General features: G+C 39.4%; 1 protein-coding gene across 4 annotated transcripts; it reads left to right on the top strand.

Moving 5' to 3' along the window:
• The first annotated feature begins 13,910 nt into the window (after positions 1-13,910).
• On the top strand, positions 13,911-43,612 carry SINHCAF (SIN3-HDAC complex associated factor). Of its 4 annotated transcripts, none has more exons than XM_081249219.1 (6): positions 13,911-14,264; positions 28,387-28,534; positions 29,836-29,935; positions 31,551-31,677; positions 37,660-37,810; positions 41,487-43,612. In XM_081249219.1, exons 2-6 carry the CDS (start codon positions 28,407-28,409, stop codon positions 41,644-41,646), a joined length of 666 nt encoding a protein of 221 aa, XP_081105345.1. In that variant the 5' UTR covers positions 13,911-14,264; positions 28,387-28,406; the 3' UTR covers positions 41,647-43,612. The 4 variants fall into 4 exon arrangements, with proteins under 4 accessions (XP_081105345.1, XP_081105346.1, XP_081105348.1 ...); XM_081249220.1 differs by lacking the exon at positions 13,911-14,264 and adding an exon at positions 14,288-14,592; XM_081249222.1 differs by lacking the exon at positions 13,911-14,264 and adding an exon at positions 14,902-15,085.
• The last annotated feature ends 28,477 nt before the right edge of the window (positions 43,613-72,089 follow it).

Genomic DNA, 72,089 nt, shown 5'->3' with positions numbered 1-72,089 from the left:
CAAGGCAGATGCCAGAGGGGCTCCTCACAGGCCACCAGGCTCTGTTCTGGAGGCTCCTAGACGTGCTTGAGGGTAAGCCCTTTTGAAGAGATCCTCACCCAGCCCAGCGTGGGGGCCTGCAGCCTGTGGAGCTTAGTTAGGTGGTGGCCATTTCTTGATGAGTTTCACCTTTTCATCTAGGAAGTGGCTCTCCAGGAAGTCACAGAGATGGGGGTCTGCATGGGCAGAACCCAGGGCATGCAGATCCAAAAGGCTGGTTCATGAGATGGTGGCTTTCCTAGCGTCCTGGGTTTCCCCACTCATCTTGGGAGTGCTTCTACTTGTCTTGGAAGAGGACTCAGCCACCGTGTAGGTTTTGCATTCTCAAGAGATACTCACACTTCTGATGAATCTGGGAGTTCATGGTTGATCAGCAGTAAGGAGCTAAGCTCCATACTGTTGGCTGGTCCCAGAGGTTGAGCATGGCTGAGTGGTTGATTCTGAAGGTTGTGACTGGAAAAGAGGGTGGAGGGTGATAGGAGGCTAGAAGAAAGGGCGTCCCTGGGCCTCTTCTGTCCAAATACTGTTGAAGCAAGAGACAGATCCGTGGGACCAGGAGAGCAACGAAGGCAAACTCTTTATTCTTCCAATATAGCATAAACATTTTTATGCAAGTGTGATCTGGATAAAATTAGGATACCTTTCAAAGAACATAGCCATTATAAAAGGGCAGCATGTAGGCTGAGGGAATGACCTAAGAAGCCTGTTCTCCTTACTCCTTACGGCTATTTCCTTGTTAATACTTAAGGTGTGTTTGAGCACCAATTGTTTTACCTCTTAACCTCATTGTCCACTACTTCCCTAGAGCTTATGCCACTTGATCTTCACAGTGTTTGTATCACCCAATCACTTGGGCTTTTCTTCCTATAGAGGTATCTCTGATTCTACATTTGAATTTACAAAAATTATTAATGATTATGAGTAGCTTAACAAATATTCTTAGGCAACTGCTTTTCACAAGGCACTATGGAAATTCACAGACAAATCAGGTGTGGATGATCCTAGCAGTCCTTGACCCTTGGTATGCATCAGAATGACCTATGCAGGTTTTTTTTTTTTTTTTTTTTTTTTAATATGCAGGCATCAAGGGCTTCCCTGGTGGTGCAGTGGTTGAGAGTCCGCCTGCCGATGCAGGCGACACAGGTTCATGCCCCAGTCTGGGAAGATCCCACATGCCGCGGAGCGGCTGGGCCCGTAGCCATGGCCGCTGAGCCTGCGCGTCCGGAGCCTGTGCTCCGCAACGGGAGAGGCCACAACAGTGAGAGGCCCGCGTACCGCAAAAAAAAAAAAAAAAAAAAATGCAGGCATCAACTGCAGAAATTCTGATTCCATTGGTTTGTGGCCTAATACATTTTAAAAGTTAACACTTCTGTTGATACCAAAATCAGACAAAGACACTGAAAGAAAAGAAAACTGCAGACCAACATTCCTTGTGAATGTTGATGCAAAAATTCCCAACAAAATTCTAGCAAAACAAATTCAGTAGCATATTAAAAGTACATACCATGACCAAGTGGGATTTATTCCTGGAATGCAAGAATGGTTCAACATACCAAAAAAAAAAAAACCCCAAAAAACAAAAAAAACCAAACCACTTATATGATTATCTCAATTGATGCAGAAAAAGCATTTGGTAAAATTCAACACTCTTGTATGATTAAAAACACTCAACGAACTAGGCGTAGGAGGAAACTGCCTCAACATAATAAAATCCATGTGTGAAAAAACCCACAGTTAACATCATACTCAATGATGAAAGATTGAAAGCTTTCTCTCTAAGATTAGGAACAACACAAAAATGTGCACTTATGCCACTTCCATTCAACATAGCACTGGAGGTTCTATCCAGATCAAATAGGCAAGAAAACTAAATAAAAGACATCCAAATTGGAAAGGAAGAAGTAAAATTATCTCTGTTTGCAGATGTAAGGAAGGAAAAGATTTTCCTGAACACTCTTATCCCTGGCTGCGTCTGAAAAGTAAATGGACAAAGACAGATTAACAGGAGAAAAGCATACAGATTTGTTTGTTTTACATGACATGAGAGCTTTCGTAAGGAAATAAAGACCTGAAAAAACAGTTAAAACCTAAATATTTTTATGCCAGATTTGATAAAGTGTAGACAGTTGTGAAAAAAAACAATAGGTCAGAATATGAGGGAAGGGTAGTAAACTGAGGGAAACTTATCAAGGCCTGTTTGATTGGACTTTCCTTGGTGACCCTTTATTGTTGGAGATAAGGATGCTCCTTTTCTCTGGGTAAAGGCAGGGCATCTCTCACATGAGATGAAACTTGTTGATGAAACAACAGGACTTGCTTCAGGGGAGAAGGGTTGGGGGGAAGGTCGAAATGATTTTCCTGTTTCTGCCATTTTCTCAAACGTCTTTAGCTTAAAATATCCAACATAGTAAGGTGCCATATTATGGGGTAGCATGTCTTGAATACCACCACAGATGATATGATCTTATATGAAGAAAACCCTAAAGATTTCACAAAAAGAACTGTTAGTACTAATAAATGAGTTCAGCAAAGTAGCAGCATACAAAATTAACCCACAAAAATCAGCTGCATTTCTATACACTAACAATAAACAATCTGAAAAGGAAATTATGAAAATGATTCCATTTACAATAGCATCAAAAAGAATAAAATACTTAGGAATTAACCAGTGAAGGAAAGCTTGTACAATGAAAACTGCAAAACGTTGTTGAAAGAAATTAAAGAAGATATAAATAAATTGAAATGTATCCCATGTTTATGGATTGGAAGACTTAATATTGTTAAGATGTCAATTCTACCCAAAGTGATCTACAAATTCAATGCAATCCTTATAAAAATCCCAATGATGTTTTTTTCTGAAGTAGAAAAACCCATCCCCAAATTTATGTGAAATCATAAAGGGTCCTGAATAGCCAAATAATCTTGAAAAAGGACTCATACTTCCTGATTTCAGAACTTACTACAAAACTACAGTAGTCAAAACAGTGTGGTACTGGCATAAAGAGAGACATATAGACCAATGAAATAGAACTGAGAGCCCAAAAATAAACCCATGCATATATGGTTAAATGACTTTTGACAAGAGTGCCAAGACCATTCAATAGGGAAAGGACAATCTTTGCAACAAATGGTGCTGGGAAAACTGCACCCACAGTTTTCCACAAGCAAAAGAATGAAGTTGGAACTTACTTAACACCACATACAAAAATTAACTCAAAAGGGATCAAAGACTGTAATATCTAAAACATAATACCTAAAACTATAAAACTCTTAGATGAGAGAATTCCCTGGTGGTCCAGTGGTTAGGACTCGGCACTTTCACTGCCATGGCCTGGGTTCAATACCTGGCTGGGGAACTAAGACCCTGCAAGCTGCATGCAGCCCCCTAAACAAAAATGGCCATCAAAAAAACCTCTTAGATGAAACATAGGGCAAAAGCTTCATGACACTGGATTTAGCAGTGAATTCTTGGATAGGACACCAAAAGCACAGGCAACAAAAGAAAAAATAGCTAAATTGCACTTCATAAAAATTAAAGCATTTTCTGCATCAAAAGACAATATCAACAAAGTAAAAAGGCAACCCAAAGAATGGGAGAAAATATTTGCATACCATATATAAGGGATTAATATTCAGTATATAAAGAGAACTACTAAAACTCAACAACAACAAAACAACCTGATTCAAAAATGGGCAAAGAACTTAAATAGTCATTTTTCCAAAGAAGATATACAAATGGGGCTTCCCTGGTGGCACAGTGGTTAAGAATCCGCCTGCCAATGCAGGGGACACAGACTGGAGCCATGGTCCAGGAAGATCCCACATGCTGCGGAGCAAGTAAGCCCGTGCGCCACAACTACTGAGCCTGCACTCTGGAGCCCACGTGCCACAACTACTGAAGACCACACTTCTAGAGCCCTTGCTCTGCAACAAGAGAAGCCCCTGCTCACAACAACTAGAGAAAGCCCGCGTGCAGCAATGAAGACCCAACACAGCCAAAAATAAATAAATAAAATAAATTTATTTTTAAAAAAAAGATATACAAATGGCCAATAAGCATATGAAAAGATGCTCAGCATCACCAATCTTCAGGGAAATGCAAATCAAAACTACAATGAGGGCTTCCCTGGTGGCGCAGTGGTTGAGGGTCCGCCTCCCGATGCAGGGGACACGGGTTTGTGCCCCAGTCCGGGAAGGTCCCACATGCCACGGAGCAGCTAGGCCTGTGAGCCATGGCCGCTGAGCCTGCACATCCGGAGCCTGTGCTCCGCAACAGGAGAGGCCACAACAGTGAGAGGCCCGCGCACTGCAAAACAAAAACAAACAAACAAAAAAAACAAACAAAAAAAACTACAATGAGATACCACCTCATACATGTTAGGATAGCTACTATCAAAAAGGCAGAAAATAACAATTGTTGGTGAGGATGTGGAGAACCCTTGTGCACTGTTGGTGGGGATGCAAAATGGTGTAACTCCTGTGGAAAACAGTGTGGTGTTTTCTAAAAGAAATTAAAAATAGAATTACCATATGATTCAACAATTCTACTTCTGGATATATACCCAAAAGAATTGAAAAGAGGGTCTTGAAGAGATATTTGTATGTACATGTTCATGGCAGCATGATTCACAATTGCTAAAACATGGAAGCAACCCAAGTGTCCACTGATGGATGAATGGATAAGCAACATGTGGTATATACGTATAATGGAATATCATTCAGCCTTAGAAAGAAGAATATTCTGACACATGCTACAACGTGAATGAACCTTAAGCACATTATGCTAAGTGAAATAAGCCAGTCACAAAAAGACAAATACTGAATGATTCCACTTATATGAGATACTTACAGTAGTCAAAATCATAGACAGGAAGTATATAGAATGGTGGTTGCCAGGAGCTGTGGGGAAGGAAGAATGGAGAGTTACTGTTTAAGGGGTATAGTTTTACTATACTTTCAGTTTTACAAGATGAAAAGAATTACGGAGATGGACGGTGGTGATGGTTGCACATTATGAATGTATTTAATACCACTGAACTGTATATTTTAAATGGTTAAGATAATACATTTTGTTATGTGTATTTTAGCACATTAAAAAAAAGTTCATTGGTGATTTTCATGCCCTCCACAGGTTGAAACTATTAGATTTAGTCTCGTTGTCATATAGAGACATCAGAGTAACTGAAATATAAAGCAGAAATTGATGTGTGCCTTAAGATATACTGACAAAGTGCTAGAAGAGTTCAGAGGAGGAAAATAGTACTTGCTGTTTGAGGAATCAGGGCCAAGTCCATGGAGGACTAAAGTGGAATGAACACAGAATTTGGACCTAAGAGACGTGGTTTCCTCTTTCACCTCCACCTCTTACCATGACACATGAGGCACTGAATAAGCCTCATAACTGTGAGAAAGATTCACATCTGTCACAGAATTATTGTGAAGACTTTAAACAATAAAGAGAGATAAAAACACGTGGAAGCACAGAGAGTAATGCTAGATCTAGAGCTGACAATCAATAAATGATAATTATGTCTGAACCTGAGCTGGCATTTGAGTCAGGGCTTGAAGGATGGATAAGATTTAAACATTCAGAGATGAGAGGGAAAGTAATTCTAGGTAGAAGAAAGAAAGAAGAGCTTTTATGGGCTGCATGGTTTTATGGCTATTTACATACATGTACCATACAAAACATTTTTGGAACCTTTGAAGCCAAACCAGATATGGATCTTTGGTTCAAGAAGCTAACAGTTACCTTAGTAATTCATTCATTAAACTAATACAGACACTTTTTCTTTTGTAATGTTGCTTGTATTCTTAATGGGCTACATGCGTTTTAATAGGTGTCTTTCTACCTTAAAATATTTTAGAAGTAACTGATGTTCATAAAAGCTCGAAGAGGAAAAAATTATATAAAATAAAAATTACTCCTCCCACTTTCTTTCTCAATTCTATCTTCCTCAGAGATAACTGTGATTAAGACTGTGGTATAGGGCCTCCCTGGTGGTGCAGTGGTTGAGAGTCCGCCTGCCAATGCAGGGGATACGGGTTCGTGCCCCGGTCTGGGAGGATCCCATATGCCGCGGAGCGGCTGGGCCCGTGAGCCATGGCCGCTGGGCCTGCGCGTCCGGAGCCTGTGCTCCGCAACGGGAGAGGCCACAACAGTGAGAGGCCCGCACACCGCAAGGAGAAAAAAAAAAAAAAAAAAAAAAGACTGTGGTATGTCTACTTAAAATCACTTTTTATATACATACAACCACATTATATATATATTCCTTTTGGCCCCTCAAATGAAATAATAATTGACCTACTGTTCAGGAAACTGCTTTTTATCCACTTTAGAGTGTTAATATCTTCCTATGTCAGTATATATAAAGCAACCCCATTCTTTGAAATAGCAGCATAAGATTCCATTTTATGTATGTTTCATCATTTCTTCAATCAGTTACCTATTGATGAGCATTTGCATTATTTCCATTATGAATAATGCTGGAATGAGTATCTTTGGATGGACCTGTGTGCTCTGTATAAATATATCTTAGGGGAAATTCCCAGAGTGGAACCAAACAAAATTTTCACATTTCAATAGATAATGTTAAATTGGTATCTTAATGGAATGAATAATTTATACTCCCAATAAAAGAATATGAGAGTTTCTGTTTTCCTACATGTTCATCAACCCTGGATATTATCAAATTTATTTATAATCAAATTTAGATAAAAGTGGTTGATTTTCCTTACATTAAAATTATTAATAAAATTATAAAATTTATAAATAAAAATCTTATTATAAGTATGACTAAAGTTCGGCATCTTTCCACATGTTTATTTCCATTTATATATTTTTGGGTGAATTAACTTTTTTATATTCTTACTCTATTAAGAAATTATCTTTATTTTGCAAGAATTCTTCAGTTTGACTTTTTTTCATTGATACTATCATATTTTTACCCATGTACAAATGTTTAACTTTTATGTAGTTAAATTTATTAATCTTTTTTTTTTTAATTTTTATTTATTTTTATTTTTGCTGTGTCGGGTCCCCGTTTCTGTGCGAGGGCTTTCTCTAGTTGTGGCAAGCGGGGGCCACTCTTCATCACGGTGTGCGGGCCTCTCACTATCATGGCCTCTCGTTGTGGAGCACAGGCTCCAGACGCGCAGGCTCAGCAGTTGTGGCTCACGGGCCTAGCTGCTCCGCGGCATGTGGGATCCTCCCAGACCAAGGCTCGAACCCGTGTCCCCTGCATTAGCAGGCGGACTCGCAACCACTGCGCCACCAGGGAAGCCCCAAATTTATTAATCTTTCAAGTCTTTTGAGTTCCCTCACTCCAGGATTAAAAAATTATTTGATATATGTTTTAAATTCCAACATTTAATTGCAACATTAAAAAAATAATATTCATGATATGACAAAAATAGGGAAAAGTTTATAAATTTTATCTTTTGATTATATTGCATCAATTACGGTAAAAGTTAACAGGAATATGTTTTGTTTATATTCAGTTTTCCAAATCAAGAATTTGGACAAAAATACCTAATTATTTAAAATATGGAGGCTTCCCTGGTGGCACAGTGGTTAAGAATTCGCCTGCCAATGCAGGGGACACGGGTTTGAGCCCTGATCCGGGAAGATCCCATATGCCATGGAGCAACTAAGCCCGTGCACCACAACTACCGAGCCTGCACTCTAGAGCCCACAGGCCACAACTACTGAGCCCACGAGCCACAACTACTGAGCCAGCATGCCACAACTACTGAAGCTCACACACCTAGAGCCCGCGCTCCTCAACAAGAGAAGCCACTGCAATGAGAAGCCCTTGCAATGCAACAAAGAGTAGCCCCCGCTCACCGCAACTAGAGAAAGCCTGCACACAGCAACGAAGACCCAACGCAGCCAAACATAAATAAATAAAAATAAATAAATTTATTTTAAAAATACGAAATTTATTCTAGTGCTACTGGCAACTGTTCTGCTTTGAAGAAGTGTCAGAGGTAAAATTTTAAAGAATGCATTTTTTCAGAAATAGTTTCAAAGATCTGGGATTCCCTTCCACAAAGTCTTATTTTGTAAATTATTAATCTAAGTTTAGATTACATTATTGGCATTACAGTAGTGTTTTAGTTGTCAACAACTGAGTACTAACACCCTTCCCTATTTTCAGCAAGCCTGAGGATGTTTTAATTCTATTCCTGTAAAGAAATTTAAATTATATTCATATACTAGACCTTGCCTGTTAGCAAAACAGTATGCAATGTTTTATTCTCCTCTGATACCATCTTCTCTAACCATTGCCACAGATGCAATATGGTACCTCTGTTTCAACTGCTCTGCCTTGTATTTCCATTTCTGGAACACTAAAGCACTGCCAAATTAACAATATATCTAGATAAACTATTAATGCTTATATCATCTGAAACCTTGAAACCAATGTCTCTTATTTGTTGACCTAAGCTATAAGATTGCATTCTAGTTTTTAAAATTCAAGTACAAAAATTCAAATTCTTCAAAATATATATTTAAAAAGTTTAAAAAATTAACTGTGAGCAAAATATTAAATTTTTCTAGATTCCTAGATATTTTATTCCCAAAGTTCTTAGAAATGGCAACCCAGCATGTTTCTTTTACTTTTCTGTATTGTGTCTGCTTCTTCACTTGTTTATCTGTTGGTGATGTACTATGCTTGCCTTCAGTAATGATTTGAATAATTAGAACAAGGGTTCTTCCAGGAAGTGGATTCTATGGCTGGCGGATCAATTTCTTATTGACATTTAGAAAAATAAACTTTTGCAGAAGAAATATATATTGATTAGACCAACTGTAATCTAATCATAGGTGTTTGTCTCTAGAGTCTCTGCACTTTTGCGGTGCAACTACTTCCAACTCAGTGTAGGTACCAAATCCAGAGGGCTTACATTACATTCTGATTTCTCTTAGATTCCAATACCTGACATGATCTTTTCACTCGAACAAGATTCATGTGTGACTTTTATTCAAAGTCATGATGCTTCTAGTCATGTCTTTCCCCACCACCCCAAGTACCTGGCTGTCTCTAAGAACTTTGTTCCTGAAGTTGCCATTGGTTCAACATTCTTTTCACCCTCCAATCCTTCATCTAATCCTGCTGATAATTCAACTTCACCTCTTCAAAGATGCTTTCTCTTACCTCCAGATTACATCAGATCCCCTTGCTATACATGGTTAGGCTCACAGTACTTTTCCCCTTTTATTTCTCACAGTTTGTAATTATATTTGTTTGGTTATTTGGAATGCCTGCCTACTGCATTCCATGAGAAAACTGTTTCTGCATTGCTCCTCATTTTATTGTTAGAGCCTGTCAATTAGTAGATACTCAATAAGTATTTGTTGAATGAATGAATGAATAAATTCATGTCCAAACTCAAATCTCATACTCTCCAAAACAACATTCCTAACCTCTCCAGCCACAGTGATAGACAAATCCCTTTCCTGAACTTAAGGCTCCTATTGTTTTTTGTTTTTAATATTTATTTATTTTGGCTGTGCCGGGTCTTAGTTGTGGCACGTGGGAACTTCGTTGCAGCATGCAGGATCTTTAGTCGCGGCATGCGGACTCTTAGTTGTGGCATGCATGCGGGATCTAGTTCCCCACCCAGGGATTCAACCTGGACTCCCTGCATTGGGAGCTCGGAGTCTTATCTACTGGACCACCAGGGAAGTTTCCTTAAGGCTCCTACTGTTGATACCACTCATTTATCCCATGGAATCATACTGATAGATTCACAGAATCCAATAGGAGTTTACAGATAGCAAGGTTTCTATTGTAAATAATGTAACTCATTGAAATAAAAGTCTTGGTTTTATTTTTGTGAATACCATCATTAATGCTGGGGAGTTGCCTTCTGAAGTATCCTGAACCATCCTTGGACTATTCATATGTTTAGAAATATTTCTGATATTTAGCAAGACATTCTTGTGATTTTCAAGACTAACTTGGTTCCTAAGTGTAAAAAAATAAGCCCATTGGCTTTTCTTTTCCTTTTTCTTTGGCTGCGCTGGGTCTTCGTTGTTGCTCTTGGGCTTTCTCTAATTTCGGTGAGTGGGGGCTACTCTTCGATACGTCTCATTGCGGTGGCTTCTCCTGTTGAGGAGCACTGGCTCTAGGCGCACGGGCTTCAGTAGTTGTGGCACACCGTCTCCATAGTTGTGGCTCTCGGGCTCTAGAGCGCAGACTCAGTAGTTGTGCCGCACAGGTTTACTTGCTCTGCGGCATGTGGGATCTTCCCTAACCAGGGCTCGAACCCGTGTCCCCTGCATTGGCAGGCGGATTCTCAATCACTGTGCCACCAGGGAAGTCTCTGGCTTTTCTAATGATGGTCCTTCAGATAGTCAAAGATTGCTCTCCTGCTCAATCAAAACATAGTCCTTCCTTCAATTATTGCATTTATGCTGTGGTTTCCAGACTCTTTCATCATCCTGATTTCCTCTCCTGTGAACTCATTCTAGTTTGTCAATGTCCTTCTTAAAATAAAATTACTTTTGTTACCGGTAATTTTATTTTTTAAAGTATGCTATTCAAATGTCATAAGACTTAAAATTTCTATAAATTCAGAGGATGCTCTTTCTAAGAGTAAACTTGTGACAATTCTTTAAGTCTTTAATTTCAGAAATTTGAAAAGTTAATTTTGATTAAGTAATAGATACCTCTTTCTGGCAGCTGTCAACAGTTGCTGGAGGATTGCTTAGATCACATAACCAATTCCATGCTTATAGTTTAAAATTATCTGACTTGCTCTGACCACTTGCTTGTTGAATTTCAAAAGGATTTAAACAAATAAGTAACAAAATACTGTGCTTGTTCAGGCGTGAGGAAAACATTTAGTCTTATAGCTATTATCTGCTAAGGAACCAAACCCAATGTTTACTAATAATAATCAGCTCTTTCCTGGGCTCAACAAAAATGTTTTGATGTGGTTTGTACCAGTCTCTGATGAGGGTATCAGCCTTCATTTAAAAAATAATCATTAGTTTGAGTTGTCATTACAAACCTTACTAAATTGCTGATAATATCCTTCATTACCAAGCACGAATTGTCCTTTTCAGTCCTTTATATATAATTTTTCCTCCATTCCAAGATTATAATAAATTATAAAATTGCTGACAGTAGTTAATCCTCAAAAGAAGACAACAAAAGCTACAGAAGAAAAAGTAGCAAGTAAAATAGAATTATATAGAAATAACTTAGATGAGGTAAGAGGGGCTTGAGCCTCCCTACTTCTGAAATGGTTTTACTATCTGGCAGTTATGATCATTAAATGTCTGCTAAATGAACAAAAACATTTGAGCAATAGGCATAATTCTACAGCGGGGACAACAAATTATAAGCAAGGTAGTTGGCTTAACCAGAGTATCTGGTAACTTATTTTCAATTTCAATTTTTACTACATTTTCAATTTCAATATTTTTGATAACTCAGTATGACTTCAAAATAGCTCTATAGTCATTAAAAATACTCAAATATTTTCCTAACATGGTGTAATTCCATCTCCTATAATCCAAATTTACATATTATAAATTCCTTCCTCCCTCCCTCCCTTCCTTCCTTCCTATTTCCCTCCTTTCTTCCTTATGAAAAAGTCACTTACGCTATTCAGGAAATAGTATTTTAAAGTAGCTCATAAATGAAGCTATTGGCCCTGGATAGAGCCAGATATAACAAGATGCTCAAGCAATGAAATGAACAAAAGAACCTGTGGAATGCACCTGGTTGTTCAAAAATAGCAGGTGCTTTTTTTTTTTTTAAGATTCTAAGGAACTCAAATTTCTCTTTAAGGATTTTGTTGCTACCTTTCCTACAAAAATTACCCAGATTGCTTCTTGACCCCTACTTTGAGAGTAGAGGAAGTCTTACTGTATGGTATTAGCTCAGTAGCATAGTATATCCAAAATAGTGTAATTCCTGCATTCTTTGCACATTTGGACCTATTTCATCCCTGGATTACAATATACATTCTTTTTTTTTTGTATTGAGGTATATAGTTGATTTACAATATATTAATGTCAGGTATATAAGATAGTGATTCAATATTTTTATATTATACTCTGTTTAAAATTATTATAAAACAATGGCTTACAATATATATTCTTTACATAAACTTTCAAGAGAAAAGGCATTCAAGGTGCATATTTATATTTTATATAAATATATATTTTATATTTATATTAAATATATAGATATATCCTATAAGCAGTAATTGAAGTTTGAAAAATATTACTATATTTGCAATTTCCATACTTTCAGAAGCATATACTAATGTGAAATTATTTTTGGAGTATCTGTCATAAACCATATAAGTACTTGAGACAACTGGGGCCAAACTTAAAAAATCCTCTTCAAAAAGAAGGTAGAAGTTTATGCTTAGAGTCCATTTTGCCACCAAGGCCCAGAAATGGTTATTAAGCCTATTCTGCTTTACTTATGATAAGGACAGGCATTATATCAATCAAGGTGATCACTGTAACTTCCAAACTCATTTTAAGTTGAACACAAAAATTCTAAACTAAAACTGTTTTTATGTGAGATAAGTCTATAATAAATTTGAAAATGTCCACTGATTTATTACTTACAAGCAATTAGTCAGAGTTTATTATGTACTGTGCACTGTTTTAGGCACTAGAGTACAAAAATGAATACAACATTAAATTCTTGTCCTTAGGGAGCTCACATTTTAGTGAGAGGTGTCAGTTTTTTTCTCCTTTGCAGGTATTTAATATATCGTTTTCATATACAGTTACAGAAATAGTATGCTACAGAGCTTAAAGAAAAAAAGAAGCATTAGTTGAAGAATTCAGAAGTGGATTTGTCTTGTATGTACTAGGAATTGGCTGTCCTATTAAATTAGCATTTCAGAAGTATCTATTTAAATCCATATTGTTGACACTACAGTGAAAGCAGTGAAACTTGTCAGCAGATGATTAAGTTTTATGGTTGATGTCCACACTTTTGTATCCTGGGACCAATATCAAGTTTCTGGGAAAAACATCCTTCCTCTCTCCCCATGTCCCTCTAACATTAAGTCAGGGTCTCAGCCTGTTGGTGTTAGATGTGTTCTGGGAATAAAGGTGTATCACAGTCATTTTTCATATTTCACGTACCAATTTGAGAAGATTTATTTCAGGTTTTCAGTTTTTTTCCCCTCCTGAGGCAAGAAGCATGGCTACTTTTTCAATTCCCAAGACCACCAGTTGGTAGTAGTATTTCTGGGTGAGTGGAACACACATTACCAGCAGCTGGAGATGGTATGCACGTCCCTAGACTACTGGCTTTCCACTAACTAGTCTTTTAGGAAAGCGACACTGTTCCCACGGAAATTAACAACCGTTCAACTCAGGCTTGAAATCTTAAGGCCGAAGTGGAGAAGAAAATTGGATTGTTATGGGTTGGGTTACTGTTTGAGGAGGGCAGACAGGAGTTAATGAATGAAGAGTGTCAAAATGGGACTTTACTAAAAGACTCATTAAAGACAAACCTCTTCTGGCCCCAGAAAATTAAAAAAGAAAAAAGATTCAAAAACCCATTTTCAAACAAAATTTAGCAAATGTGGGAAAGGTATAAACTCAGTGTGGATGCTTGCAAGACCACCTCTCCTGTCACTTCAGGCCAGAAACCGGGCACAGGTGTGAGCATTTTGCAAAAACAGCTTTCAAAACTATTTTTCAACGCGAAACGGTGCGCCTGAAGAGCTTCAGAGTGGAAAGCACTTCACGAAGTCTAGTGTTCTCCCTGGGTTGCTAACCTTTCCGCCTTTCCCATCCCGCCACTCCCCCTTGGCCGCCGCCTCCAGCCAGGGGGCGTTTGTTTACGTGACGTCAGCTGTAGTAAGCAGTCCCCGCCCCCGTTTCTCTCTGGCCGCCGCGTTTCCCGCGCCGCGGCGCTTCTCCCCTTAAAAGGACAATAGAGGCCTCGGGAGCGCGCGCGCCCGCCGGGCCTTCTCCCCTCCCAGCCATCGACGCGCGCGCGCCCGTATGCAAATAAGTTCGATTCAGGAGAATTTTGTACCAGGAGCCGCGCGTGCGCAGAGGGAAAGCGGAATCTACACCTTCCGCGCCAGCGGTAGCAACTGCAGAACTGCAGGAGACAATCTTTCTAGACAAGGCAGTTGAGGAGGGAGCGATTGGGAGGTGGGCTTGGCTTGGCGTGCACTCCGCACCTCGGGAACGTTATTGCGCGTGGAACGTCTGCTTTTGGCAGGTGAGTGACTCGAACCATTACTGTGGTGGAAAACTGTCTCACGAGGCATTGATTTGAGAGTGGCTTTTTTTTTCTCTTTTCACCGAACCTCACCACCTCCCCCTTCCTTACACAGACACACACGCACACATTTATATACACACAGGAAGTTTTGTCTTGGAGATGGCATTGCTGGGAGCGCTGTTTTCGTGATCTTCAAACCTCAGATTCTTTTGTATCTGCATGTTTAGTGTGTTCTTTTCAATTGAGGAGCGTATCTGAGGCAAACCGAAAGTCTTGAGGTGGGGGAAGTGAGTGGAGCCTGGAAAGGAGTGAGGAATCGCCAGAGGTGAGGGATCCACGTTGAAGGTGACAATGACTTTTCTCAGCCGCAGTGTTCGCTGGCGACAAGGAGTTCGGTGGCTGAAAGGCCCGAGCGAAAAGGAGTTGCTGGCGATTGCGAAGGGGCCCCGGGTCGGTGCACCCGCGTGGGCGCGCGCCCGGGAGTGGCCGGCCGCCGTTGTTGGACCTCGTGCTTTAGTTTCTTGCGGCCCCCGCGCGTGTTGTGGTGAGGGCGGACAATGAACGCCCCTCGCTCGAAAACTAAGTTGCCGCCTACTTGCGAGCTGGCGGGCGGAGGGCGTTTAAATCGGCCTTTCGGGTCGGTGCCGGCGTGGCCCGAGTGCACGCGGGTGGCGTTGTCCGCCCAACTCCGGAGGGATGCGGATGCGACAATGAGCAACACGCGGCTGCTCGGAAGCGGCCCCGGCTAGCAGACGCCTCTCCCCGGGCCGCGCCCAGTCAGCGCGGGCGTCCGGGGTGTCTGTGGAGCCTCAACTTTGGTTCGCAATTTATTCACCTGTAGCGTAGATGTGAGCGCCGCGGCGCTCTCTAGGGCGACCGTGCGCGGCTTAAGATGGCCAGTCGGAGCCGAGTTGACTCCGGGATGGAGGCAGCGGCGTTGACTGAGCCGGAGGAGTGCGGGAACTCCGGAGGGCACTGCTTTTTGTGCCGAGCGTGACAGACCACGTGCTGGGGCTGCGACCCGGGTTTGGTCGGGGGTCCGGCTGAGCGTCCGGCTCGCGGTCAGCCGGGAGATGCGGGCGCTGTCGGGGCCGGTCGGCAGGACAATGTGACTTGCTGATGATGGCGTCTTGCCAGTTTAAAAAGCAGAGTGAAAGTCGCCAACTCTCGGCCGGTGCGGGGCGGGGAATCCGGGCGTTTCTTATCAAGGACATTGCAAAACTTCGATTAAATGGGCCTGCTGCTAGGGGAGGACGGCGGGACTAGCCCCGGAGTCCCGGGGCGCGGGGTCCGGACCCTTCCCCTGGGCGGTCGTCAAGTGTCTCCCCCTGAGATACAATCCCACGTCCCTGAGGCTGCACGTAGGCAGCGCCCGGCTGGACAGAAAACAAAGAGCTGCATGTGCCGGTGCGGGCCCGGCCGGCGCTCAGGGCGGCCGCCGGGCGGGCTGGGCCCCCCGAAGTTCGGACGAGTTTCGGGAGGGGCTTTTTGTTCCTCGGGCCCTCGCGGGGAAACTTTGGCGGCGCTACTTGTGCGCGGTGCGGTGCCGGTGCGCGGGGGAGGCGACGTGCTTCCGCGCGGCGGGCGGCCGAGGGGCGGCAGTTGGGGCCCGGAGCTGGAGCCCCGGCGTCGGGTGCCGCGACGGCCGAGGGCCTGGGAGAGAGCGGCCGTGAGGTCTCGACCCGCTCCCCGGGGCCGAAGCCTGCGTCTGGGAGGTCTGTGGATCCGCCTTTGAAGTCGAACTGTTGCCATGTTTGAATTACGTCAGGGTAAAGCCATGAGGAGGAACAAGCCCCGGCAGCGCAGCGTGCGGGAGGCGCGGCCTGCGGGAGGCGCCGGGCCGGCCGGGTGGGCGGGCGGGCGCGGGGCCCGTTGTTCCGGCGCAGGTGAGGGAGGTGGCGGCGAGAGACGCGCTTACCCTCCCGCCGCCGCCGCCGCCGCCACCCCCGCCCCGCCCCGCCCCGCCCCGCCCCGGCGGGCAGCTCTCTGCGGCAACTTTCCTTCCGACCCCAGTTGCTGTGTTTACCCACCGATCCGCCGGGGAGCGGTTCTCTTTGCTGCCTGGGTGCTTCTGTCTCGGCCGTCGCCGCGTGCCCGGGGGGTTGGGGAAGCGCAGCCTGGGGCGACCGCGGAGAACCGGGGCGGCACGGGGAGGCATTTTGCTGCTTTCGGGGAAACCGGCGAGCGCGGCGAGCACCCCTCCCCCACAGCCGAGCCGCGGCCCGCAAGTGCAGGGGGCCCAGCCCCGACGACACCCGAAAAACCACCGCGGGGAAGTTCGGGGCTCCGGTTGTCCTACAAAGCGAAGTGAGGACTGTGGGTGAATCGTGCGTGCAGCTCTCGTCTTTGTGTGTTTACGTGTGGGAGGGGGGCCGGCTGGGGCGAGGGCTGGTTTGGTTGGGGGGATGACTTCTTGGGGGTGGTAGGGCGGTGCAGAGTTTGTTCTCGTAACTCTGACCCTACTAGGTTTCTTTGTTTTTGTTTTCTCGCTCTAACGTTCGATTAGTCCAGGCACCCGGAAGACCAGAAATTACTGTTTAGTCAAACATCGACCCGGGGCGAGACAGTTTCTCTCCAGCCGTCCTTCCCCCCGCACTCCTCTCTCACGTTGTCCTAAGGAAGCTTAAGAACACCACCCCCTTTCCTCCGAATAATTAAAAAAATGAATTTGACCTTGTCATTAAAAGTACTCTGAAAGCACCTGTTTTTGAACTGGAGTTTGCCGGACTTGAAAAGCCCTTTAATAATTTATGCTGCAAAACCGAACACGTTTATTAGTTGCTGAATCTAAATTAAATTCTGGGAGTTTATTTCTGGTGGACTTGGAGAAAAGCCCGATGGCATTTAAAGTATTTATATAGTGGTTTGGGGAAGGGAGAATCTTCCTTGGCCCTAAAGGTATGCTTGGCTCAATGTTCCGGGCGTTATCTTTGGACGACCTTGAAGAAGCTAGCACGTAGGAGTTAGGCCTTTCTTGGAGATTTTCTGTGGGGGCTGGGGAGGAAGCTGCTCAGGGGTTGACACAAGGTGATGGCTAGCGATCCCCGCTAGCTGCTTCATAGTTCCTGTGAACTGGGGTTGACCTTCTGATTACCCCTCTTAGATTTTCTTTCCAAGCTAACTTTTTTTTTTTTTTTTTTGGTATGTGGCCCCAGGCATAGCTCAGAAATTATGCTGGTTTGACACATGGATGCTTCTTTGGTATTTGCCTGCAGTCTAGACATCCGATAAGCAGCACCACGTCTGTTGCTTCTTTCCTGATTTCTCCTGCATTTTGACCATGTTTAAGGGCTAGAATCTAAAAGTGGTCATTCCCGAAAAATAATAATATCCTGAGATGCCATGCCCACACAAACCAAAACATCCATACAAATTGAAATCAGTTTTGTGCTGTCATTGTTTTGTTATTAAATAAACGTTTTCCCCAGGTTTTGGTTGACCAAATTACAAATACTTGAAGGCTACCAGTATTAGTACATTTCTTAAGTGAATAGAAAGATCTTGTCGAGAGAATGAGAAACTTTGGATTTAATAACTTTTTGGCTTTGGGCAGTTGTTTCTCTGGGTCAGGTATTTAAAATGCACATGAGGCAAGGCACACTTAAAGCAAGTTTTACTTTTGGTTTTATCTTCTTTGTATATTATAAACATTTATTTAACTTGTTGCAATTTGAAGTAAAAAATTTTCCAATATGTATGCTCAACAATAATCATTAAAATGTTTGCAGCATAAAAAAAATAAGTAAAATGCATATGAAGAGCTTTGCAAATACACTGAAATTCTTTGATCTGTTTTTCTTAATTCGTATTTTATAGCCGAGTTACAGCTAGAATTTCGATATTCTGGGAAATTTCAAATAAAATATCTTAAGGGTTTTTGTTTTAAATATCAGATGAAATGTGCAGCAGAGATTTGGCTTATAAAGGTAAATGAGTTGAGAGTGGGAAAGACACAGACAAGGTGTCTGCTGCCGTCCCTTTTTGCATTACTTTTGCAAGAGATTGGAGTTGAAAAGTTCAATACATAGTATATTCTAGAACCTTTGTGGGCCTCAACGCTGCTGTTGCACAGTACTGTTAATTCTGTATATCTGGAACCTGGATGATCAATTTTTTCCCAGAGTTGTAATCAGGCCCTGGGAAAACCTGACTCATGAGGCTCAAATTCAGGCAGATTTATGTCAAAAAAGCAATTTGAGAATGATTTTCCATGTAAGATAAGTTTTTCACCGGGGAAAGCTTAAGCTTATTTGAAATCTAAACCAACTTCATAAGCTGTTGTAAGGACAAATTAATTTACTGTGCCAGGCACATAGTAGGTTGCTTTAAAAATATTATGTTTTCTTTTTTTTCCTAAGCAGTGTTGGGAATATAATTGGCTAAGAATGAGGGGAACACATTTGTTGAGGCAGTAGGTTAGTTGTTCAGAAGTCTCTGGGGTCGAAATGCCTACGTTCCAAAGACTTGATCATCTTAAAGATGTAAGTCATTTTGTAGTCAAATTTTGTCACCTGCAGAATAGCAGTAACAATAATAATACCTGGTTCTTGGGGATATAAATAAGCAAATCATGTGCTTGGTAAATACTGACTATTGTCCTGACAACTTTGGGAAGTAGACATTTTACAGAAGACAAAACTGAGGCCTGGATCAGTTTCCTTGCTGGAGGAAGTAATTCAGTAAATGATGAGTGGAAAGAATGAATGTCTTTGGCCTCTCCCCCTCCTTCAGGAGCTGGTTCTGGGAGTACACTGCCTTCATCTCCTGGTGGCCAATCCAATTCTGATTCAACCACTTTACATCAAAAAGTCCTGTGGAAATCTAGAATATGCTATTTTCTTTCTTCCTGATTTCTCTTGTCCACAAGAGTGTCCTGTTATAAAGTGAAAATATTTTATTGTCTTTTGGTTCTCTAGTTTCTTTCTCTCTCTCTTTTTTTTCAGATTCTCTTTTAATTGAATCTGCGGCTAAGGTTTTCTGTATTATGGAAATGATCTGGAAATGCAGCTAATGCAAAAGAAGGGAGTGTATTTTCAAGGGAGTGAAGTTTTCTTTTTGTACTAGAAATATGGAAGTCACAGGCACATTTGCTATTTTATATTCAAGTACAAAAGTTGCAGTTGAACTAAAATAATTCATTTCTAGCTTCATATTTAGTTGCTTTCACGTACTATAAGTTTGTTTGGATTAATGTTTTCTAAATTTGGTTGGTGTTAATGTATGCTGAGTTTAAATAGCTCTCATTTTGCGATTCATTTCTCCGCACAGTATTCTCCTAATCTTCCCTTCCTCTCCATGTGCCTGCTTGAAATCAGCAAGAAATATTTCTTCTACCAGTTGTTATGAAAGCATTGACTTGTTTACTATTAATCTTTTCTAATTAAAGTAATTCATTTGGTTTACATTTCCTGGAAATCTTTAAAGCTCACAATTTTTTTCTACAAAAGTCTACAGACTAAATGTTAAAGAAAAATGACACCATTCAAAACATCAGTTTTTAAATACATGTTTTTATTATGGACATCATTCCTATTTCATGCCCTTAAAAACACTGTTCAACTCTATTTTGGCTACCCCACTCTTCTTAGCAAGTTGCACCCAGTTTTGTATACTTTGTACAGTCAGCACCTGGCTGTAATATAAGACTTAGTTTCTGCCCTGTAACAGTTTATCACCGAGTAGAAGAAATAATACATTTAGTTTCTGCCCTACAACAGTTTATCATTGAGTAGAGGAAATAACACATTAAACAAGTTCCAGTGTGTTTGTTAGCTATGGAAAGGTTTTGTAAAAAGATATAATCCTTAAAGAATTTCTCAGGTTAAGGGGATGGAGGAGAAACCATCTTGGACAAAAATAGGAGCCTAAGTAGAGATGCGGCTAGTTATTAAAGTTGGTTTGACACTCCTGGAATATCAGAATTCTAAGTTGGGAGCAGCTGGTAGTCAGGACTAGATCCTGAAAAGCTTTTAATTTCTTGCCAAGGAGTTTGGATGTATCCTGAAGCCAGTGTTGGTACCTTGGAAGGGATATTAACATTTGAACTTTAGGAAGATACCACCTGTTTGAAGGGTGCAGGGAAGTCGGTTATGAGGCTCTGACAGGTGTTCGAACACCATAATGAGGGACAAACAGGCAATGGGGATGGAAGGGACATGAACCAGAGAAGTGAAGGAATTAGCAGATTTTCTAAGGATTTCATCGTGGACATGGTGGGGACCATGCAGAGGATGAGAAGAGAGCCTAGTTGACTTGCAGATTTTTTGTGTGACTGTATGGATGATAATCAAGATAGGTGAACACAGGAAGAGCGTGTTTGGAAGAGAAGACTATATAATCAATTCAGGGCATTTAAAGGTTAGGACTGCCAGTTCTTGTATTGGTGCTTCAGAGAGCTTAAGGAACTTTCCTGAGGTTTGGGTTAGACCAGGTGTGTGCTTTCTTCACATTTTTGTCAAATTTGAAAATGGGAGAACAAGCTTCACTGAAAGGAATATGGTCTAGTTTCATGAACTTAAAAGTCTCTCTGAAAATGCTAAGTTTCTCTTTTCCCACAAACCTGGTCTTAAAAGAAAACCTTCAGAAATCAAGATTCTACCTTCATTTTAATTTGTTGTGCGTGCCTTGGGACAGATAGAGTTTATATTTCTATAATGTGCAAGTCTTACAAATTTAAGGAAATAAATGGTGTACATACACTGATATTTTCATACTCTTGCTTCACAGCGTCCCTGGAAAGTAGAAGTGAGATTTCACTCTAAGATTACAAAGGGAGAAGTAAAATTCTAAGTGACTTCGTATTTACTTGTAAAGACAAAAGCAGAAATAGACTCCAACTTGACTCACATACTATGTTCCCAAACTTTAACTTTCCCATCCCCTGGAATCTCTCTTAATCTGGTATTGGGATACCCAGGGTTTTTTTAATAACACTGTCAAAATGGGATTTTTTTATACTATCTAAAACTCAGACCTGGGTTTGTGATTTTTATTTTTAACCTGTGCTACTTCAGCTGAACACTCATTTCTGAGTTTGACCCCTTTCCTGTAGGAGGAGTTCTAGATTCTGCTAACGTGGATTCCATAGGCACCACTGTATAAATATTTTACCATCTAATTTCTCAGGCTGGGTTACATGTTTGGAGAAGCTATTGGCGAACAAGTGGGGATCCATCACCTCTTTCAGTTTTCCTCCAGGCAGGTTTAAATTGTTAAATTTCACTTAAAAAAGTGAATCAGTAAAGTAAATTCAGAACCTTTGGTGTTGGGATGTGGGTTGGTATCTACTAGAAGCAGGTGAGAGGAAATAGTAGTGTTTAATTGCTCCATGGCTTTCCTTAAGCCCTGAAGAAACATGTCTCCTTGTAGGGGAATACTGCATCCAAGTGGCCTAGCAGTTGGAGAACACAAAACACTCAGTCCTATTTGACCCTTTGTGAAGAGTGTTGCTCCAGTTACACTGTTAGTGTTTACTGGATCCTGTACTTATATGTGATTAAAGATAGCGTACTGTTGACTAAAATGGTGTCGAGGGTAGCATTACTAGTTCCAAGAACTCAAGGTTGCCCATAACTTTTGATCATGAGTGTTTTTTCGTATTTCTCTTCATTTCCCATCATCCTGCCATTTAAAGTGCAGGTCTAAAGCATACATCTCCTTCACTTCAAAGTTGTCTTTGGTTGCTTGGTTCCTTTTGTCTGTGTTCACCACTGCTTCCTTCCCACTTAACAAATCTTTTGCTTGTCTCTTCTCTGCAGTTTCCTTCCCATTCTGTTCTGTCTGTTCTGATTTTACTAGTCTATTCTGTACTCTCTCCTGTGGAATATATTTCCTAATGTGTGTCTCTTTGTCCATATGTCTTTGAGGAAGTTTATTTAAACTCTGGGATTTTTCAGATTCCTCTTTAGTTAAGTCGAGATATGTGATGATAACTAAGGTTTTGGGGTGTGGTGCTCTTGATTAAAACAAATATCAGTATAGAAGGGAGTAAAGTGAAAGTAAGCCTCCTTCATTCTTGCACCCTTCAGAGGCAACTGCTGTTTACTAATTTTTAAAAATCTATTTTAAAAAGCCAGTTTGTGTATTTAAGTTCTCATTAAAAAACATACTATGGGATTATACTGTATAACAAATACCTTGGATAAAAGTTCCCTCCCTGCACAATGTCGTAGAACTAATGCCATCTTTTTAAGGGCTGAAAGGGTATTCTGTAGTATGAAGACACCATACATAAACCAGTCTGAGAATCCATGGACATTTAGGTTGCTTCCAATATCTTATGTATTTTTTTTTTTTTTTAAGGTCTAGGTCATTTGGATTTTAGAGAGAAAAAGTGATAATTAGAAGCTATAGGGTTTTGGTCTGTTGAAAACGAAGATCACTTTAATTTAGGAATGCTTTAATTTGGGAGGTTGCACCCCTAATTTGTGCATCAGAATTTCACTCCTCGGGATGGCATGGACAAGTTGTGAAGTTAACTGTAAAGCTGATTTATCATCCTTGGCATACTTACTTCTCTCTGTTTTCTTCTATCTAGTCCATCCAGAGGCATTTTGAGTTTTGAAAGGTATTTTTGAATATAAGAAAGACTTTACTACCCAGAAGGAGTCTAGAAAGTAAAATTGGGGAAGTTATTACATTGGAGGAACTATTGGTGTCCTTCAAAGCATACATACCAACTAAGGTGAGCCTAATACATGTTACATTTGTCATAATAAGAACCTTCTCCATTTTCCTAAATGTTAAAATCACACCCTTACAAGATTTGAAAGACAAGAAAATACTCTGCAGAATTAAGTTCTTCACCTCACTGTCTCCTAATTCCATAATAAAAATTCCATATTAAGAAGCTCTAAAATTTGCATTTCACGATTCTTCATACTGTTTCTTAGCTGGAACTTAAAATCAGGTATTTGATATTATTAAAAATTGTAAGACATCGCCTTCAAGCCATTTATCAGAAAACTTTTCTTAAATAGCATCCCTTCACTATTGGCTGTGAAGATTTCTTTCCCATTTATATTGTATTGTACTCAGTAAACTTACCTTATGTGTGCCGAATTAAGTGTAGTAAGACATCATCCCTGCTCTTTGGCTTCATAATCTCATTAGATCAGATTAGAATTGGCTCTTTTGTATCTTGATAAACAGTGGTTACTTCAGCCTTTCCTTGTCCAACACTAAGGTTGCATTTCCCATTCTTTCATTAAGTTGATGATTGAATTCTTTTTAAAGGTAAATTTATTTATTTATTTTATTTTTGGCTGCATTGGGTCTTTGTTGCTGCGCGTGGGCTTTCTCTAGTTGCGGCGAGTGGGGTCTACTCTTCGTTGTGGTGCGTGGGCTTCTCATTGTGGTGGCTTCTCTTGTTGTGGAGCACGGGCTCTAGGCGTGTGGGCTTCAGTAGTTGTAGCACTCAGGCTCAATAGTTGTGGCTCATGGGCTCTAGAGTGCAGGCTCAGTAGCTGTGGTGCACCGGCTCAGTTGCTCCGCGGCATGTGGGATCTTCCCGGACCAGGGCTCGAACCCGTGTCCCCTGAATTGGCAGGTGGATTCTTAACCACTGCACCACCAGGGAAGCCCGATCACTGAATTTTTATGATCAACTTTTTGGAAGTTTTAAAGTGGAAGAAACCCCAGTAAATCAATCAAAACAAATGTTTAGAATTGATTGTTGCATTTAAAAAATTCACATTGTTGTCTGTGTATGCTATTTGTTCATGTAATTATAGTTATTTCTCTTACAGCTTTTGCTGACTTAGCTATTAACTTTATCCTTTTAATTTGGGGAGATTGAATTACATTGGACAGAACAGTAATTTCAGCATGGTTGATTTGTCTTTAACTGTTACAGTATTGAAAAAAATTTGTGGCTTTTTGGCTGACAGTAGATAAAGAACTAATGTCAATGAAAGTGCTTTATAAAACATGAAGTGCTATACAAATGACAGCTTTTTAAAAAAGTTTAATCAATACATTTATTGAGTACGTACCACATCATTGGCACTGAGGTGCTGAGGTTACAAAGCTGAATGAAGAGAATAAGAGAATTCCCAACCCAGTCTATTTTTATTTTTAAAAACAAGCTTATTGAGATATAATTTATGTACCATAAAATTCACTCTTTAAAGTGTACAGTTCAGTGGCTTTTAGTGTATTTAGAGTTGCAGCTATCACTACTATCTAATTTTAGAAGGCAAATGACGGTTTTTAATCAGCATTTTACTTCTTTCTGATTTTTGCCTTTATCTCAAAGGTAACTTTTCTTCTGCCTTCTGCAAATACATGCTTAAGGGTGAGATTGTACGGGGTACACTCTCATCTGTAACTATTCATCAATTAGGAAGCAGATGGTATTAGCTTCCTCCTATTAAAACACTGCTGAGTGATGTGACACCTATAAGAATAGATGCAAAAATCACAAATAATTTGAACAGATAAAATAGATTGTTCTGGAGGGATCATTTAATATTGCACAAATGTGGGATTAGGAAAGAAATATGTTTTTTAAATTGAAGTTGATTCAGAATATTATGTTAGTTTCAGGTATACAACATAGTGATTCAGTATTTTTATAGGAAAGAAGTATTCTAAAGAACCACCCGGTTTGTTGAGATAACAGAAATTCCAAGTTTAAAATCAAATTGTGCCATGCTCACCCACTACCTTCTCAAATATATAAAGTAACTTGGCTTCAGAGCCAGTTTGTGTCCTTAGTTTTTCCCCAGAGATTAGGTAAGGTTTTTTTGTTTTTTAAAACATTAGTGGGTCTGTAGATTTTGTGAAAATATTTTCAGTTAATCTCTGAGCTCCCCAAAGCTCAAAATGGCTAAGCACCAACCACTGCTTAACTGGGTTACTGTAAACAGAGCCCAAAATGAAACCCCTGTGTATTTGCTGCAGATTCCCAGGTACCTCTCCAGTGCAGGAATAAACTCAGAAAAGTTTTAATAGGTTTATTAAGTAATCATCCGTTAAAAGGTTCATGCGCTACTTGTGTGCTGCATTAAGACAAGTGCCTGCCTCCTTACTGCATTTAGCACTGCTTGGAAGAGGGTGAACCCTAGGATTTAGACCCCACTCAGATGTTTAGGCAGAAGAATTTTGTCAGGAAAAAAAGGTTGCAGAACTACATAAAAGATTATCAATCAGAAAGACATCAGGCTATTATATTTTTTCTGATGTCTAAGAAGAATATCCTCAAGCTGCAGAACGGTGTTTCACGGGTACTATTGGGTAAGTTTCGTGGAGATCCCCAACCACAGCAGAATTCATACTGAAGATGAACAGTTGATTCACAATAGCTGCTGATGAAAAGGAAGGCCTCAGTACCTGGAGGTAGCCCTAGTATTTCTTAGCAGCTTGCCAGCATGATAACTGGCACAAACTCTGGTTTCTTGGTCAAATCCGGCCTCAGTGAAGGTAGTTCATATCTTGGAGATGATCCAATTTTTGTATAGTTTTGATGGCATGTTTATTTGTGGAGAGAAGGGGATTGTGAGAGATAGGAGTCTGTCTGTTGTAATAGGATTTGGTCTGTGTGTTAATGGAATGAACTGGCCTTTCTTGCTGTACTTCCTTTATCCTTGCTGAGAAGGGAGGTTGAAGTTTCCTAGAGCTATTGATGAAGCTGGTGACTGCAAGAGGAACTCTAGACTTTTGACCTTGATGGTAATGGAGGGTGTTGGGGGAGTTTGGAGAGCCCACAGGTTGGTGTAAGGACTAGAAAGTTATGTTACATTTTTGCCTCAAAACAGAAATACACAAATTAAAGCAATAGCTTCTACTTTCTGAGTACTTATTTTAAAGTTTCTATAAACCTGTGTCATTTGACCTGTTTTTTTCCAAAGCAGCACATGGCCATTTTCTTCAGGAGGCAATTTTCTTTTCACTTATCATATGGGTTTGTTAGATGGAGAAAGAAATCTACCTCATTTCACAGGTCTGTGCCTTTTCCTACTATATACAGAGCACCTTCCTCATTTTTTTTCCTTTCAAAAAATCTCATTTAATGAAAATAATTAACTTAATCGACTAGGAGTATTTTATTTTCTTGTTTTAACAATTCTTAAATCAAAGCAACTGTTTAGGCTTCATTATGGAAATGCATCCGTGGCCTTCTGCCCCACTGCACCTCCCTTTTTGCTTGCCTCCCTCACCAACAAAAGCATCAAAGAACACTTAATGAACAGTGGCCCCTGTTTAAAAGGAAGACTTAAGTCTTTAGTTATTTGCTGATAAAATATTTTCTTAAAAACAAGCTATAAATCCTTTGTTTATATTTCAGAATCCCTGCATATCACACACACACACACACACACACACACACACACACACACACACACACACACACACACACACACACACACACACACACACACACACACACACACACACACACACACACACACACACACACACGATCCTGGATATTTGGTTATTTTTCTGAATCACTTTCATATACTTGCTCTGGTATGGCTAACCAGAAAGGGAATGGAATGAGGTTAGGCAAGAGGTCATCCAAAGACAAACACCAAAATTTTTGTTTTACTTGTATATTTGAGTGTATTTCTAAAAGACCTTTTAAAGGGGTGGTGTTCTGTGGTTATAACTCCTAAAACTGTGGGCACAAATCTAGTTAGTATTAATAATTTTCTCTTCTTGGTGCTTTATGTGATGGTTTTGTGATAATTTGTATTTGGACCTTTACACACACACACACACACACACACACACACACACTGCTCTGGATTTGTCCCTTGGGGTTTAGTTTCTGTTCATCACCTCTCTTAGTCCAGATGTTTTGGTGAAGTTGGTCCTTGGTTTGGATATTCTAAATTGCTTAAAAGGTACACGTTTACTGCCAGCTACATTTTTGTTGCATCCAGCCCTGGAGCTGAATCTGCCTTCCTTGCTTGATGTTGAGATTTTTTTGATCGTGGAAATCACAGTTTACGTTTTTGAACATATGCCTCCCACTATTACTGCTCTAAGGCATAGCACCTCATTGAAAAACTTCAAAAACCTCTGTAACAGCTGTGAGGGGCAGACCACTGGTCAGGCAACGTGAGCTCATTCTTAATTTATCTTAATGATTTATAAAATTATTATTCTTAAATTATAACCCTGGATTTTTGTGTATTTTACATCCTCCTTTCAGTAGTTTCAATTCAGGGACAACTTGCCTTAGAATTTCCCATTTATCACAGAAGAAATCCCCTCTGATTTCCCATAGGGCAAAGTAGTGTAGGTTGATGCATATTGAGCTACTTGTGTGCTTAGTATCAAATAGTGGTCCTGTAGTAAATGCTCAAAACTTTCCAAGAGAGGGGAATCACGTTAATGCAGAGATCCAAAATAAAAGGGGGTACCTTAGCCTAAATTTTAGGATGTGTCCTCCATTGTGTATGATTCCATTATTTCACAGGATAGTGGGGAGAGTTTGTTGTATTCTCTACTTAAAATCTTGAATTTTAGAAAATGCCTCCTTCCTGCAATTTTATTTTTTTTAAAAAAATAAATTTATTTATTTATCCATTTTTGGCTGCGTTGGGTCTTGTCTGCCGCGTTCAGGCTCTCTCCAGTTGCGGCGAGTGGGGGCTACTCCTCGTTGTGGCGTGTGGGCTTCTCATTGCGGTGGCCCCTCCCGCCGTGGATCACGGGCTCCAGGCATGTGGGCTTCGGTAGTTGTGGCTCGTGGGCTCTAGAGTGCAGGCTCAGTAGTTGTGGCGCACGGGCCCAGCCGCCCCGCAGCATGTGGGATCCTCCCCGACCAGGGATTGAACCAGTGTCCCCCGCATTGGCAGATGGGCCCTTAACCACTGCACCACTAGGGAAGTACCCTTCCTGCAATTTTAGAATGAGTGTTTGCCAGGAGGGGAGAAGGAGGTAGTAGAAGCCTTGTTAAATACCTGAGCTACTTTGTGTGTTTTAGACACTTGCTGTGCTCGTGTGCCTAGAATTGAGATGGATCCAAGAGGTTTTCACCAGAGCCCTCCTGTCTCACTTGGTCATGTAGTACCGCGTTGCTGGGGGTAGGGTGGAGCGGAGAGTTCGCTTTTAATGGTTTCTTGTTATAGCCCTCAACAAAGCTGTGTCATCAATTCCCTTGGCTTTACAGACTATTGCCCAGAAGAAAAGATGTTTGGTTTTCACAAGCCAAAGATGTACCGAAGTATAGAGGGCTGCTGTATTTGCAGAGCTAAATCCTCCAGTTCTCGATTCACTGACAGTAAACGCTATGAAAAGGACTTCCAGAGCTGTTTTGGGTAAGATCATGTGATGTTTGTACCATTTTTGGAGTGAAAAAGATCACAGTATACAGCAGTATTTCTAAGCAAAGGGATTGGAACAGTGTGCTAATAATTAAAATCACTCATATTCTAATCTAGGTTATTTCAAGGCACTTGCTCTTAAAACAAATCAAACAATACTGACAGCCTTCCTTTTTCCAGATTATGAGGAACTACCAGATTAATTGTGGAGCCTTTTAGAAGTTATAATCAAACAAACCCTTTTGTTAACTTCAGGATGTACAAAGAGATTTTTTTAAAAAATTACCCTTATTCTCTCTTACAGTAATTGTCCTCCACTAGTTTTCTGTCCTTTGTATTGTTCTTCTAAATTATAGAAATATATTTTAACCCAGCCTGCTGAGGATACTAACAGGACTTAATGCTCTGCCCTGAAACCTGTCAGGCTATGTTAGCTTTTATTTTATAATTTCGTTCTTTATTTATCTTTTGACAATAAACCTCTGCTTAATAAAATGGAAATTACTTTCCAACAAATACTTGGATGAAATAAAATACTTAAAGTTGAGCCATTTCCCATGTTAGAAATTAATTTCACCACTGTTCTTTCTTATCAAAACATTTTGTGGATTATTTATTGTTAATCCTAGACTTTGTACTTATTTTGAAGGTTGTCAGAGTCGCCACTAACCAACCTTGCCTTTTGAAATTACATTTTTCTCCTAATGTCTTTACTTCCAATTGTATATATAATAAATGTTATTAGTATTTTTCTGTGTATTTATAATACAGGAAAAGTGTAGTAAATGAAAAATTCCTCAGAGAGACAATTAAAAAATAGCTTGGTAACTACAGATTTCTTTCCCCCATGCAGATATATTCATTAAAAAAAAAATTACAGTGCCTCTCTGGTTTTGTTTGTTGTGAAACTAGAATATCACGGCACATTTTTGTACTTAAAGGGTCGTGTTTTATTGTTTATGAAGTATCTACACATTTCAAGAAAGATTAATTGGACAGCATTGTTTAAAACCATGGTGACCAGGATCTTCTCTAGGTCTTAAATTTTGCTGTTGTTTTAAAAAACATTCTTTATTTTAAAATGACCAAATTGTAGCACATGGAATTGATTCATTGGATCTAGAAGTTAATTATATTTCTGAAATATTCTACAGAAACAATGGAACTGGATCACTCCAGACAATTAGAAATAACATCTATAAACTATAAATAGTGTTTTTTTCTAAAAGAAATGTACTTGCATGAGTTGTTTAATGTAAAGGAGACTAATAAAGGTTTGATTGTTTTCTTATCAGGTTACATGAGACTCGTTCAGGAGACATCTGTAATGCCTGTGTCCTGCTTGTGAAAAGATGGAAGAAATTGCCAGCAGGATCAAAAAAAAACTGGAATCATGTGAGTTCATCTTTCGTCTTTCTCAATTATACCTGTTATATTTAAAGTAACATTAATTTTTCCCCCTAATTTAGGAAATAATATGTTCCTAGGGTAGAAAAGTCTGAAAAGAATAAAGAAAAGCACTACTTGCTGCTCAGATATAATCACTTAACATTTTGACATTTTGGGGAGAAAAATAGCTTGGTATGGCATTTCTCTAAGGTTGTATCAAATATACCCATTTTTGGAGATTCACAGTGTACATTTCACATATTTTTAGGTTTAACCCAGAAATTCCTAGAGTTAATTAGACATGGATCCTTTTTTTCATCTCCTAGGATTATGTATGTCCTAATTCATGTTGGTACTAATGAGCACATTGGTTTATAATCAGAACTGGATTTAAAGCCTGCCTTTACCACTTACTAGTTGTGAACTTTGGGCAAGTGACATTTATTTATAAAGTGCAAAGATAATAGCTATCTCACAGAACTGTCGTAAGAACTGAATGTGATGATGTATATAAAGTATAACACATAGTAATCACTCAGATAGAAGCTATTGTTATTCTCTATATTAAATCCAGTTGAGATCAAACTGGAATGTAAATGTGTTTTCTATTTGCATTTCACTTTATAACGTCACTAGAATTCTTTAGAAAATACTTTCAATAACCAGAACGACACTGTTAGGTCTTACTTAATTTTTCTGTATGCTAGCTTGCAGAAGATTTATGACATTTATACAAAATGTTTGTTTTTAAGTGGGCAAAAAATATTTGTTTTTTACCTTTTTTCTTACACCAGCCTAACACTGTCCTTTGGTGACAATGTTTCATTATTATAATAGGTTTCTGTGGGTCTGTTAACCTATAAAAATGTGAGTTTTTCTTTAATTAATAGCTTACCTGGAGAAGATCCAAATTGTGATTTTGAAGGTGATGTCAACCTTTTTACATAAGGTTAGAAATCTGCAAATAGCCAATGTGAATGAAGGCATGAGAAATGAGACCATATGGGGCTAGACCAGTGGCCATGCTAGGCTGTGGAAGAACATGCCATTGCCCTCACGTGGCTGACCTCAGGGATTAAGGGTGTGTAGTAAAAAGAGCATAAAGCATAGGTCTGAAAACCCTGATTTGCGTCTGGGCCCCTTCCCCACCCACCCTTGCCCATTTACTAGCTTAGTGAAATAAGGCAAAATACATAGTTGAATATCTCTTGTTTTTCTTTACCCTAAAACTGGAGTAACAAATTACTGCTTACTGCTTTGTGGTGAAGTTAAAATCAAAAGTATGTGAAAACTTTTTTGTAAACTGCAGAACATCATCCTATAGAAATGTTAATTGTTGTTAGGTTTGGTTTTTCTTAACCTACTTGGGTCATTTTCACCATATATAAAATCTATGTAAATTTTTTGTCCAGCAGACTCCTACTGTTACTTACTTCAAAGGAAAAAAAACACTAGATAAATTATTCTTTAATACCATGTGATGATTAAAAGTGCACATGAGCTCTCAAACACTGAGTAGAAAATTCAAATTTGGCTCCTTCAAATAAGCATTTGTCTGAACCAAGGGAATACAGAGGTGTCATTTTTAAAATGGTATTAAATATTCAGTATTTTCTTCCAGGTGGTAGATGCAAGGGCAGGACCCAGTCTAAAGACTACCCTGAAACCAAAGAAAGTGAAAACTCTATCTGGAAACAGGATAAAAAGCAACCAGATCAGTAAACTGCAGAAGGAATTTAAACGTCACAGTAAGTTTGATATTGAAACATGAGGATTTAAGAATAGTTGTTTTGTTTTTGTCTGGGCTGGCACATGGCATGTATGGACCATTTTTTCTTTTATTGCTTTTTAAAAAAAGAGTGGGAGGCAATGTTGACTTGGGAGAGATATTTTATTTCTATGAAATCTTCGAACTTTCTCTTTGATTTTGGTGTCTTAAAAGTACTTTCAGAAGCCACTTCTTCAGATTGTGCTAAGAACACTCAGACCATTCTGATCTCTTTATTGACATCTTAATTTTTAGAAGGTGAATTTTTCAAGTTTGTTTACTTGATTTTTATTCTTAAGGAGTTTGAGGCCTGGAGATATGCAGAAAGGTACATAAATAATTAGTGGACAATCTGAGACTAAAGCCCAGGTTCTCTGGAGAGTAATTTTGGAAATCATAACTCAGATATTGCAGTAAAAGCCAGCCTCAAGACCTTTAGGTTTAAGGGGGCTTGGTGTGTTGTGTGGGGTGAGAGGATGGGAAAGGAATGATAAATTAATATTAAGCTCGTCTACTTTTATTGGAAGTCATTGGGGGCAGGGGACCTTTTGTGGTACTACGGTATTTAGGAATTTAGATTTCAGATTTTTTCTTTTTTTTTGCGGTACACGGACCTCTCACTGCTGTGGCTTCTCCCGTTGCGGAGCACAGGCTCCGGATGCACAGGCTCAGCGGCCATGGCTCACGGGCCCAGCCGCTCCACGGCATGTGGGATCTTCCCGGACCGGGGCACGAACCTGTGTCCCCTGCATCGGCAGGCGGACTCTCAACCACTGCGCCACTAGGGAAGCCCTAGATTTCAGATTTTGAAAAGGAAATCCACTGCATATAATGTTATTATGTTATTTATTACGCCCAGGGGGATCTGAGGCAGCACTATTGAATCAAACACATTAGTGTTTCTGTGGGGAAAATGTAGGCGTATTCATATAGGTGGAATAAACTAACTGTAAATAAGCTAGTCAGGTTTGCTTACCTAATTATAGTCCAGGTCGGGCCAGATTTTGTGACCAAATTGGTTAGGAATAAACTTTTGTTTTGAGAACCTTTTCAGAATTGTAGGTGGACCTGTATTGGAATTTTTAGGATTAAAAAAAAACAAAAACTGGGGAATTCCCTGGCGGTCCAGTGGTTAGGACTCTGAGGTTCCACCGCAGGGGGCACGAGTTCCATCCCTGGTTGGGGAACTAAGATGCCGCATCCCGCACAGTGCGGCTAAAAAAAAAAAAAAACTCTGTAGGACCTTGTTAGACAAAGTTTTATCAATCAGTGCTTGTTTTAGAAAAATGGAAAGAGACAAGTTACTGATCAGATAGAATGAGAGGAAGGAAGGAGAACTATCATCTCTCGAGCATTTTGGTATATGTACCAAGCACTTTACATACATAATTATCCCAGTGATTTCTATTTTAGAGATTAGGATAGGAAGTACAAAGTAGTGATTTCACCTTGACCCGAGGCCACTTAGTAAGTGGTAGAGATGAATTTGACCTGGGGTTTGTCTAATTTCAAAGCCCTGTGCCGTTTCTACAATATCATTCTGCTCTCTGGGATAGTGTAACTCATGCCACAGGACTCCAAAGTCCTTCCAGATCTGCTACTAACTCTGCTCTCAGGTAAGTTGGTGTTACCAGTCCATAGTTATTCTGTTAATATATTTAATCTTTGGCTAAAATATTTTAATACATTTGTGGTAAAATATTTAGGCAACATCAAATATGTGTATATTTTAATTATACATGTTTGTTTCTTAACCAGCTATCACCAAGGGGGGAAGAAAGACTGACTCTACCCTTTATTCTCTTTACATGTTTTAGTGAACATTTAGAAAATAGTAACTTTCTTCTATAACTTGAGGGGTAGAGAAATTGATATTCGTTGTATATTCTTAGCGTCTCCCTTTAATGATAGGGAAAGTGACATCTGACTAACTTCTGCCTTACCTAAGGGAATATGTCCAGTGTAATTTTAGATTTTTGTGATAAAGCTGTGCTGTGGAGGGGTTGGAAACTGAAAATAACTGGGTTTTGGAAACTCGGAGTGAAACATGATTTTCCCAGGTGCATTGTGAATTGCTAACAGCTGTGTGCACCATAACAGTTTTGAGATACTTGAAGTTTTATACATCACCCACTAAATGGTTTCCCTGTCTCTGGTTGTATATTTGCTTCCATGCATTTTGCATGTACTTGCCCTGTATTCCTCTTCTTGGGGCATTCTTTCCTTTGTGGTGTACTGGAAAAAGGCATTGGACCTAGGGCTTGAAGATCCGGATTTGAGTTACAGGTCTTGAACAAATATGTGACCCTGGTGTTGCTGAACATTTAACCACAATTTCCTAATCAGAGAAGTGAGGATAATCAAGTAAAAGGGGTTTTGTAAAACAGAACAAAGCGAAATAAATTCCCATACAAAGGTTAGCCATTCTTTTTGTCATTCTTCTTCCTAAAACCTGCAATGATTCTGGTTGCTGTAGAATAAAATGGAAAACCCCTAGCAAGTCTTTGGATGTACCGTTTTAGGGAAAGGGTCAGTTCCCTTCGTGTGCATAGTGTATTCTGCTTCCACAATTTTACTCATCATCCCCACCTACCCCATGCTATCTAACTAGGCTTTTGTGCCTTTCCAAATCCTACCTACCTAATGTTTAAGACTTCAAAAATTACAGTTCTTTGAAGAATTTCCAGATTTACATTCTAGAAGAGAGGGTTTTTTTTCCCCTAACTGCGATTCTATATATAATTGTATCCTAGTGTCCCAGGGGTGTTAGATTGAACCATGTAAAATTGCCATTTTTATAGGTAGACATGGTCAAATAACTGCAATTTCAAATGGTTCATAGATATTAAACACTTCCTAGGATAGTGATGACTATCACTAGAGCAGCATAGAGATGACTGCTATTGCTGTTAATTATTAGAGCAGTCTTTTGCTTTTTTTTCTAAACACACACCCTAGCAGTATATGTGCTGTTTATTTAGTTAGTTAGTTTGCACTGGGTCTTAGTTGCGACCTGTGGGATCTTTAGTTGCAGCGTGCGGACTTCTTAGTTGCGACATGTGGACTTCTTCTTAGTTGCAGCACGCGGACTCTTATTTGTGGCATGCAGGCTTCTCAGTTGCGGTATGTGGACTTCTTAGTTGTGGCACGCATGCAGGATCTAGTTCCCCAACCAGGGATCGAACTTGGGCCCCTTGCATTGGGAGCGCGGAGTCTTACTCACTGGACCACCAGGGAAGTCCCAGGGAAGTCTTTTACATGTTCCTGTAGACTTATTCCTGTAAAGCATGCTACTCCTTATTTATTCATTCATTCATTCATTCATTTATTATTCTTTTTTTAATATTCTTTTCCATTATGGTTTATCACAGGATATTGAATATAGTCCTCTGTGCTATACAGTAGGACCTTGGTGTTTATCCATCCTGTATGTAACAGCTTACAGCTGCTAACCCCACCCTCCTACTTCCTCTCTCCCTCAGCCCCATCCCCCTTGGCAACAACCAGTCTATTCTCTATGTCCGTGCTTCTGTTTCTGTTTCATAGATAGGTTCATTTGTGTCATATTTTAGATTCCACATATAAGTGATTTCATATGGTATTTGTCTTTCTCTTTCTGACTTACTTCACTTAGTATGATAATCTCTAGTTGCATCCATCTTGCTGCACATGGCATTATTTCATTCTTTTTTATGTAAAGCCTGCTACTCTTGAGAATTTTGTTCGGTTGTTTTTTCATGAAGTTAAGCTATTCATATTTTGGAAGTAAATGAACATATTAAAAACACCAATGGTGCTTTCTTTGTTTTAGATACTTAATTTTATGCTATTGTATATAAACTTTTGTTAATAGAAAATGCTTGTGAGCGCTATTCAAAAAAGTTTTCTTTAGTCTGTTTCTTCCCATGTAGGATATGACACAGGGTTTGATGTCTAGTGGATACTTAATAAATATTTGATTAGTTCTATGAATTGGAGGATTATTCTATCCACCTATCCTGGGGGGGTGGTGGTGAGTCTTTAGCCAAAGGTAAGATGTGTGGTAGGCTCAACCCCTGTCTGATATTGCTGTTACTGAGAGTAGCAGTATGATAGCTTTATAGCTCAGTGACTATCAACCAAAAGACTTATTTTCTGGCTTGTAAATTTATATGAAGTCTTCTGAGGGCAAAAACACTAAATCATGTTTAGCTTGTATCTGATGAATTGCCTTTACTCCTTATTAAGTCAGGATCTATTGTTTTCCCTTTATGGTTAAGGTATCATTTTTCTTTGCATGCTTTCAAGATTTTTTTCTTTTTCTTTAACGTTCAGAAGTTTAATTATAATGTGTCTTGGCATTGATTTCTTTGGGTATATCCTGTTTGGAGTTTGCTCAGCTTCTTGAATCTATGGGTCTATGTCTCTTGCCAAGTTTGGCACGTTTTCAGCCGTTATACTTGAGTATTTTTTCACCTCCGCCCTCTTTCTCCTCTTCTTCCGGGACTGCAGTCACATGAATGTATGTTTTTTGCTGTAGTTCCACAGGTCTCTAAGGCTCTTTCATTTGTTTTCTTTGTGTTTTACAGGTTGGGTAATTTCTGTTGCTCTTTCTTCCAGTTCACTGATTGTTTCCTCTGTTCCCTCCATTCTGCTGTTGAGCCCGTCTACTGAGCTTTTTATTTCATTTATTGTATTTTTTCAGTTCGGATTGCAGTTCCTTGGTTCTTTATAGCTGCTTTTTTTTTTTTTTTTTTTTTAACTGAGACCTACTTGCTGAGGCTATGTTTTCATTTATTTCAAGCTTGTTCATAATGGCTTATTGAAGCATTTTTGTCATAGCTGCTTTAAAATCTTTGTCAGATCATTCTAACGTCTCTGTCATCTTGGTGTTTAATAGATGCTTGACTTTTCATTCAATTTGAGATCTTCCTGGTTCTGGATATGATAACGATTTTTTATTGAAACCTAGACATTTTAAAATTGTGTTGTGAGACTCTGAGTTTTATTACTTGTTTTAACTGGCTTTTTTTTTTTCCAGAAGGGGAAATGGGGGGGGGCACCACCTTGTTACTGCCAAGTGGTGTTAAAAGTCAGGTTCCCCCTAACTTTGAACCTCCTTTCCAGCCTCCTTTGGTATCTGAGGTAGGAGGAGCTCCTGACTGTGGCTGGGTGGGGGTGGGCTGGGAATTAAGGCTCCCATGTGGTAAGGGTGCTCCTGTTCCTGGTGGGCCACAGTGAAGGCCCTGACTCTTCAGAGGGCTTCCACTGACATCACCCTGGTGGAGGTGTTGGGGGGCCTCCTAACAGTCTTGGGAGGATGGAAACCTAGGCTCCCCACTTGGCTTTTGCTCCTGTGGGTGCGGGTGGGGACCCTTCTTTTTCTGTGGTGTTTGGCTGGAGTAAAGGCGTTATTGTCTCCGAAAGGATTCCTCTTTCGCTAAGCTGCCCCTTTCCTGGTCCTTTGGCTAGAGAGGGCAGGCTTCTGTTGGCTGTGTGTGTGTGTGTGTATGTGTGTGTGTGTGTGTGTCTATGTCGTGTGTGTGTGTGTGTGTCTATGTCTATATCTGCACCCATTGGCATTTCTGAGTTGTTGGCTTCTTCAGCTGCAGGACTGGGATTTAGGAGGCAAAAAGAAAACCCATAAAAGCTGGGTAGCTCACCCCCGCTTCCTTCCTTAAGTCTCGAGCTCACTAGCTGTTGCCGACTTTCAGAGTGTTTAGTTTTGTTTTATATGTTGTGTCCATATCTATTTTTAGTTGTACTTATTAGCAGGAGAATAGAGAAAAGTATGTCGGCTCTTCATCTTATTGGAAGCTCATTTTCTTTTAGATACACTTTAGTACAAATATCTTCAAATGTCAGTAGTGCATAGAAAATAAATTTTTTCTTTTTTTTTATTATCTCATTCACTGTGTTTTATGCTGAGGCTTAGTTGCAGCTGCATATAGTGAAATTATAATTTGTTTTCACTTTATTTCAGATTCTGATGCTCACAGTACCACCTCAAGTGCCTCTCCAGCTCAATCTCCTTGTTATAGTAACCAGTCAGATGATGGCTCAGATACAGAGATGGCTTCTGGCTCTAACAGAACGCCAGTGTTTTCCTTTTTAGATCTCACATACTGGAAAAGGTAAAAGCAACAGAAAATATCTCTCTAACCAGCAAACCTTCTTAATTATAGGCAACGGTTTCCCACTTCCTTAGCAATTAAGTGGCATTTGGCACACAGCTGGTAGCATGTGTGTTCGGAGGTGGATTAGGCAAGAATGGAGCTGAGAGTGGATTTTGTGTGTGTTTTTTTCTATTAAAATTGATTTAAGGTGGAAATCATGTTAAGAAATCTAAATTTCCTATGATGGAGTATACTAGGTATTCATTCTGACCAACTCTCCCACTGAAAAAAGTAAAAGGGCTAGAAGTATATATATTTTTATGTCTTTAAAAATGGCATTAACAAGTAGACAAGTTAATAAGAAATAATCAGAGGCCAAATGCTGAGTGAATGAGGGACCCCAAAGTCAAAAAAGAGATAATAGACTAGGAAAGAGAGAATATTTAAAGAGAAAGTGGTTAAGGATTTTCTAGTTCACAGATTTGGGAAGACTAACAAGTTAAAAGCAAGGTAATAAGCAATTATCTTATGGGTGAAGAAGTTTCACCCATAGATACATCATAGGGAAACTATGGAACATGGGAGGCAAAGCAGATTTTAAGTAGTGAGAAAATAAAGACATTATTTTCAAAGGAACAGCAAACCTACAAGCTGAATTCTCAGCATGAACAACGAAAGCCATAAAACAATAGATTAATACCTTCAATGGCCCAAGAGACAATAGCTCTCAACTTAAAATTATATATATGTAGCAAAAATATCTTTCGTAAATGAGGGCATAGGACTTTTTGACTAGAAAAAGAAAATTGAGAGTTTGCTGCCAAACTGACTCAATAACAAAAATTCTATAGGCAGAAAAAAGAGCTCCAAGATTGAAATTCTGAGAAGGATAAATATTTGTTGCCTATAGGTAAATTTAAACAAACACTGAAGGCTTAAAATGATAATAGATGGGAATTTAAAAAAAAAGAATTAAATGACAACAGTAACATATAAGTCAAAGTAATAGAAGTGATGGGAGTTAAAATGTCCTAATATCTTTGTATTGTTGACAATAAATGTATTGAATAACTTTAGAGTTTGATTAATTAACTGTGTAACCACTAAAAGAATAAAAATAAGAATGTAAAACCTCCAGAGAAGAAGGGAAGGATGGAGAGTTTTAAAATATACCTAGCAGGACTTCCCTGGTGGCGCAGTGGTTAAAAATCCGCCTGCCAATGCAGGGGACATGGGTTCGATCCCTGGTCCAGGAAGATCCCATATGCTGTGGAGCAAGTAAGCCCGTGCACCACAACTACTGAGCCCGTAAGCCACAACTACTGAAGCCTGTGCGCCTAGAGCCCGTGCTCCACAACAAGAGAAGCCACCGCAATGAGAAGCCTGCGTGCCTCAACGAAGAGCAGCCCCTGTTCACTGCAACTAGAGAAAGCCTGCTTGCAGCAACGAAGACCCAACGCATCCATAAATCAATCAATCTAGCAAAATAAAATGACGAAAACCTCCATATATTTGTAAATTAAGAAACCATGGGTTCAAGAAGAATGTATAAGTTAGAAAATCCTTATAACTAAAAAAAAACTGAAAAATACCACAAATGAAAACGTGTGGTATGAAGTTAAAGAGGTAGATAGAAGAAAAGTTGCCTTTAATGCTTCTTACAAAAGAAAGATTTCAAAGAAATGAAGTTACATGTATCCAATTTAAAGATTAATGAAGCTCAATATAAAGAAAAATAAAAGCAAGGAGATCCTAAAGATAGGAGTAGAAATAAATGGAGTAGAAAATCAATATGAATGGATAGTATCAGTAAAGCTAAGAGTTGGTTCTTGAAAAAGATAACCAAAAAAGTTACTAGAGATAAAGCAGGTCAAGAAAAAGAGGTGGTACCGATAAGCATCTTGGATAAGAAAAGGGAGATTCAGCTATAGAAAAAGCAGAAGTTTAGAAGACAATAGGATATTAGAAACAGCTTCATGACAATAAATTTGAACGTATAGGTGAAATGGATACATTAGTAGAAAAAGACCGTTCACCAAAACTGTCTCAGGAAAAAGGAGAAAACCTGAATTGTCTCCTAATAAAGGAATGGATTCAGTGGTCAGAAGTCTTCCCTCAAAAAATCCCAGGCCTAGATAGACAAATTCTACCAAACATTCCAGAAACAAATGATTCTAATCTTGCACTGGCTTTTCCAGATTATGGATAAAAGAGGGCATAGGCTCCAAGCATTCTATGAGGCTAACATAACTTTGATATGTCATAAACAATATATCATAACTAGATTAGATTTATTCTAGGGATGTGAGATTGTTTGAAGCATTAGAAAGCCAACTAATATAATTTGAGTTTCCTAAAGGAGGGAGAAAATGCCTACTGTCTTAGTGGTATATTGAAGATGTTTGATAAATTTGAACTTCGCTTCAAGGTTTAAAATAAAACCTTTAGCAAAATACGAATAGAAGGGAACCACGTTGATAAATAATTTGCATTTTCGAGTAAAGTTGAACACGTTCCCATTCCTATAGCCCAGCAACGTAACCTAGGAAAAAACCTTCAGACCTGTGCACCAGTACGTACAGCATGTTTGTAATAGCAAAAATTGTCCCATCAGAAGGAGAGTGGGTAAATTGTGGTATATTCACATGGTGGAATACCGTACATAAGTTAAAATGAAATAAAGCTCTAACAATATGTATGAATGTCAGTCACTGTTGAGCAAAAAAATTGCAGCATACAATGTGATTCCATATATATGCATTTCTATATATATATATTTTAATATATTACATATATGAGTTAACAAGCAATATGTTTAGAGATGCAAACGTTGTATGTAAAGAAAAAAACAGAGTGATAAACCTGAAATTAAGGAGGAGAGAATGAGATTGGGTGGACTGGGATTGGAGAGGGGCATACGGGGGACTTCATAGGAAATAATAGTTTTTTTTAGAGTGTGTGATCCATGGATGATTTGTTGTGTTGTCATTTTTGTATGCCTTTATGTATATTTGATAGTATGTGTGTGTGTGTGTATATATATATATATATATATATATATATATTTTTTTTTTTTTTTTTTTTTTTTTTTTTTTTTGCGGTACGCGGGCCTCTCACTGCTGTGGCCTCTCCCGTTGCGGAGCACAGGCTCCGGACGCGCAGGCTCAGCGGCCATGGCTCACGGGCCCAGCCGCTCTGCGGCATGTGGGATCCTCCCGGACCGGGGCATGAACCCGTGTCCCCTGCATCGGCAGGCGGACTCTCAACCACTGCGCCACCAGGGAAGCCCAATATGTGTATATATTTTTTGTCTGTTCAGTATTAAAATAAAACCACCAGCTGTATCAGCCTGTTGATGGTGGCTGTTTTCTTTAACATTTGGTGATTTTGGGAGGAAACCGTTTATAACTTTTGGAGCAGCCTCTGAAACTGCTGTCTCTCAGATTGCCTTCTTCCCCCTTAATATTTGATAAGATTCCAGTGTGGGATTTAAGGCGCCTGGGTAATTCCCATTACCTAGCAAACTGGGGTCACTCTAGGAGCCCATTCATTAGGAATGTGATGAGATGGTGGAAGTAGAACCTTTGATCATGCTGTACTAGTTATAATGATGAGTAGATTTTTCCTTTTTTTGTATTCCTGTTTTTCTGCCTTATTTAATATATTTTGTTCTCTCTCCATTTTTTTCTTTTAGACAGAAAATATGCTGTGGCATTATCTATAAAGGCCGTTTTGGGGAAGTCCTCATCGACACACATCTATTCAAGCCTTGCTGCAGCAATAAGAAAGCAGCTGCTGAGAAGCCGGAGGCGCAGGGGCCAGAGCCTCTGCCCATCTCCACTCAGGAGTGGTGACTGAGGTTGATGTAGAAGGGGAACAAAAAAATGAGTTAAATTTTGGAAAACACCAACAAAATGACCTTCCTATTTTTAACTTGGATACCTGTTATTCTGCCAAAAGTTGATTTCTAGAATAGTTTTGAGTGGGTTATTTTCCCTCCAGTTCCACAAAGTCTGAAGCCAGTATCTAGCTTACTAAAAGAAAAAAAAGAAGTGTACATAATATTTAAGATGCTGAGTATTTCATAGGAAAGCTGAATGCTGCTGTAAAGTGCTCTTTAAGGCTTTTTAAAAAAAAAAAATCCCCTTCTAATGAATGAAATTAGGGGAATTTCAGGGGACAGAGATGGGATTTGTTGTATGATAAACGTATGTAGTTTTAGTCTTTCTATATTGAGAAGCAGTGGTTGGGGCATTTTTTAAGATGGCTGGCTACACTTGTTTTCCTTCGTTATAATAAATTTGTCATAACTCAGTAAACACAGACTTGCCCCTAGAGGTAGTTGTTAATAACTTCGAAATATTAAGGTGTTGCCAAGGTTCTGATGATTCAAACCTGTACTACTGAATATTAAGCAGGACGGACTAAGCTCTCTAGTGCGAATATCTTGAAGGAGTAATTTCTAAATATACAGAGGTAACTTGACTGTATATGTTGCATCCTGTGTCACCTCCCTCCATATTGATATTTGATAAAGTTTTTAATTTATATGAAACTTCTAAAGCATACTCAAAGTTCCTCTTGGGGAAATGTCACATCTTTAGGATAGGCAATCCTATATGAATAGTACCAAAGCATTACCCCTTGGTAGAGAATGCACTCTATTAAAAATGTTAAATTATCTGAAAAATAAAATGTGCAAGTCTTCAGGATGGCACATGAAAAAAACAAAGGTTAATGCTTCTTGGGGCACATTTCTTAGAGGGCTTGCAAGTGTGTAAATAATTTGTTTATGTTACATGACTGGTGACTTCATTGAAAATCTGCACAATTCAGTTTTAGCTCTGGATTACTTCGGTTGACCTTTGTGAAGGTTTTATCTGTGTAGAATGGTTGTTTGACTTGTTTTAACCTATTAGGGTTTTGGATTTTGGGTTTTTGGTTTTTGTTTTTCATTCTATATTAAAGTAAAATTCTACTAAAAGAAAAGAGGTGTGTGTTAATGCTGAGTGGGTTGGTTTTGGTTTGGTTTCTTTTAGTCAGGCTTTCTGAACATTGAGGTGTTAGATTATACATCCTAAACGTGGAGCTCTTCAACTGTAAAACCTTCATTAAAAGCCTTTTACTTGAACCCAAACCAAAGTACTATCTATTGCCTCTTTTCTAAAAGTTCAGGAAGAATATATCACCAGTTCAGACTTTTCATAATGCGGGAGGGTCATTTGCCTACCTTGTAATAACATGACTCAGTGTTTATTTTTAAAACTGGATTTTAAAGATTGGATAGTATAAATAACAAGAAGGAGTGAGCCAATTTTTATGGGTACCCTATAGTTTTATAGTTCTTAAGCTAAGCTTAAAATTTTATATTTCTTCCTTTGGAAAAAACTACAAGCCACCATATGCACAGACTACATAGTGAGTTGGGTCAGCTTTCCCACAGACTTTGAGGTGTATTACAAGAATCCCAGCCATTATCATCTTCCTCCTGAGTTATTTTGAAATGGTTTTTTTTTTCTCTCTTTTTATTTTGTACATTTTGGCTGCAGTATTGGTGGTAGAATATACTATAATATGGATCATCTCTACTTCTGTATTTATTTATTTATTACTAGACCTCAACCACAGTCTTCTTTTTCCCCTTCCACCTCTCTTTGCCTGTAGGATGTACTGTATGTAGTCATGCACTTTGTATTAATATATTAGAAATCTACAAATCTGTTTTGTACTTTTTATACTGTTGGATACTTATAATCAAGACTTTTACTAGGGTATTGAATAAATTTAGTCTTACTAGAAAATAAAAGAAGCTGTTTTGTGGCTTTGTCTGAAAGGTGTTCTTAAGAGTAATTAATGTTTTTGACCCTCACAGATACTCAGTGTAAGCCCTTAGTATTATTAACAAGCCATGAAGGAAAGAAGTCCTCTTCACTGAGAAATACAGGCTTTAAAATACAGATCTTCCTCCACTTACCATGGGGTTACATCCCAATAAACCCAAAGTAAGTTGAAAATATTGTAAGTCAAAAACGCGTTTAATACATCATAGCTTAGCCTAGTCTACCTTAAGCATGCTCAGAACATTTACATTAGCTTACAGTTGGCAAAATCATCTAACCCAAAACCTATTTTTCGTTAAAGTGTTGACTATCTCATGTAATTCATTGAATACTGTACTGAAAGTGAAAGCCAGAATGGCTAAATGTACTGGTAGTTTACCCTCCTGATTGCGTGGCTGACTGGGGTCTGTGGCTCACTGTGGCTCCCTGCTGCCGCTGCATCACAAGAGTGTCGTATACTGCATATTGCTAGCCTGGGAAAAGATCACAATTGAAGTCTGATTTCTACTGAATGCATATCGCTTTTGCACGACCGTTAAGTCAAAAAATCCTAAGTTGAACCATCATTAAGTCGGAGACTGACTGTAAAGGACATTTTTTGTTGTTGTTGACAGGGACAAGTAAGTAGGGTTTATTGGTGGGCGTGGGTGGGGAGGGGGCAGCGCCGAGGCTCTCACGAGTGCAGGGCCCGCCATTTGTCCAGGGGGTCACGATTGGGGATGTACGTGACCCCACAGCCATCTGAGATGAGCTGCTTTTCTGCCACCATGTTTTCAAGTTCATCTGCATTAAACTTAGTAAATCCCCACTTCTTGGAGATGTGGATCTTCTGGCGGCCAGGGAACTTGAACTTGGCCCTGCGGAGGGCCTCAGTCATATGCTCCTTGTTCTGCATCTTGGTGCAGATGAACATTATGACCTGGCCAATGTGGACCCTGGCCACTGTGCCCTGGGGCTTTCCAAAGGCAATACGCATACCTGTGTGGAGCCTAGACTGGGGACAGCATGTCAGTCATTAATGTCCGCTGGAAAGGGCTGTCTCCAAGGTCCCTTAGGGCAACCCATACAGGCAACAGGCTGCATATACTACTGAGGAGGCTGCTGTTTGCAGCCATTGTGCACCGGGCCCCCATGGGGAAAAGAGCACAGTCGGCTTAACTGGCTGCAAATGTAAAAGACATTTTTTTTTGTAAAAAACTGATGCGCACGATAATTAACCTAGTGGATAAGATGATTTTAACAGTGAAGGACAAAAGGTCTCCAGTGTTTCAGTGTCTGTAATATGGTTTTATTAGTATTGTCTATGGACATAGTGGGAAGCAGCATTGAGACTTCAGAGAAACTATAAAAGGTAGTTATAGAGAAAGGTAGATTTTGGGATTGGGGTCAGACCCGGGTTCTCTGATTCCTGGCTCTACCCCCTTATTAGCCATTTGAGTCACTTGACCTTTGTGAGTCTCCAAACTTCTGTTACTTCACAGAATTGTTTACAGATTTATGATGAATCCAGAGGTATAATTCATACCAAAGGTTTTTTTTCTGTGTCGTGCGGCTTTCGGGATCTCAGTTCCCCAACCAAGGATTGAACCTGGGCCATGGCAGTGAAAGCCTGGAATCCTAACCACTAGGCCACTAGGGAACTCCCATATATCAAAGTTTTAAAAACAGGTTATTACCTGGGAAAGGTAGATGCTGTGGGTCAAACTTTTTATACTACAATTAAATTAGCTTTGGGATAGTCCAGGTGGTTTTGCCAGCACATAATCTAGTTATTGTGAAGCTACTAAGTTAACCTAAATAGTGGAAAGATGACAGCACCTACGTGATCTATTGCTGTTTAATAAAATTACCAAAAATGTAGTGGCTTCAGAGAAATTGATCTCAGTTTCCATCTAGGTGCAGTGTGGCTGGGTCCTTTGCTCAGGGTCTCACAAGGCTGCAACAGGTGTCAACTCGGTTGCATTCTCATAAGGTGACTTGGGAATAATTCACCCCAAATTCACTTGGGTTGTTGGCAGAATTCATTCCCTGTGGCTGTAAGATGGAGAGCCCAGACTACTGGCTGGAGGGCCCCCTTAGTTCCTTACCACTTGGGGTCTCCCAACATGGTACTCACTGTACCCAGCCAGCAGGTCTCCAGAGCCAGTCACCTAACAAGACAGTTGTCTTGTCCACATTCAAGTTACACAGTGAACACAAGAGGTGGTGTGTGGGGACCATAGAGTTTGGTCTGCCATAGCACCTCTTCTTTTTCTTACGTGAGCCACTTGAAACTGGGCCTCTTTGTCCTAAAATACAGGCATTTGGGTGTAGCAAGTAAAAAGAAAAATAGTTCCCCTATTATGAAATACCTACTGTGGTGGGCTTGGCACCTGTAAACACTGTTCAAACAACCTTGCAAAGTGAAAAAACAAAACAACCTGTTTACAGGTAGTCAGTGAAGGGATGCAAGGGGGGGCATATAACTTAAATAAAATCAGCTTTCCTAATTGCAAAGCCTGTGCTCTTCAAACTGGACCCTGTCCCTGCTATAGCAATGGTGCCTTCTTAACCTGCATTTTGGGTGGTCACCTGGGTCTCTCCCGAAGGATGAAAACGAGGGGCAAGTTTTACCCTTGTGAAGAGGTTGAACTTTGTCTAAATCAGTTAATCAAATTTTGTTAATTTTGATGTTGAAAGTACATATTATATACTGTCTTTTTGTGGAGAAAATGGTCTCCAGGAGGTTTAGTTGAAACAACGGAATCTTCTAAAAATAAATGAAGGTAGCCAGAGCTAACTGCTTGCTCTGTAGTAAAGAATGGAAGATACCGAGGGAGCCTCTTGATGACCGTCCCTAGAGCAGTTTCCCAATCGCCCAGATTTAGCATTATGCTGCCCTGGCAGTCATTTTTGTGTGATGTTCAGTGAACTGGGAAGGGAGGAGAAAGCCCAATTGGATCAAAGTTAGATAATTTCACAGGCTCATGTTCTCAAAGAAAGGGATCTGAGGGTTCTAACAATTTCTCGGGCTATGGAGTTTGGTTACTTATTGTGGTCATGAGAATGCTTTAGGTTTCAAATATCTTGCACCCTGGTTAGAAACTGCTTGTTATTGTATGTCGAGTAGGGGCTTCTTAGACATGCTTAGTTGCAGGCTTCAGTGTAAAAGAGCTTAATCTTTCAGTTTAGAGAAACCAAAAAGATTTTTGGCAAAGCCTGCCCTTTGTTTCAGTGTCTGAAAGTGGGGGAAATAATTTACTCTGTTTGAGAACTTCAATTCTCTACACTTCTGTAGCTTACATTAGCTTTAACATTGTCCAGGTATTGTTTTTTTGTAACTGCAAGGAGAGCGGTTGTTTTATGTTTATACTTACCTCAGGAATTAAGACAGAAGTCTCAAGATTCTTCTGCAAGTCACTGGTAGAGTTAAAATAGGAACCTGAACAGTTATGGGTTTTTTTGAAGGTAACAGGTGTGTTCTTTGCTTCCAATCACCTTTACAGTCCACTCCAGTGTTGATTTTGCCCCCAACACTCCAAGGGTCACTGATGGCTTTCTCATAGGGAATTCCAAAGCCCTCATTTTACTCATCCAGCCTCTCAATAGCACTTGATACAATTGATAGTTTCTTTCTTTGAAGCATTCTTGGCTGATAACACTGCTGTTCCCAGGTTTCCTACTTCAGATGCTCATTGGCCCAGGGTTCATCTTCAACCCTCTTCCCAGACCATTTCCATTCCCACGGTCCCAAATACTATCTAAAATATGCAGACATCTCCCAAGTCTCTCTCCAGAACTTTTTATTAATCAGGGTGCCAGCAGGAAATAGATGGCTTACTGACATTGGATAATTTGAGGAAAGCTTAATAAAGGAACTTTACAAAGCTATGCATATGGTGTAGGGAAACTCCAAGGGAAAGTGCAGTTCTCAGGACTGGTAACATTGGGGCTAGTAATGTTAGGGTGCTGTTACTACCCCTAGGTCTGAAGGGTTGGGGGTCGGGAGTGGTCAATGGAACCAGGAGACAGGCTATGTAAAAAAGGGTGGGGGGCTGGTGGAAGCCATAGGAATAAATATTCCTGTCACTCTCCAGATTGACCAACTCCCTCATTAATACCTTTACACATACTGTTTGTTCCCTCTGACCCATTTCCCCACAATCCTATAGCTAGGAAACACCTACTTATCCATCAGGTTTCAGCTTAGGCACCACTTGGGGAAGACTTCCAGAACAACCACTACCCTACCCAACACACACACACACACACACACACACAGAATTGTATGCTAAGTAGGTTCCATGAAAGCAGGAACCATGTCTATTTTTTACTACAATAGTTCCCAGAGTCTAGTACAGTGATTTTTAGTATATAAGTAGGAGCACAATAAATATTTATTGACTGACTGATTACAACTTTGTATTTTCACAAGTCATGATCATAGAAGAGTTGAATTTATGCTAACGGTCTTGATGAATTTCAAGAATTTAAAAAATATTTTGACCTTGAACATTTTTAAATATGCAGAAAAGTTGAAGGGATAGAACAATAGTATAACCTCTCCCTAGATCCACCAACTGTTAAATTTTACCACAAGTACTTTAGCTGCTTTGCTGAATCATTTGAAAGTAAGTTATGGCCATATGACACTTCATCCTTGAATACGTAAACATTCATTTCCTAGGAATAAGGATATTCTACATCCTTAGGTGTGCCGTTGCCACACCTGAGACGAATAGCCCAGTAATGTCTAATATGATCTGTATGGAATAATTGCCCCTGTTGTCCCAATGTGTCTTTTAAAACTTTTTTCCTCATCCAGGATCTAGTCACAGTTTATATACACATTTGGTTAATGTCTCTCCTCTTTTAATTTAGTCAGGAATAGTCCTCCCTGCCTTTTTTTTTTTTCATGACATTGAACTTTTTCAAGTATCAGAATCGGTTGTATAATGTCCTAAATCTTGGATTTTTTCTGGTTGTTTTCTTAGTAGATTTAGATTACACTTTCTTGTTGTGTGGGGCATCTCTTAGTGTGTCAGTAGAGGCGCACAATGTCAAGTTGCCCCACTGTTGGTGATGTTAAGATGATCACTTGGTTAAGACGGTGACTGCCAGATCTTTCCATTTTAAAGCACATTTTTTCCTTTGTAAATGAATAATCTCTGGGCTGATACTGTGAAACTTTTTAAACACCCTTTCATTCAAGTGTTCATTGAGCACCTATGTCCAAGACCCTACTAAGTGTTCTAAGTAGTCCTTCGATGCTTGAGAAATCATGTAATCCTTAAGTCCTTGAGAATCCCAGCTCACTAAGGTTCTTTTGCTTATTCTTGCCATTTACTTGCATTTGACTTTTATTTTTTTGATTTCCTTGTGGTTCCCATTCAGAAGTAAAGGTGTGATGGATGGGAGCAGGGTTTATGTTTGGCATGTGAGCTTATTAGTTAATATCACTGGGGCATAGATGAATAAACAGTGGAATTAAAGTTAGAAGACGAATTCAAATCTTGGTTTTGGTATTTAATGGCTTTATGATCTCTGATAAAGTTTCTCTGAGCTCTTTTCCTTCTCTGTAAATGGAGGAAGTAATAGCAACCCGAGTTGTAGTAATAATAAAATGAGTAGGTGCACAGTGAAGGTTTGTGTCATCAATTGTTCTTTTTAGCACTGGGGTCTAAATACGGGATACAGGAGGAGTGAAAACTTTTTTATGACCTGTAGTTATGGTGAACACAGCAAAGGTCGTCAACAGTTCACATCGACACCCACCCCCTCCAAAAACAAAAACAAAAAACAAAAAACAACCCTAAAGCTTTCTTAAGTTTCAGTGCTTAAAGGAGAAAATGTATTCACTACAAGATGATTACGCTTTGGCAGCACATGAATCCCAGGATTGGGAAATTGTATAGAGGGCATGAAGCGATGCCAAATATAATTGCGCTGTACAAAAGTGTGCTGAGATCCAGGGAGTGGCCAAGATAGGCTCTCAGGATGATTTTGTTGTTGTTGTTGTTTTTGCGGTACGCGGGCCTCTCACTGTTGTGGCCTCTCCCGTTGCGGAGCACAGGCTCTGGACGCGCAGGCCCAGCGGCCATGGTTCACGGGCCCAGCCGCTCCGCGGCATGTGGGATTTTCCCGGACCCGGGCACGAACCCGAGTCCCCTGCATCGGCAGGCGGACTCTCAACCACTGCGCCACCAGGGAAGTCCCTCAGGATGATTTTTGAAGGGTAAAGTTTGGCTGAGCTGTAATAGCACGGTGGAACCAATTCATAAAACATGCTGAAATAGTACAACATACCTCTTAGCTTCAAGGCCTAAATCTCCAGTTAGTTTAAGCCAGGCTAGTTGCCTGCTTCGGCCAGCCTAGCCTCCTGGAACAACTGCAAGGGCGCACCATTCACATCCAACAGAAATGCCGTCCCTTCCACCCCTCCCCCTCCCAGGCCTCCCCCCACTCCCGCGTTATGCCAGCACTGAAGATAACGGCAGTGGAGTGCACGATTTCAGGGATGCTTTTGGCTCTAGCAGCTTGAGATTCTGCTTCCTAAACTCCATGAGACAGAGTTCAGGTCTCTTTGTAATGTTTTCCTTCTTTCTCAAATAAACCAGTGATGAGGGATGCAGTGGGGATATCTTTGGCCGTTTCTAGAGCATCCTGGTGATATCAGTCAGCCAATTGTTAAAATAAGGAATCTGTCATAATTAAAAATTCTAATTTTCATTTTCTTCTGAAGAACTTAAACCATTTCATTATTGAAGAGGCTGACATCTAGAACTACCAGGAAAAACTAAACCCTTTGCTACTGTTTTCACCAGCAGCTTTTTTATCCTAGCTACAGAGCTTTCCTTATCATATGGTACTATATGAATGTCCACAAGGTGGTGTTAGTCACACAAAGTACTCTGAGAATGTTTTAGGCTCATCCAGTTTAGAGCGCTCATTTACAGATGGAGAAACTTACCTAATGGTCACCTAGCTCATTAGTTGCAGAGCTAAAACTGGAGCTAATCCCTTGTTAAATCCACACTCAGCCAAACAGTTATTTTAGCTTAAATGTAAATCTTAGAAACATATTTAAAATGTCTGGAGAATCTATTTCTATTTCCTTTTGACAAAGATAACTTTAATCTTTGTTAAGAACTAAAAGCCAACTTTTACTGCTTTCTGCAGTTAATTTTAAATTATCACAAAGGAGAAAGAAAGCATACTTGTGTTTTCCTTCTCCAAATTCCCTATCCCAGAAGACTGCCATTGTGATAAACACATGCTACTGGGGAGTCAATTCTTGAATATCGCAGATACTGTGGCCATAGTCCTAAAGGATTAGGACAGCCTGGATGTCTGTCCAGTGCACATTTGGAGATTAAGCTGTTGCCATACAACCGAGACCAGAAGTTACCAAGCCCTCCCTAGAGCCTCTGATTGATCTGGTTGTTAAGGCAGCATGCTCCCACCGTCTGTACAGGTGTGGTTTCCAAGTAGTGTGCAAGCCTGGTCCTTTGGGGTATACAAAATAATTCCTGTCTATTTTTTCTCATTCTTTTTGTCTCCTGTTTTTTTATTGAAGTATAGTTGACATATAACATTGTATTAGTTTCAGGTGTACAACAATGATTTGTTACGTGTATACATTGTGAAATGATCAACACCACAATAAGTCTATAGTTAACATCCATCACTGACATATTGTTACAGATTTTTTTTCTTGTGATAACTTTTAAGATCTATTTTTCTTCTATGTTTTTATGGTTTTTAAGGTACATAATATTAGCACAGTGCTACATGTGCATATATATATATATATATATATATATGGAAGAAATGTATTAGGAGTATATACTCATTTTAATTTTTTACTAATTGGAGAGAGATCAAAAAGGTTTGGAGAGAGTTACATACTTCTCTGTATGTGTATTACATGTCAATAAGAAGTTTACTTTTAAAATATTTGAAGTTCATTGCTCTAGTTACTACATAGTGATGGAGGGTTAGGAGTAGGAACTGTTTATTTTCAAGTCCAAGAGATCATTTTGGTGAAATATTAGAGAAAGTGGTTTATGAACCTTTCCTAAATTTGATGGGAAAGGAGGAATGACAGTTGCCAGAGCTGGTTTATATTACATGCTTATCAAACGGCTTCCTCTCCCGCGGTGTAATATTTCCTCTCCCCTGCCTTTATCACTGAGAGTGGAGTGTTTTTCAGAATGGCATATCCTCCCTCGGGAGTAAAGTTATTAAGTGTGCCTTGTCATTGGTGGAAAGAAAAAAAAAGCCTGGCTTTACCTGGGGATTTCTAGTTTCTTCCTTTGCCTCCCATTCAACTGGATACCCACAATTCCTAGCCCCCAATTATTTTTTCTTAATCATATTGAAACTCCATAGAAAATAGAAATGACCGCACTGGCTTATTAGTCAAGGATAAGTCTCTACATTTGCCAAACAATTGAAGGCACTGAAATAGGCCAGGAGAAATAAAATTATGTGCAAGCCTTTTTAAGGGAGGTTGAGAGTGGAGGGTAGAAAATCAGTTATTTAGATTGAGCAGTTGTAAAATGAAGCTCCACAGCTACCCAACATGACAGGTAATGAAGAATATGAGGAAGTAGTAGAAAGAGGTTCTTTTGGAAGAGAATCAAGTCAGAACATTTTGAGAGAAATTATTAGTGGATGGTAGAAACTAAGAAAACTTGTTTCAGGGAAAACGAATGTGATTCCATAATTTAGCAATAAAATAATAGATGTTGCAAAGTGTCAGAAATTTATTTATTCAATCATCTATTTAGTTAATTTTTTTTTTTTTTGCAGTATGCGGGCCTCTCACCCCGTGGCCTCTCCCGTTGCGGAGCACAGGCTCCGGACGCGCAGGCTCAGTGGCCATGGCTCAGCGGCCATGGCTCACGGGCCCAGCCGCTCCGCGGCATGTGGGATCTTCCCGGACCGGGGCACGAACCCGTGTCCCCTGCATCGGCAGGCGGACTCTCAACCACTGCGCCACCAGGGAAGCCCTATTTAGTTAATTTTGAGTTCTTATTCCACACCAGCTGCTGAGCGAGGCACTGAGAAAATTATAATGGACTACACACTACCCCTGCTCTCAAGTGTCTCATAGTCTTGGAAAATAGTAAGAAATGCTTAGACAGGGGTAAGCACTGGTGCCACGTTAGCACACGGAACAGCCCCACTGGTTTAGGGGAAGGTATTAAGTGACCATTTACTGAGCATTTTGTGCCAGGCACTGTGCTAACAAACACTTTAAAAATCACATTGGCTTTTAACAGCTACTCTACTTTTAAAACTAGAGTTTTTAATAAACTCTACAGTTGTCTTCATTTTACAGATGAGAAAATAGAGGTTCAGAAAGACCAATAGTAAGAAAAAAATTTGATGCCAATACCAAAACTTCTGTAAGTTAAGTAGAAATATGAGAAAGTAAAAATAATTTGAAAAGTATTAAAGATAAAAGAAACAATTCAGCCACTAAAAGTTAAGCTTCCCTGGGTACATTTACTTTCAAACTTTTCATTGAAGTGTAACACAAAAGAGAAGGGCACTATGGTAAATGTACAGCTGGATGAATTTTAGTAACTGAGCACACCTATGTAACTTGCATCCAATGTAAGAAACACAACATTACCAGTTTTCTAGAAGACTCTCCTATCCTTACCTCCCATGCCCCTTCCTAGTCACTACTTTCCCCTGACTTCTAACAATAGAGATTAATTTTACCTGTTTTGTACTTTATATAAATGTAATTATATAGCATGTACTCTTTTCTGTCTGGCTTTTTCTTTTTTGCTAGCTCTGTAAGATTCAGCTATATTGTTGCACATAGTTTTAGATCATTCATTCTCCTTACTATATAATATTTCATCATGTGAATGTACCATACATTTCATAGATATTTGGGTAGCTTCAATAAACATTTTAGTACATGTCTTCTGGTGAACATATAGATGCATTTCTGTTGGTTATATACTAGGAGATGTGTATGTTCAGTTTTAGGAGATGTTGGCAAATGATTTTTTAAGTGCTTTTACCATTTTTTACTCCACCACCAAAGAGCTCAGAAAAGCAGCATTGCTTGGGACTTATAGAATATAAAGTGAAACTTCAAAGTATGCTCTCTACAGAAAATACTGCCCACTTGACTCTTACTGTAGTACATATTCCCAGTATCAGCTGTGCCAGGCAGCTTGGAGAACCAAGCTGCTTAATTTTGGACTCATCTGAGGGAGAGAGATTTTAGACCTCAAATATCTTCAAACCCCACATTTTAGTTTTTTATTTTTTTCACATTGTGGGAGAACTCAGTTACTACTTGGTTAGATACAGGTTTCTTCTTTTATTGATTAAAATTTAATACATATTAGATGAATAAGTTCACACGATTTTCCTTGACAGTGGCTATTATCCTCATGTTACGTAGGATGCAATGGGTGCATTAACCATGACCTTCTTTACACGAGAACAAATAACCATAGTTAAGAAGCCAAAATTTCTGGCTTTAAAACCATGTATTCTTGTTGTAAAGATAATGGAACATTTTTTTAAACAAACTGAAAAAAAATAATCACTTATAAATCCAACTCTCCATCCCCAGCCCCCAGTACAATAATAGCCTTGGTCTTTTGTTTTCCACTCCAGATCCTGGTGTCTAGGTCCTGCTCTTTCCCAGTTGTGGTTTATGTTCCACTGGACACAAGCAGTTTTCTAAGTCTGTAGATGGTGGAAGACTCAAGGAGGTTTTTTCTCTACAGCTTTATCAGCACTGATGAAATACTGGCAGAGAGAAGAGATGGGAGCTCCAACTCTTTCTATTCTGTAGCTCCAAAGAAAGAAAGTTTAGGGAAAGAGGGGTAATTCACATTTGGAAGATTAGAGGATAAAAGAAAGTCTATTTTCTTAGATGAACAAGGGTTGATAGTCATAAATGGTTTCTGCAGGTTCTCATGCTTGTGAAGAGCCTTGTGTATCCACTCACTCCTCCATGCCATCTCCTCATGTACAATCTTTAAAAAGAGATGAAACTTGCCCACAGTGATCTAGAAGTTAAGGTCCCAAATGAATTCTCACAGTGATGGTTCTGACAAGCACCAAACAAAAGTAATTAAGATAGTAGAGGTAGCAGACAAATAGCAATAGAAAATGAGTTAGGCAGTGATCCAATAATTTCTTGTTGTTGATTTTAGTCCTTTGCTCATAAAGAAAATTAACATAATGTTTTATTCGAGAGTGCACTCTTGCTTCTTTTATCTTCATTGATGATGGAACTATCACTGGAATTAGAAATCCAAATTCTGTGTTCAAAACTAAAGCATTGTATGTCTAGGAATCTATCCAACGTAAGTGACTAAGATTGTATGTAAGATGTAGCTACACGAAAGAATGAATTTCAACCCTTACCTCATACCATATAAAAAATTAACTCAAAATGGATCAAAGACCTAAATGTAAGAGCTAAAACTATAAAACTCTTAGAAGGAAACATAGGTATAAATCCTCATGGGCTAGGACTTGGCAATAGTTTCTTAAATATGACACCAAAAGCACAAGCAACTGAAGAAAATAATAGATAAATTGGACTTCATCAAAATTAAAAACTTTTGTGCATTAAATGACACAATCAAGAAAGTGAAAAGACAACTTATGTAATGGGAGAGAGTATTTGCAAGTAACATATCTGATAAGGGCACAGTATCCAGAATATATAAAGAACCCTTACAACCAACAATAAAAAGACAAACAACCCAGTTAAAAAATGGGCAAAGGATTTGAATAGAACTTCTTCAAAGAAGATATATAAACAACCAGTAAGCACATGAAAAATGTTCAACTTCAGTAGTCATTAGGGAAATGTAAATCAAAACCACAATGAAATACCATTTCATACCTACTAAGATAGTGATACTACTAATTTTTAAAAAGGAACATAACAACTATTGGGGAGGATATGGAGAAATTAGAACCTTTATACACTGCTGGCAGGGATGTAAAATGGCACAGCCACTGTGGAAAACAGATTGGTAGCTCCTCAAAAAGTTAAACATAAGAGTTACTACCTAACCCAGCAATTCCACTTCTAGGTATAAACCCAAGAGAACTGAAAACATATGCAAAAACTTGTACAAAAATATTCATAGCATCACCATTCGTAATATGTCAAAAGGTAGAAACAACCTAAATGACCATCATCTGATAAATGGATAAATAAAATGTGGTGTATTCATATGACTGAACATTATCAGTCATAAAAAGGAATGAAGGGACTTCCCTGGTGGCACAGTGGTTAAGAATCTGCCTGTCAATGCAGGGCACATGGGTTCGAGCCCTGATCTGGGAAGATCCCACATGCCGCAGAGCAACTAAGCCTGGGTGCCACAACTACTGAGCCTGCGCTCTAGAACCCGCAAGCCACAACTACTGAGCCTGCGCTCTAGAACCCGCGAGCCACAACTACTGAGCCTGCGTCCTGCAATACTCAAGTCTGCATGCCTAAAGCCCGTGCTCCGCAACGGGAGAGGCCACCGCAATGAGAAGCCCGCGCACCGCAATGAAGAGTATCCCCAGCTCACTGCAACTACAGAAAAGCCCACGTGCAGCAATGAAGACCCAACACAGCCAAAAATAAATAAAATTTAAAAAACAGGAATGAAATATTGATACATGCTACAACCCGGATGAATCTTGAAAACATTTTGCTAAGTGAAAGAAGCCAGACCCAAAAAGCCATACATTGTATAATTCCATTTATATAAAATGTCCAGGATAGGTAAACACATAGCGACAGAAAGTAGATTAGTAGTTGCCAGGGGGTTGGGGGCGGCAACTGGGAGTGATTGTTAAGAGCATGGGGTTTCTTTTTGGGGTGATGGAAATGTTTTAGAATTAGATACTTGCACAACCTTGTGACTATACTAAAAACTTATGAATTGTACACTTTAAAATAGTTAAACTGGTAAATTTTGTTTTGTGAATTTTTTTTTTTTTTTTGCGGTTCACGGGCCTCTCTGTTGTGGCCTCTCCCGTTGCGGAGCACAGGCTCCGGACGCGCAGGCTCAGCGGCCATGGCTCACGGGCCCAGCCACCCCGCGGCATGTGGGATCTTCCCGGACCGGGGCACGAACCCGTGTCCCCTGCATCGACAGGCGGACTCTCAACCACTGCGCCACCAGGGAAGCCCTTGTTTTGTGAATTTTATCTCAAAAAATTACAAAAAAATTTGGTTGCAAGGGTATTCACTAAGTTCCTAGCTTTTATATAAAGAAAAAGAAGGAAAAGAAAAATATTAAATGTTCAACTATGGGGTGTTCTTTGAATGAATCGGACTAGAGCCATAAATTTGTAGAAATTAATTTATTAATGTGAAAAGATGTTCATGATCTTGAGTAAAGAAAAAAGTTATAAAATAATATTTAAGGAATGATTCTATATTTTGAAAAAACAACAAAAAGAAAACCAAAATACACTAGAGAGTGAGAGACTGGAAGGGTATACACTACCATGTTAGAGAGCTCTGTGTGGCAGTTTTCTTCCTCTTTCTGCCTGCTAGTGTTCTCTGGTTTTTCCACAATTCCCTTCGTTCCCATAACAGATTATGGTCAAAGAATTGGCTAAGATGTAGGAATTCTGAAGACTTGGGCCACCTTGACTCTCTGGCTTGCCCCAAAGCTGGGTTTTCCTCAAAGTCAGAAAAACATGAAAATTGAAGGGGAAGGAGAAAGTTCTCTAGGTAATAAAGAAATCGTTTTAGAAAATGTCATTAGGCAAATGGTTCCTATAACTGCTAGACTGCGTGCTGCTTGATAGTTTCCCCTGGGCCTTCATATCCCCCTTGTGAAGGAGGTAAAAAAGACCAGTGTGTTGGCAATAAAATTGTTATGGCAGCACCAGGGAGTGCTACTGTAATTAGGGGGCTCCAAGCACTTTCCTGCAATTCCAGTTTTCAGATGTTTAAAACTATGTTGTAAACTCTTCATCCACAATGAAACTTAGCACCTTTGACTACTGCTGCCCAGAGATTTAGTTGTTAAAAACAACAACACCTTTTGATTGACGAGAAAAGAAAAATAAGACTAAATATTTCTGGAACTTGGAATGTATTCTTCCACATCATTTTGCTTTTTAAAATGAAAACTTTTACATTATAGTCTTTTTGTATACTGAGCAGGTTTAAAAACAATGTAAAACACTTAATATTTTAAAAAAAGCCTTTTAAGATGCATTGACGAAAGTTGAACATTTCTAAAAACTCCAATAAATTATAAAGAAATGTTTACTTATGGGCCACAAGGAAAATAGGGGACATTTACTAGCTCTTTACTAGTTGTGTAACTCTGGGAAATTTATATAACCTCTGTGCTTAGTTTTCCTTTCTAAAAAACGGGAATCATAATAAAACCCACCTCTTTGTGACAGCCATGAGGTACAGCAATCAGATCTGCCTTCAAGAAAGGACTTGCTCTTGAGCTCTAAGGAGTGTTAGGACCTTCAGGATCTAGCTCAGATTCTGAGGTAGATCATGATCTGGGGCAGCCCCTGGCCAGCGGTTGAGCTCAGTGGGGTATGGGCATAGTCACTGCAGTGCAAGATGAGACTCCTCTAAAGGGAAACATTGCTCCAGAGTTCCTGATGGCCAAGATTTTGTCAGACTGCAGCGTGGTCTGAGGCTCACCTGTCCCAGCCTGCTAACTCTTTAACGTGTCAGATCTGCAGTGAGGTCTGAAGACCCCCTGCCAATCCTGATTTTCCCGCCTTTTATCTTCCACAGGCGTCGTCCCCCAATAAACCTTTTTCATTCCTAACTCCATCTGCTTCCCAGAAAACCCAATTTACATGCTCATATTTGTTATAAGACTTAAGTGATAGTACATGATAAATCCTAGTCAATGCCTAGCATGCAGTAAGCCCTCAATAAGTGTTTAATATTACTAGCATTATGTAATTGATTTTAAAATTAGTTTTTATTTTTGGCCACCACTATTTTCTCATTTATTCTTGATTTGGTTTCCACCATCCTTTTCCATTGACATATAAATATAAGATTGCATATACACGAATTTTTTAATTTATTTTTTATTTTATTTTTATTTTTATTTATTTATTTTTTTGCGGTACGCGGGCCTCTCACTGCTGTGGCCTCTCCTGTTGCGGAGCACAGGCTCCGGACGCGCAGGCCCAGCAGCCACGGCTCACGGACCCAGCCGCTCCGCGGCATGCGGGATCCTCCCGGACCGGGGCACGAACCCGTGTCCCCTGCATTGGCAGGCGGACTCTCAACCACTGCGCCACCAGGGAAGCCCTACACGAATTTTTTTAAATAAAAGTTTTATCATTGGTGTCCTGTGAAGAGAAAAATTTAAACAAATATTGACTAGTATTTGGCAAAAACTTAAAGAGAAGAAGACAAGATGTGCATGACGTGAAGATAATAGATTATGAGGACAGATATTTTTATTTAATATTTAAACAATGTTATATGGCATATTCTTTTAACCACTCACCTGTTCCACCCCTCTCACTGTTGGGGCCTCTCACTGTTGTCGCCTCTCCCGTTGCGGAGCACAGGCTCTAGACGCGCAGGCTCAGCGGCCATGGCCTACAGGCCCAGCTGCTCTGCGGCACGTGGGATCTTCCCGGACCGGGGCACAAACCCGTGTCCCCTGCATTGGCAGGCGGACTCTCAACCACTGCGCCACCAGGGAAGCCCATGGAGAATCTTTTGGCTATGCTATCTTCTAGGAGTTTTATGGTGTCATGTCTTATATTTAGTTCTTTAAGCCATTTTTAGTTTGTTTTTGAATATGGTGTGAGTGAGTGTTCTTATATCACTGATTTACATATAGCTGTCCAGCTTTCCCCACACCACGGGTTAAAGAAACTGTCTTTTCTGCATTGTATATTCTTTCCTCCTTTGTTGTATATTGACTGTGGGTGTGTAGGTTTATTTCTGGGCTCTCTACTCTGTTCTGTTGATCTATATGGCTGCTTTTGTGCCAATACCATGCTGTTTTGATTACTGTAGCTTTGTAGCATGGTTAGAAGTCTGGAAGGGCTATACCTCCAGCTTTGTTCTTTTTCCTCAGGATTGTTTTGGAAATTCTGGGTCTTTTGTGTTTCCATATAAATTTTAGGATTATTTGTTCTAGTTTGTGAATAAAGTCATGGGTAATTTGATAGGAATCTATTAAATTAAATCTTAAAACTTAGATTAAATTTGTAGATTGCTTTTAGTGGTATGGCTATTTTAATGATCCTAATTCTTCCAGTTGAAGAGCATGGTATATCTTTCCATTTCTTTGAATCATCTTCAATTTCCTTCATCAATGTTTTATCATTTTCAGTGAATAGGTCTTTCACTTCCTTGGTTAAGTTTATTCCTAGGTATTTTTTTAAATGCAATTTTAAATAAGATTTTTTTTACTTTCTCTTTCTGATATTTCATTGTTAGTGTAAAGAAATGCAACAGATTTCTGTGTATTGATCTTGTATCCTGCTACCTTGCTGAATTCATTTGTTAGTTCTATGGTTTTTGTGTGCAGTACATAGATTAAAAAACAGTAAAAAATTTTGTAAAAGGGATTATAACTACAATTAACAACAAAAGGATGAAAATGAAGATGTAAAGTAGGACATGAAAATCACAAAATGTGGGGGAGAGGAGTAAAAAAATGTAGATCTTTAGAATGTGAACTTATATGACTATCAGTCTAAAGCAAGTACATGTAGTTACAGCTTAACATACTTGAAAACCAGGGTAATGACCTATCAAAAACATACAGTAGATTTACAAAAACCAAAAAGAAAGTAACTCAAACATAATACAAAAGAAAACCTGTAAACCATGAAAGGAAAAACAAAGAGAAGAAATGAACAAAGAAGAACTACAAAATCACCTGGAAAACAAGATTTAAAATGGCAGTAAGTACATACTTATCAGTAATTACATTAAATGTCAATAGACTAAATGCTCTGATCAAAAGACACAGTGTGGCAGATTGGATAAAAAAACCAAGAACCTACAACATGCTGCCTACAGGAGACTCATTTTAGGGCAAAAGACACACATAGATTGAAAGTGAGGGGATGGAAAAAGATATTTCATGCAAATGGAAAGGACAAGAAAATGGGTGTAGCAATACTCATACTAAACAAAATAGGCTCTAGAACAAAGTCCATAAAGAAAGACAAAGAACAGGACCAATTATATATAATGATATAATAATAAGGGGACCAATACAAGAAGGGGATATTACACTCATTAACATGTATTCATGGGACTTCCCAGGTGGCTCAGTGGTTAAGAATCTGCCTGCCTATGCAGGGGAAACGGGTTCAATCCCTGGTCTGGGAAGATCCCACATGCCGCAGAGCAACTAAGCTTGTGTGCCACAACTGTTGAGCCTGCGTGCCACAACTACTGAAGCCCACACGCCTAGAGCCCATGCTCCACAACAATAGAAGCCACCACAATGAGAAGCCTGTGCACCACAACAAAGAGTAGCCCCTGCTTACCACAACTAAAGAAAGCCCATGCACAACAATGAACATCCAATGAAGGCAAAAAAAAAAATAAATAAACAAATCCCGTTTAAAAAAAACATATATTCACCCAATATAGGAGTACCTAAATATGTAAAACAAATTCTAACATACATAAAGGGAGAAATTGACAGGAATACAATAATAGTAGGAGAATTTGACACCCCACTAACATCAATGGACAGATCTTTCAGACAGAAAATCAACAAGGCAACAGAGATCCTAAATGACACAATAGACCAGTTGAACTTAATTGATATCTACAGGACATTACATCCAAAAAAACACAGAATACACATTCTTTTAAGCCCACATGGACCATTCTCTAGGATAGACCACATTCTAAGTCACAAAACAAGCCTCAATAAATATAAGAAGATAGAAATAGAAATTATTTCAAGCATCTTTTCTGACCACAACAGTATGAAACTAGAAATTAACCACAGGAAGAAAAAGGGGAAAATAACAAACAGATGGAGACTAAACAACATTGTACTAAAAGAACAGTGGGTCAACAATGAAATCAAAGAAGAAGTCAGAAAATACCACAAAGAAAATAGATTAAAAAAATAAAGAAAACCTCGAGACAACAAAATGAAAACACAATCTTACAAAGTCTATGGGATACAGCAAAAGCAGTTCTAAAAAGAAAGTTAATAGTGATACAGGCCTTCCTCAGAAAAAAGAAAAACTCAGCTAAATAACCTAATCTACCACTTGAAAGAATTAGTAAAAGAAGAAAAAACAAAATTCAAAGTCAGCAGAAGGGAGGAAATAATAAAGATCAGAGAGGAAATAAATAAAATAGAGATCAAAAAAAAATAGAAAAGATCAGTAAAACCAAGAGGTGGCTTCTTGAAAGGATAAACAAAATTGACAAACCTCTAGCCAGGGTCACCAAGAAGAGAAGAGAGAGGACCCAAATAAAATAAGAATTGAAAGAGGAGAAATAACAACAGATACCACAGAAATACAAAAAAATCATAAGAGAATAGTACAGTCATATGCCAACAAATTGGACAACCTAGAAGAAATGGACAAGTTTCTAGAAGCATACATCCTGCCAAAGTTAAATCAAGACGAAACAGATAATTTTTTAAACATCTTTATTGCAGTATAATTGCTTTACAATGGTGTGTTAGTTTCTGCTTTATAACAAAGTGAATCAGTTATACATATACATATGTTCCCATATCTCTTCCCTCTTGCGTCTCCCTCCCTCCCACCCTCCCTATCCCACCCCTCTAGGTGGTCACAAACCACCGAGCTGATCTCCCTGTGCTATGCGGCTGCTTCCCACTAGCAATCTATTTTACATTTGGTAGTATATATATATGTCCATACCACTCTCTCACTTTGTCACAGCTTACCCTTCCGCCTCCCCATATCCTCAAGTCCATTCTCTAGTACGTCTGTGTCTTTATACCCATCTTACCCCTAGGTTCTTCATGACCTTTTTTTTCTTTTCTTAGATTCCATATATATGTGTTAGCATAGGGTATTTGTTTTTCTCTTTCTGACTTACTTCACTCTGTATGACAGACTCTAGGTCCATCCACCTCACTACAAATAGCTCAATTTTGTTTCTTTTTATGGCTGAGTAATATTCCATTGTATATATGTGCCACATCTTCTTTATCCATTCATCCAATGATGGACACTTAGGTTGCTTCCGTGTCCTGGCTATTGTAAACAGAGCTGCAATGAACATTGTGGTACATGACTCTTTTTGAATTATGGTTTTCTCAGGTTATATGCCCCGTAGTGGGATTGCTGGGTCGTATGGTAGTTCTATTTTTAGTTTTTTAAGGAACCTCCATACTGTTCTCCATAGTGGCTGTATCAATTTACATTCCCACCAACAGTGCAAGAGTGTTCCCTTTTCTCCACACCCTCCCCAGCATTTATTGGAAACAGATAGTTTGAACAAACCTATCACTAGAAGTGAAATAGAATCTGTAATTTAAAAAACTCCTGGGGGCTTCCCTGGTGGCACAGTGGTTGAGAGTCCACCTGCTGATCCAGGGGATGCGGGTTTGTGCCCCAGTCCGGGAAGATCCCACATGCCGTGGAGCGACTGGGCCCGTGAGCCATGGCTGCTGAGCCTGCACGTCCGGAGCCTGTGCTCCGCAACGGGAGAGCCCACAACAGTGGGAATCCCGCGTACCGCCAAAAAATAAATAAATAAATAAATAAATAAATAAATAAAATAAAAAACTCCTTGCAAACCAAAGTCCAGGACCAGATGGCTTCACTGCCAAACATACAAAGAAGAACTTATACCTATCCTTCTCAAATGATTCCAAAATTTTGAAGAGGAGGGAATACTTACAAATTCATTCTATGAAGCCACCATCACCATGATACCAAAACAAGACAAAGAAAGACACTATCAAAAAAAATTACAGACCAATATATTTGAAGTTATTTAAAAAATATTTTCTGTGTCATGATTCCCATCATTATCCAGACTGGAAGCACCTACTGGATACTGATGGATGGAGCAGCTACCAGAGATTTTAGAAATCTTTTGTGCTTTTTGGTAAATCCAACACAAAAGGAGCAATGCAAAGTCCACTGCTTGACTGCCATGAATGTTGGCATTAAAGTCTGTTCCTTTGTGATGGTGGAACACACTTTACAAGTAAGAGTCACCAGAGAACCTGGTCAGGCAGGTTTTTGTCCTGAACATCCTTGGTAATTAGTTGGAATGTAAGAAAATGCAACTTTGTCAAAAATATCTTTCCAAAAATATAACCCTGAAGACTGTCAGGTACTGTTCTGGCTCCTTGAGTCTTTGTGACTAATATTAATCATGGCTGGCATTTTCCCATCGTGTCAATCTAAACGGAGTGTCATCTGTTTTATTCTTGCCTCTTTTTTGCTTGAATGTTTTTTCTATAAGGTGCTAGTTCTTCCTTGCCATGGTGGTTACTGATCAGAGAAGTAAAGTCAGTTTATTTCTTAGTCAAAGAGCGATGGGTGGGGACTTCCCTGGTGGCGCAGTGGTTAAGAATCCACCTGCTAATGCAGGGGACACGGGTTCCAGCCCTGGTCCGGGAAGATCCCACATGCCAGGGAACAACTAAGCCCGTGCACCACAACTACTGAGCCTGTGCTCTAGGCGCCCCACGAGCCCGTGCTCTGCAACAAGAGAAGCCACCGCAATGAGAAGCCTGCGCACCGAACGGAAGAGTAGTCCCTGGTTGCTGCAACTAGAGAAAGCTCTCCCACAGCAACGAAGACCCAACTCAGCTAAAAATAAATAAATTTATCAAAAGAAAAGAAGAGTGATGGGCGAGTAAAATTTACCATGAGTCTACAGAAAAGACCCAGCACTCTAAGCTTCTTAAGGGCAGTTATTGTTGTGTATCAAATTGTATTTTCTACAATTCCTAGCATTATTGTTGTGCACGTTATAGTTTCTGAAAATAAATTTAAGGAGTGTGTTAAAATATATGTGTATGTATAAATTGTGGAGTGAGCCATAGTAGTTTATTAATTTTTATGTGGTTATTATAAGGTTAAATGAAATATATACACACACAAAACTGGGTTTGATTATTTCTTTATTTATATTTTTGTGGTACGCGGGCCTCTCACTGCTGTGGCCTGTCCCGTTGTGGAGCACAGGCTCTGGACGTGCAGGCTCAGCAGCCATGGCTCACGGGCCCAGCCACTCCGCGGCCTGTGAGATCTTCCCGGACCGGGGCACGAACCCGTGTCCCCTGCATCGGCAGGCGGACTCTCAACCACTGCACCACCAGGGAAGCCCAAGGGTTTGATTATTTTTAACATGGTACCCTCCTGGCTCTTTCAGTATTATCTGGTTTATAACTCTTAGGGAATCTTCAGCTTTGGTAACCAAAGGTATTTAGAATGTTGGTGAAATGTTACCTTTAGCTACTAGCACTGTCAAAAATGCAGTTTGCTTTGCAGAGAGGTGAGCATCTGTTCTCTGTGGGGAACTAGAGGCTGGTCAGGGACAAGACAATAGGAACTGATGGCCTCTCAATAAACTCTGTAATAAGGAACACATTCCCTATCCCTTGAAGCATTCAAGTCAAAACTAATTAATCACTTATTAGAATCCTGAAGAGGTGATTTGTATGAAAACAGGACAGGAGGAGAAGACTGCTAAGACTCCTTCTGTATGAAGAACTGTCTTTGAGAATTAGATTCATAAAATTAACAATGTTTAATGCTTCATCAAGGTCATTCTTAAGTAAAACTGACTTTTTTTTTTTGCGAGCACCTGGCAGAGAAGAGAACAATGGCTATTAGTACAGGTTAGCATCACTGCCTTGACTTGGGTTAAGGTGCCAGCAGTTTTCCCCACCATTGTTTTTTCCAACATCAGTGCAAATGTCAACAGAGTGAAAATGTCTACTTTCATTATGAAAACAGAATCATTTTAAAATCCAGTCTGACAACCATTCTCTTTTGGTTAGTCTGTTTACATTTAGTGTAATTACTATATATTTGGATTTAAATCTTTCATCTTACCATTTGTTTTCTGTTTTATCCTGTGTACGCTATGTTGCTTATTCCCTCTTTTCTCTGCTTTCTTTTGGAGTATTTTTTACTCTTGCATTGCTGCCCCTACTCCCCCCACCTCTAGCATTAGCTTGTTAGTTACTACTACTCTTTCAGTGATTACTCAAGAGATTAAACATGAATCCTTGATTAATTAAAATTATATAAATAAGTACTTTTATTATTCCCAGACAATATGAGGACTTTGAACATTTTTACTCCATTTACCTTCCTCCAGCCTTTAAAAATTGTTTTGATTTTGAAAAAAATTTTCAAAAAGTTGCAATAATAGTGTAACAAAATTCTATATACACACACATATATATACATTCATATAGATTCAGCAGTTGTTGATCTCTTGCTCTCTCTCTCTTAGTTTTTTTTTTTTAATATAAATTTATTTATTTTTGGCTGTGTTGGGTCTTCGTTTCTGCACATGGGCTTTCTCTAGCTGCAGCGAGCGGGGGCTACTCTTTGTTGCGGTATGCGGGCTTCTCATTGGGGTGGCTTTTCTTCGTTGCAGAGCACAGGCTCTAGGCACGTGGGCTTCAGTAGTTGTGGCTCACGGGCTCTAGAGCGCAGGCTCATAGTTGTGGCACATGGGCTTAGTTGCTCTGTGGCACGTGGGCTCTTTCTGGACCAGGGATGGAACCTGGGTCCCCTGCAATGGCAGGCGGATTCTTAACCATTGCACCACAAGGGAAGTCCCTCTCTCTCTTAGTTTTGCTCTTAAGGCCTTTTTACTGATTGGATGAGGCCTGCCCAGATTATCAAGGATTACTTAAAGTCAACTAATTGTAAATGTTAACCATATCTAAAAAATACCTATGCTTAGTGTTTAATTGAATAAATGGGTGCAATGGCTTAGCCAATTTGACACATAAAATGAATCATCAAAAGGCACTTCAAGTTTCTTTGCTATTCCAAGTCAGAGAATATAACAGCCATTTACACTTCCCATTTGTTCATTCATGCCTTCATTCATTCATTTATTCAAGAACTATTTCTTGAGCACCAGCCATGTGCCAAACACTGTGATAGATACATGGATATATATTCTAAGATCCAGACAACTGACATAAATAACTGCTACACTGCAACCTATTATGTTAAGTGAGGACCCTATTGTGTATTTTTAAGGCTATTGCCTTATTAATTTTCCTGCAGGATGTAGATAGGAATGTATTCATTTTCATGACTTTCATAAATCTCCTTGCATAGTTTCTTGTCAAGTAAATATAAATATCTCCTATCAAAAACAACATTTTAATTAAACCAATAGTTTTACCAGAAAGGTTGAGCTCAGTGGTTATTGAAATGGAGGGGAAACCTCAGCCTTATTTAGTAGCTTATTTCCCAAGGCAACAACAGAGGACCAGCCTCAGTGCATAATTGCTTTTCAAGCTTCTGTTTGAACCTCATTTGTTTGCATCCCATGGTCCAAAGCAAGTCACAAGGCCAGTCCATGTTCAGGATGTGGGGAAATAGATTCTACATTTTGATGGAAGTTGCTGCAAAGAATTCATGGCCATTTTTTTCCCCCCATATACTACAATGCTTTGAAGGTAAGATGAAGAACATGACAGGTTTTTTTGCAGCTAGTCAGAGAATCACACCAGTGGAGCCCAACTGGACATATTCTGGGATATATGAGGCTTTCCCTGCCATACTATCATACCTGGTCACCTTTTAAAATTGAAGTATAGTTGACTTATAATATTATACTAGTTTCAGCTATACAACATAGTGAATTTTATACGTTAGAAAATGATCACCACAACAAGTCTAGCTACCACGTATCACCACACAAAATTATTACAATATTACTGACTATGTTTACTGTGCTGTACATTATATACCCATGACTCATTTATTTTATAATTGGAAGTTTGTATCTCTTAATCTCTTTCACTTATTTTGCCCACCTCAACCCTCCTCCCCTCTGGCAACCACCTGTTTGTTCCCTGTATCAACGTCTCTTTCTTTTTTAAAGAATATTTATTTATTTATTTATTTATTGGCTGAGTTGGGTCTTAGTTGTGGCACGTGGAATCTTTTGCTGCGGCACAAGTGCTTCTCTCTAGTTAAGGTGCACGGGCTCTCTAGGTTCAGTGCATGGGCTCAGTTGCCCTGTGGCATGTGGGATCTTAGTTTCCCAACCAGGGATTGAACCAGCATCCTCTGCCTTGCAAGACAGATTCTTAACCACTGGACCACCAGGGAAGTCCCTCAATGAGTCTGTTTCTGTTTCTGTTTGTTCATTAAAAAATTCCACATATAGGGCTTCCCTGGTGGCGCAGTGGTTGAGAGTCCGCCTGCCGATGCAGGGGACGCGGGTTCGTGCCCCGGTCTGGGAGGATTCCATATGCCGCGGAGCGGCTGGGCCCGTGAGCCATGGCCGCTGGGCCTGCGCGTCCGGAGCCTGTGCCCCGCAATGGGAGAGGCCACAACAGTGAGAGGCCCAACTACCGCAAAAAAAAAAAAAAAAAAAAAAAAATTCCACATATAAATGAAATCATATGGTATTTGTCTTTGACTTATTTAACTTAGCATAATACCCTCCAGGTCCATCCATATTTTGGCAAATGGCAAGATTTCATTCATTTTCTATGGCTGAGTAATATTCCATTGTATATATATATCACAATTTCTTTATTTGTTAATCTACTGATGGGACACTTAGTTTGCTTCCCTATCTTGGCTATTATGAATAATGCTGCTATAAACATAGGCGTGCATATATTTTTTTCAAATTAGTGTTTTTGTTTTCTTCAGAAAAATACCCAGAAGTGGAATTGCTGGATCATATGGTAGTTCTATTTTTATTGTTTGAGGAACCTCCATACAGTTTTCATAGTGGTGGACCAATTTACATTCCTACCAACGGTGCACGAGGGTTCCTTTTTCTCCACATCCTCACCAACATTTGTTATTCCTCGTCTTTTTGATAATAGCTGTCCTAACATGTGTGAGGTGATATCCCTTTGTGGTTTTGATTTGCATTTCTCTGATAATTAGTGATGTTGTGTACCTTTACATGTACCTGTTGGCCACTTGTATGTCTTCTTTGGAAAAATGTCTATTCAGATCCTCTGCCCATTTTTTAGTCAGATTGTTTTTCTGTTATTGAATTATATAAGTTCTTTATATACATATATATATATATTTTAAATGGTCACCTATGTGCCAAATATTATTTCTTTTTTAAAATTAACTAATTAATTAACTTATGGCTGCACTGGGTCCTCGTTCCTGTGCCCAGGCTTTCTCTAGTTGCAGTGAGTGAGGGCTACTCTTCATTGTAGTGCGCGGGCTTCTCATTGCGGTGGCTTCTCCTGTTGCTGAGCACAGGCTCTAGGCACGCAGGCTTCAGTAGTTGTGGCATGCTGCCTCAGCAGTTGTGGCTCGCGGCCTCTAGAGCACAGGCTCAGTAGTTGTGGTGCACAGGCCTAATTGTTCTGCGGCATGTGGGATCTTCCTGGACCAGGGCTCGAACCCATGTCCCCTGCATTGGCAGGCAGATTCTTAAGCACTGCACCACCAGGGAAGCCCCGAGTTTTTTATATTTTGATTATCAACCCCTTATCAGATACATCATTTGCTAATATTTCTCCCCTCCAGTAGGCTGTTTTTTTTATTTTGTTGATAGTTTCCTTCTCTGTGCAAAAGTTTGATGTAGTCCCATTTGTTTATTTTTGCTTTTGTTTCCCTGGCCTGAGGTGACATATCTGCCTGGTCACTTTTTAGCATAAAGGATAAAGCTGGTGATTATGTAGTTAAATAAGACATACTTATCTTAAAAATAAGACAATTCAAGCATAAAAACAAAATCTCATTTGAAACCTGAATTTTTGGTTTTTCCATTACATCAAACAGACACCTTGTCAACTGTGCCCATTGTTTTGAAGACATTAGACCTGCAGTCTACATCACTGCCTCTTTCCTTTATCCCCATGCACATAACCATTCTTTTAACCCTTGGAAAAATATCCAAATTTCCTTCTTTTCCTTGATTACACACCCTGTAAAAGATGTTTGGTCATTTAGATTCAAAATAAAACAGTTTACTCACCTTGCAATAGCTTTTAATGTTTTTTTTAAATAAGTAAAGTGGAAGGTATGTAATAGGTGCTATGGTAGTTGTTTTCCTCTCATGGAAGAATTACTTAGCTTTTGCAATACAACATGCCATGCTTTAAAATTAGCAGGAAATAATGAAAAGATACCTTTCAGCAAAGTCCCACTGAGGACAACTGAGTAGCTAAGCTACTTAGCGAGGCAAATTCAACCATAAACTTTCTAATTCAACTGGGCACAAACACTCAGGATCTTGCAGTGTGACCCTATTGACCTGAAATAATACATGTACCTTTAAAAAATGAGCAGATTACTTGCTTCCCATCAGCAAGTTTAAAATTAGTATTTTCATGGCTGTGTAATAAAGCTTTAAAAAGAACACAGTTAAAGTGATAACCACAAGTCAGAGAAGGAAAACATTCAAACGCAAACATATCTCAGTTTTCTTAAACAAATTCTGCCTGGGGTGTGCACACATACAATTGGTTGCTTTCCTCCGTGAATGTTGTACAAAACCACATACCCTGGAAGAATTTGGCTGTGTTCAGTACCAATTAACAAAGAGCCTTTTTCAAACATCTCAAGAGTGATATAAATAGCTGCAAAGGGTGTTAATTGCTGAAGCACGCTGGTTTATCAAATGGATAACTATGTGAATGAGCTTTGTAAACTCTACAAAATACTCTAAAAAATTTGTTGTCATTCTTTTTATACTTGTGTATGTAATACATGCACACAATCTAACATATTTCACCTTCCACAAAATGGTTTTGCAGTGTGGTGGACTGAAAGTGAAATAACTTTGGTAATGCTTTTCCTAGATGAATGAATTTTTAAATTTTGCTTTCTTGTCACTGGAATCTAGACACAGTCCTTAACAGTATGTGTAGTTCCTTGAAAGGATTATTTCTGATGATCTGCATAATGTGTACCCATTTTAGAAAAATTTGAAAATGGAGAAAAGTGTGAAAAATAAGGTGAATAACCATTCACAATTTCATCATCTAGAGGTAGTAGTCATTAATATTTTAGGTGTTTTCTTCTCATCTTTTTTCTATACATATAAATATACAGAGGAATATGAAAATTATATATATTTATAAAATACTATGATACTATATAAGAGGCAATATAGTATAGTGGTTAACATTGCCAGAATATTTACGTTTGAATTCTGGATCCTCCACTTTCTAATTGTGTAATCTCGTACTTATTTTCACTGTAACTCAGTTTCCTTAACTATAATATGGAATAATATTAGTGATCTACTTCACAGGGCTATTGTGAGGATTAAGTGAATTAATACATGCAAAGCACTTAGAACAGTCCCTAGCACATTATAAGTGTTCAAAAAAATTTTTTTTTTTTGGCCACGCTGCATGGCTTGTGGGATCTTAGTTCCCTGACCAGGGATCGAACCCGGACCCATGGCAATGAAAGCGCCGAGTCCTAACAACTGGACTGCCAGGGATTTCCCTAAATGCTCAATATTGTAAAACATTTTTTATCGTATAACACCAGGGCATAAGCATTTTCCAAAATAATTTAAAACATTTCATGAACATATGATTGAATATCATATTCTATTACATAGATATGCCATAGTTTACTTAACGAGCTCAATTGTTGAATATTTTGTTTCCAAATTGTTACTATTATAAATATCATTTCAATGAATATCTTAATGCATAAAGTTTTGTCTGCATTTCAAATTATTCAATTAAACTAGATTCCTACAAGTAGACTCTGGTGACCAGCCTCCAGTATGGCCCCCAGTGAGCCCCCTCTTCTGGTATTCTTGCCCTTGTCTAAGTCCTCCCCATTCCCAACCCCACACTAAATACATAAAGCTTTTTTGTTTAACCAATAGAATATTGTAAATATGATGAAGTGTGACTTTTGAGGCTAGGTCACAAAAGTCATCATGGGTTCTTCCTTGTTCTCTCTCTGTTTGGAGCACTCACTCTGGCAAAGGACAGCTGACACATTGTGAAGATGCTTCAGCATCTCTATGAAGAGGTCCATTATGAAGAGGTCCATGTGTTGAGGAACTGAGGCTTCTGCTAACTGAGGCTCCTGCTATGTGAATGAGTTGTTCTGGAAGCCAATCTTCCAGCCCCAGGCAAGCCTTCATATGACAAAATCCCAGGCCAACAGCTTGAAAAACTCTGACCCAGAACCATCTAGCCCGAGCCACTCCCAGATTCCTGACCTGCAAAAACTATGTGAGATAATAAATGTATTGTCTAGAGTGAATACAGACAATATTGTATTATAATTATCAAACTTGCTAAGAGGCTAGGACTTAATTATTCCAA

The sequence above is a fragment of the Mesoplodon bidens genome (assembly GCF_964165515.1).
Source record: "Mesoplodon bidens genome assembly, chromosome: 11".
In the NCBI taxonomy this organism is placed as follows: Eukaryota; Metazoa; Chordata; class Mammalia; order Artiodactyla; family Ziphiidae; genus Mesoplodon; species Mesoplodon bidens.
This window is presented reverse-complemented; position numbering and strand designations above follow the sequence as displayed.

What these genes read in the sequence shown, in the direction of transcription:
- SINHCAF (XM_081249219.1), top strand. Translation starts at nt 28,407, where the DNA reads ATGTTTGGTTTTCACAAGCCAAAGATGTACCGAAGTATAGAGGGCTGC. An exon ending in GACTTCCAGAGCTGTTTTGG is followed by an intron (nt 28,535 to 29,835) that starts GTAAGATCATGT and finishes TTTTCTTATCAG; the next exon opens with GTTACATGAGACTCGTTCAG. An exon ending in CAAAAAAAAACTGGAATCAT is followed by an intron (nt 29,936 to 31,550) that starts GTGAGTTCATCT and finishes ATTTTCTTCCAG; the next exon opens with GTGGTAGATGCAAGGGCAGG.